The sequence below is a fragment of the Lactuca virosa genome, chromosome 8 (genome assembly GCF_052849685.1).
Source record: "Lactuca virosa cultivar CGN04683 chromosome 8, Lactuca_virosa_CGN04683_v6, whole genome shotgun sequence".
Lineage (NCBI taxonomy): Eukaryota > Viridiplantae > Streptophyta > Magnoliopsida > Asterales > Asteraceae > Lactuca > Lactuca virosa.
Window position 1 is genome coordinate 70,253,465 of NC_136433.1, and position 72,089 is coordinate 70,325,553.

Below are 72,089 nucleotides of genomic sequence, written 5' to 3' on the forward strand. Positions count from 1 at the left end.
GAAATTATGTTCAATTGGTTTATTTCACAAAGTAAGGATCATAGACAAACATAGAGTGCATACTTGGTGTATGGCAAAGCTATTGTTTAAGAAAAACATAGTGTACATGCTTGGAGCATGGGACAACTAGTGTTTTTAATTCAAGTATAAAGTTGATAAAACCGAAACAATGAATAACGAGTAATCAGTATGGTGATAAATAAAAGTGTTTATTTATATTCATAGGGTTTGATACCATATTTGAGTCATTTATTCTTGTGTTTCACTTTGCATGTTTTGACTTCCAGAATAACTAAGTCGCTCTTCCTGAATGATTAAGTTATTCAAACCATCCACAGTCGGTCATATGTTGGAAGTAGATATGAATCAAGACTGTCATGGGTTGGTTTGTAGAGGTCCAAGTTGGTGGACAAAGTGGTGCTACAACACTCATGAGTGCTCATAAGTTCTGAGTATTGGATTCAACCCACTCTCATTTGAATCACTTCATGGATTTTATCACGAGTGATCATGAGACGATAATATCTTATATTCATAAAACCTAGAGATATGAGTTGTTACTATGAGTTGGTTATACATTGATTGCATGAAAACGCATTGGTAACTCGATGTTATAAAACGTGCCTTTGTGTATGATTCAACAACTAGTAGAACAAGCCATATGAGTCGAAGTTTATCCATTCCTTTTACCTTCAGGATAAAAGCGATATCTGTTGGCCCCTCGATGACTTAGTGATGACACATGTGAGTGCTTGGCCAAGCCAGGACTGATTTGATTTGTTCAATCAGTCAGTCATCATAAATCGAAAGTCGGGAAACAACAAATGGACAGAGAGAATGATTATTTCCATGTCTCAGTCCATATGATATCTAGAATGGAGGAATATATGATCCCTTATCTAATGGACAAGTCATTGACAAGGTCAGAGTTCGACAGCGGCTTTAAGAGCTACGATTGCCAGTTAGGTTTTGAAGTCATACTCAATAATAGGTTTAGACTTATCCAAGTGGGAGACTGTTGGATTAATGTCTAAGTCCATAACTATATTTGGTATGTACTTGACCCGACCCGTCATGGTCCATTTGGGTTGCACTTCACCGGCACAATTTATATGGATAGTCTTTTGAGAATAGTATATTTATGATTTATATTAATATATTATAAGTTCTAATATATTAATATGAAATCATATTATTTAATTAGTATTGATCAAGAATTAATTTAGAATTAATTAAGTGATCAAAAAGAACTAATTAAATATGGACTCTTATATATATGGAATGGGCCAAGTTTATTTAGGTTGGGCTAAGCTTTCATGGATGGTCCATGGAGCTTTTAACCCATGGATCCTATGTAAATGAAAGGTCATGGGTGTTAGGGTTTACATGGATGTAACCCTAATCCTCCATAATATATAAAGGGGTCCTTGGCTCACAAAATGGCACAAGTGTGTGAAAAAAAGTGTGGGCCGATTTTAGTGAGCATACATATTCTCTCAAGTTCTTCCAAGGTGTTTTGGTGATTTGTGATTCCACTTGAGGCTTCCACACTATTGGGGCTAAGCTCTTAAAGTTCAAGACTTCAAGCTTCATTAAAAGGTATGTATTCTAACTTGTTATATTACCCAAGTATCAAGGATTGTATGCTAGATAGGGTAATACCTTGGAATATTCATATTTGCATGTATAATAGAGAAAACATAGATCCAAGGTATTTAGGGTTGCATGTACACTTAGGAGTGTTAGAATGCTCAAAACCCAACAGTAGGTGTCCCATGCAAGAGAAATAAGGTATTAATGGATTAAGACCAAGCATTTGGGACTTTATGGACGTCCAAAGTGATAAAGTTCGTGACTTTATGGACCCTGGACATGTTAGGCCTCTGGATTTGAGATTAGGACTTAAGTGCTTAAGCCATTAAGCACTTAATAAAGTTTTGTCAAGATATGGATTACGCCCAACGTAAATCCAGTACACCCAGCGTACTGGGTCAACCACCCCGATGGTGGTCAACATGGGTCGCGTACGCCCAACGTACCAGAGGAGTACGCCCTGCGTACGTCCTCTGTTGGGCCTTTGATATTTGGGCTTTGGGTATTGGGCTGTTTATGGGCTAAAGGGACGTGGGCCTTTGCTGGACTTAGTGAATAAGATGTTTTGGGATAGTTAGTGGTAGTGGATCATGGGTTTAGGCCCAATAAGGAGTTTGGGCCCAATTTAGTAAATTGGGCCAATAGTGGACTTGGGTATACGAACTTCCAAATTGAGGGCTTGGTGTGGGACTTTGACCAACAAAAGGAAATGGACTTAATGAGTTATGAGGACACTTAGTCAAGGGAGTAATGTTGGGTATTAATTTAGTATTTATTATTATGTGACAGTTTGGGATTCCCGGTGAGACAACAGTCAGAGAATTACAGTATTTCAGCACTACTTGCGAGGTGAGTTATCCTCACTATATCAACAGGGTCTACGGCACAACGGATACTCTAGCTCGTCCACTGGCACTCAAACTCCCTACTAAATGTCTGAGATACAAACGACCGACTCGCCCCCAAGTCAAATAACACCAATACGGGTAAGGAGTTTACTAAAAACGTACCTAAACGTACCTAATCACAGGTATAACAGATAAGCATACAACAGATATAAAAAATGGGAGTAAGGATAGAAACATACGAGCAACCACATCCGGTGCTGCCCTGGCCTCCTCGGCTGTAAGCTGGAAGGCACGACCCTGAGCCTTCGGATGCTATGCCCTGACTGGTCTCCCATCCGTGATCCTCAAAGTAGTCGGCCCGGGAACCTGCGCCGGCTTCGCGGCTAGTAGAGGAAACTGGGCCTTCATATGGCCCACCTGCTCACAATGAGAGCAAAGCCTGACTCCGGAAGTCGGAGTCAGCTGCCTGCAATCCCTGGCTAGATGGCCCTATTTTCCATATCGGTGGCACCTACTCCCTGCTCGGTACGTCCCTGAATGAGCCTTCCCGCACTTCCCACAAGTGCGGCCTGGATGTCCCCCAGTCCTAGTATCAGCGGTCTTGGACCGCTTCGGCGGTGGCTGTGACTGTGTCGAGGCCTGCCGCTGCTCCCTCAACTGCAGCTCAAGCTCTAACTCACGCCGCCTGGCGGCCTCCTGTAACTTCAGTAGAGTATCGCATCTCTGGGTGGCAACAAACTGACGGATGTCAGTCTTGAGCATGCTCAGATAACGTGTCATCTGAGCCTGCTCCGAGGCAAACTCCGGGGAAAACATCGCCCTCTCAGTAAACATGCGGGTGATTTCCGTCACCATCTCAGTACCCTGTCTCAGCTCCAAAAACTCCTGAGATAACCGCTCACGCTCGACCCTCAGAATGTAGCGAGCACAGAACATGTCCCTGAACTGCTCCCAAGTAACAGCAGCTCTCTGGTCATTCGTATAAGACTCCGTCATCAATCTCCACCAGTCCTTTGCCCCGGACCTCAGCAGGTTCAGGGCACATCTGACCTTTTGGTCAGTAGGACATGAACATGTAAAGAAACACCCCTCCACATCGGACAGCCACCTCATGGCTACAATGGGATCCTGAGTACCATCAAAAGTCGAGGGCTTCATGTTATCGAAGTCCCGGTACTAGAAAACTCGCCCCGCTCCCCCTCCTGCCGCTGTTACAGCCGCGGTGGCTGCAGCGGCAGCTGTCTCAGCGAGGGCTACATATCTGTCATCAAATTACTCCATCATATCAGACTTGATAGTCCCGAACAACTCCGGAATCTAACCCCGGACAATCTCGACCACCTCATCGCGGATGATCTCCCTGACCCGATCCTCTATCAACACTGGCCCCTCCTGGCCGATAATCTCAGGTGCCACTGGGGCCTCCTGATCCCGATCCGGATCCCGTCGTGAAACGCCTCGTAACCGCCATACTGAAACATAACAGGAAGATGTCCGACAATCCGCATAAATAACCGGGAACCAACTCCCGACTGATCCCTAGGGGTTGTGACTTCCTTGCTACGCGTATGGATCCTGTGGTTTCAGTAGTATGGGCCCCTACTACCTTCCACACCTACCCATATTTGTCTCAAGTATCACCACAACACCCTAACACTATACATAGACATGGTGGTCGCTCAACCTCACTCCTAGAGGAAGGCTAACTGTCTCACAACTGACCTACCGGTATCACACAACCCACCCATCCATGAAACTTCCACCAACCCCTGCAACACTAGTGTATGCTATCCATACATAACGCTGGACCCTATAGACTTTTGAATATCCAATCCTAACCTAAGCTCCCAATCAAATAAGAACAGAACATAAGGCCAAATCAAACATTCTCAAGCTATAAGATCTTAATTATGTATCACCGTGATGCATACACTAAGCAACTACAGTAATGATGTCAATCTCATATGAAAGAAACCCTAGGCTAGCAGGCATCATGTAATCATGAAATTCTATCATGCAATTCCTGAAGATCCCTAGCCTAGCACTAGCATGCTGTTCTAACATATCACATAATAAAATAACTGTATGGTATTTTAGGGTCTACTTACTGGCTCCGGCTGATCGTACACTCTGCATCCTATTTTACTTATTTTGAAAACCATTTAAAAATCATTTTTAAATCCTTTCTTTGATTTGAGACTGGATTCACACGGTTGTTCCTCCAATTCACTCAAACCAAGGCTCTAATACCAACTTGTAACACCCTTAGAATCATGCCAAATTTAATTTTTTAAAAACATTTCTAACCATTAAAATCATTACAACTTTGTTTTTAAAATGTATAATATCAAAGTTTCCCAGAAACATAAACAAATCATGAGGAGCTGTACGATCATGCCTTCGCCTTGCCGCGATCCCCGGATGTACCTGCAACAATAAACTGAAACCATAAGCCCGAAAGCTTAGTGAGTTCCCCCAAAATACCCATACCCACAACAATACACATATAATCATAGAAAGCATACTATGGGTCCAATCAACCATCGGGTTGGAATACCCCAGGCCCTCAACCAACATGTTGGAATGCCAACACACTATGGGTCCAATCAACCATTAGGTTGGAATACCCCAGGCCCACAACCAATAGGTTGGAATGCCCATATACTATGAGTCCAATCATCATCGGGAAGGAATACTCACAGCCCACAACCAACATGTTGGAATGCCCAGGTCTATTGGCTTTCATACAAAGCAGATAAGCCTCAACCGCCAAACAAACATGTGCACATATAACAGATAATCACATAACAGTCTACAGACAATACTTGATCTAACGGATCATACTATATAGCACATAACACCATCCTATCTACCAGGATGCCGATCTAACAGATCATACTAGCATAACATAATCTAACAATCCAAAGGGCCGGCCTTGGTGCCTTAGACCTTTGAGTATAGTGAGGAAAACTCACCTCACAATGTCGCACTGAAAATGATAGGCTCAAACTCTCGAATCACCAACACGAACTCCGCCACCTATAGTTAACATAAAACCTTTTTTCCATAAATCTCCAAATTACCCAAATTCCTCCAGAGGTCAACTGGTCAATCCTTGGTCAAAGTCAAAGTCCACAGTCAAAGTCAATAGTCCATGTTGACCCGACTCGTCGAGTGTAGATCACCAACTCATCGAGTCCTTCTTGAACTCGGTAAGTTGTGAAATCCTTGGTTGACTCGTCGAGTTCCCCTAGAACTCGCCGAGTTCATGCGTGTCCAAAGTTTGGGAGAAACCCTAGCCGACTCGCCGAGTCATTCGACTGACTCGCCGAGCCCAAGGCAATCTTCATCGGACTCACCGAGACGTCGAGTACAGGACCATCTTCATGTGGCTCGCCGAGTTGACTATGCAACTCGCCGAGTCCCTTCAGACCTTCATCCATACAGGTACTTTTTAAGCTATGCAATGGCTCCATATTGCATATCCAAGCTTCTAAGGCATGTTTATCACGTAAAGTTGCAAACTTTACGTGCATGCAAGGCCCTAGATAACATACTAGGGTCCTATAGAGATAACATAATAGGGTCCTATCATCCTCGGGATGGAATACCCTCAACTACCAATCAATCATGTGCACACATAACATGTAATCTCCTACCAGCGTACAGACAGTCAGACCAACTACAGGCCGCTAAGCATAACCACATCCTCTCTACCAGGATACCGATCTATGATACCATACCAACATATAACCATCCTGTCTACCAGAATACCGACCTAACAGATCATACCAACATACAACCATCCTATCTACCAGGATACCGATCTAACAGATCATACCAACATACAACCATCCTATCTACCAGGATACCGATCTAACATATCATAACAATATTAATTCCAAATACAAATCAAAGGGTCGGCCTTGGTGCCTTAGACCCTTTAGTACGGTGAGGATAACTCACTTCGTAAGTAGCTCGGAAGGTAGTGTCAAACTCCTCCAAATGTAGCTCCAACTCCAACACCTATATTCACCAATGTCCTTTGATATAAATACCCAATTTACCAAAATATCCTCAGAAGCTAACTGGTCAACTCTTGGTCAAAGTCAAAGTCAACTGTCAAGGTCAACAGTCCATGTTGACCTTAACTCGTCGAGTACCCTAATCTACTCGCCGAGTTCCTTGCATAACTTGCCAACCCGCCGAGTCACTCGTCTGACTCGGCGAGCCCAAGGCATTCTTCATCGGACTCGCCGAGTCGCTCATACAACTCGCCGAGTCTATAACAATCTTCATCGGACTCGCCGAGCCGTTCATGACACTCGCCGAGTCCCTTCAGTCCTTCACTCATACAGACGATTTTAAGCTGTTTCAAAGCTCCAAACAGTAGATCTAGGCTCCCAAGGCATGTTTATCACGTAAAGTTGCAACCTTTACGTGCATGCAAGGCTCTAAAGGCTTAGAATGTCAATCTCAAGCTTATAATGGGGTTTATCTCAACATGGAGGGTTCATGCTTGCTAAAGCTGGAGACTTTATGGCTTTAGAGTCCAAGATGAGCTCAGATCTGAAGTTGCAACTTTAGATCCTAGCCCATACCCAAAAATGAATATCACCCATGCTATAAAAGCCCTAATCTTTAACATGAAGAGATCTAGAAACAACAAGGTCAAGGTAACAACTTGTTACCTTCAGACTGATGCCACTGAGCAAAGAGATCGAATCCACCAGCTCCTCTATGATCAAATCTTCTTAAACTCCAAGCCTTCTTCTTGCAAATGCTTCAAAACACACTTTCCCTCCTTCACACGCTCAAAATGGGGGTTTGGATCGGTTAGGGCTGCTTCTGGACGTCAAGGGGTGATAAGGGGGCTGAGGTAAGGACTTAAGGTCCTTTAAATAGGGTGCAAACCTTAAGATTAGGGTTTTCTCTTCCCAGCACCAACTCGTCGAGTCCAGCCACCGACTCGGCGAGTTGGTCACTTAACACGTGGCCAAAACCCGCTCTGACTCAACGAGTAGGCATACCTACTCGCCGAGTAGGCTCCTAAAATTACACATAAGCCCCTAAATCATACTTCTGAAGTTTGGGATGTTACAACTCTCCCCCACTTAAATTAGGCTTCGTCCTCGAAGCCTACTGCAGTACACGATTTTTGGTATAACATTCCTGCATTGCAGCCTCCGACCACCCAGCCAACTCAGGTCTCTTCAGACTTTACCACCGCATCTTTTCTACGGCAACTCCTTCCTGTGCAGGATCCCTGTCTAACGCTCCAAGCCGGCCACCGGCCTCTTCTCCTTAATATTATCACACATCAATCTAAGTATCACCCGATGATACTGCCACCTTCTTGTCATGAACACACTTTCGTGACTTGCGAAAGTTAGATACTACTATAATTCACTGGGCTCTCTCACAGAACTAATCTATCTTCCCCTTTCCAAAACTGGCGAGAACCCAAGTAACTTGCAATATTGGAAACTCATCCTGTCCCCTTCCTGAATCTAGTTCCTTTCCGCGCTGACAGGATGATGCATCCTTCAGCTTCCAGGCAACTCCCATGAACAACCAGCTATATCACATAAACACTCATACCTGGCCCAATCAGCCTTGGGCTGGAATACCAGGTACGCCTACGACGGGTCCAGTCATCCCTAGGATGGTATACCCTCGTATCCTCACGCCTGTTTGGCCCAATCAACCCTCGGGTTGGAATACCAAACACATCAGGTCCAATCAATCATAGGGTCCGGTCATCCTCATGATGGAATACCCTAGATTGGAATACCACTACATACATAACCCATGTCTACAACCATACTTGGAATCCAAGGATCTATCCTTGCATCTCCTTCAAACGCCTCTGATTTGACACAACCTAGTACAGCTCACCCAAATCTCAACAATACGCTTACTCCAAACACGCTACAGCAGGGAGCATAAATATCACGATCTCTACGCCCATGACCTATGACTAGAATACCCTCACATGGTCCTCAACATAGGTCTAGATTGCTTCCGAGTCTGTCAACCCCACTACCTCCACTTCTGCTTGTTCAAACCTCCATCCTGGAGGTACTCACCTCCTCCACTTCCAAGGAGGCCTAAACCATGACCTCGCAACATCAGTCAGTGTCGCAGTGTTGAAATCCCAACTTACACTATCCACTGATGGAACATGTTGCCATTCTATCACACATATACTCAGAACCTGATCACATAGCTAATAAACCCATGCAGAGTCTTCATCACACTTTCTCAACATATTCATCACTTGAAGACAGTCCCACTGATTTCTATTAGCATAGCAGTATACTCAAAGCCCACACATAGATCTACAATACATTCGGAGTCTTCGGCATAACTGGACCTCCTCATTGCACCCCTCTAGTAACCGTCATCCAAACTGCATCAGGCAGCATCTTCCAAGGAAAATGCTGCATCCGAGAATTTCCAATTCTCCCCCACTTAGAGCACTAACTACTGTCTACCGGCGGCGAAGCTGGTACGTGACTCAATTGTCCCTATCCGAGGCAACGAACTTCAAAGAATCTGAGTTCCTGCTGAGGATTTTTGAATCCCTGAATCACGGCTGCTCGTTCTAGTCTGGCGATTTCTCTATCCTATCTCTTTCTCTTGAATGCACCACCGAATCTTACCCATCTATAATCCCTTAACAATAAATTCTCACTAGCATTTCCTATGCCCTAATAACTCACGCATGAAGTAAATGGAAATCATAATACCATCATGAACAAAAGATAGGAGAAAAGACATATCGGCCGTCACCTCTGGCGTTGTCCCGGTCTCCTCGGCCATAAGCTGATAGACATGCCCTTGAGCCTTTGGAGGCTCTACTCTACCCTGACCCCCGTCAGTAAGCCTCAAAGTGGCTAGTGCTGGGGTCTGCACTGGCCTGGCAGCCAATAGAGGAAACTGGGCCTTCATATGGCCCACCTGCTCGTAATGATAACAAAGCCGGACTCCGGCAGCTGGAGTCTGCTGTCTGCAGTCCCTGGCTATGTGACCCTCCTTGTCACACTTGTGGCACCCAGAACAAGACCGACAACCTCCATCATGCACCTTGCCGCACTTCCCACAAGTGCGACTCCTCTGACTTCCCAGTCGATAATCAGTGGCCCTCAACCGTTTCGGCGCAGGCTGTGACTGCACCGGGTCCTGCCTCTGCTCCCTCAGCTGGAGCTCAATCTCTAACTCGCGCCGCCTGGCGGCCTCCTGCAGCTCCAACAAGGTATCACATCTCTGCGTGGACACGAACTGTCTGATGTCTGTCTTGAGCATGCTCAGATACCGGGTCATCTGATCCTGCTCCGAAGCAAACTCAGGGCAAAACATCACCCTCTCCGTAAACATCCTGGTGATCTCCGTCACCGACTCTGAATCCTGTCTCAGCTCCAAAAATTCATGAGCCAGCCTTTCCCGCTCAACCCGCGGAACATAACGGGTACTGAACATGTCCCGGAACTGATCCCAAGTAACCGCAGCCCGCTGCGCGTCAGAATATGATCCCGTAGTCAACCTCCATCAATCCTTTGCCCCGAGCCTCAACAGGTTCAGAGCACACCTCACCCTCTGATCAGCAGGACATGAACATGTGAAGAAACATCCTTCCACGTCGGATAGCCACCTCATGGCTATGATCGGATCCTGAGTACCATCAAATGTCGGGGGCTTCGTGTTATCGAAGTCCCGGTACTGAAAAGCTCACCCGACTCCCAACCCTGCCGCTGATACAGCTGCTGTAGCTGCCGCGACAGCCGTCTCAGTGAGGGCTGTGTATCTGTCATCAAAGTACTCCATCATAGAGGACTTAATAGTCCCAAACAACTTCAGAATCTGACCTCGGACAATCTCGACCACCTCCTCACGGATGATCTCCCTGACCCGATCGTCTGTCAACACCGGCTCCCCCTCGCCGATAATCTCAGGCACCGCTGGGGCCTCCTGATCACCCTGTTCGGAACCCGATCCGGATCCAGTCACGAAACGCCTCGTAACCACCATTCTGAAACATAACCAAAAGATATCAGACGATCCGCATAAATATCCGGGTACCAACTCCCGACTAATCCCTAGGGGTTGTGATTTCCTTGCTACGTGTATGGGTCCTGTGCTTTCAGTAGTACGGGCCCATACTACCTTCCACACCTACCCATATTTGTCTCAAGTATCACCACAACACCCTAACAATATATATATCATGGCGAGCGCTCAATCCTCACTCGTAGAGGGATGCTAAATATCTCATACTGGCCTACCGGCCTCACACAACCCACCCATCCATGAAACTTCCACCAACCCTGCAGCACTAGTGTATGCTAGCCATACATAACGCTGGACCCCATAGACTTTCGAATATCCAATCCTACCCTAAGCTCCCAATCAAACAAGAACAGAACATAAGGCCAAATCAAACATTCTCAGGCTATAAGATCTTAATTATGTACAACAGTGATGCATACACTAAGCAACTACAGTAATGATGTCAATCTCATATAAAGGAAACCCTAGGCTAGCAGGCATCATGTAATCAGGCAATTCTATCATGCAATTCCTGAAGATCCCTAGCCTACCACTAGCATGTTGTTCTAACTTATCACAAAATCAAATAACTAAATGGTATTTTGGGGTCTACTTACTGGCTTCGGCTGATCGTACACTTCGCATCCTCTTTTAATTATTTTGAAAACCATTTACAATCATTTTGAAATTCTTTCCTTGATTTGAGACTGGATTCACACGAGTGTTCCTCCAATTCACTCAAACCAAGGCTCTGATACCAACTTATAACACCCATAAAATTCATGCAAAATTTACACTTTTAAAACATTCAAAGTACCAATAGTTATTACAAAAAGGTTTCCAAAATATTTTAATATCAGAGTTCCCAGAAATCATAATCATAATCGAGGAAGTGTACGGTCACGCCTTCGCCTTCCTGCGATCAGCCGTTGTACCTGAAACAATAATCGATAAATGTAAGCTTAAAGGCTTAGCGAGTAGGCATACCTACTCGCTGAGTAGGCTCCTAAAATTACACATAAGCCCCTAAATCATACTTCTGAAGTTTGGAATGTTACACTTAGAGACTCAAGAGAGTTCAGATCTGAGGTTGCAACCTCAGATCTGAGCTCAAACACAAGAAAGGCTTCCTAATAAGCTTGAAAAGCTCTAAAATCCACCCGAAATTGATCTAGAATGGAAAGGGGGTTAGGATAACGGCTTAATACCTTCCAAAAAGGATGCCAACTGAGGTAGATTTCTTGTTCCACACGTTCCTTGCTCATAGTCACTTGATCTCCAAGCTTCTTCCCACCAAAAATCTTCTTCCCAAGCTTAAGAACACAAAAGGAGTACACTCACACGAATTAGGGTTTAAGCGTGTCAAGTAACTGTAAAGGGGAGGCTGGGGAAGTCCAATGATCCTTTAAATAGGGTGCATTACCCCGTGATTTAGGGTTTCATCTGCCAGATCCTACTCGTCGAGTCCCTTCTTGGACTCGGCGAGTAGGTCACTAAAACACATGGACCAACCCGCAAATACTCGACGAGTAGGGCACCCAACTCGTCGAGTAGACCTTGAAATCAAAGAATTTCTTATATAAATCAATACCTGAGAATCGGGGTATTACACCATGTTTGGCCGTGAACCCCTCACTACACATATAGATTTCCTTCATTTTTCTAAGTTTCTCACATCTTCCAACCAAGAACTCTCAAACTCTCTCAAGTATTATCAAGGGAAACCCTCCCTTCTCTTCATAAACGTAAGTGATACACCCCTTTTTACTAGTTATTCTTCTTATTCACATGAAACCCTTTGATAACGTCCTTGAATTCATCACTTTTTCCTTCAAGATCTTCAAATCACCATCTTCTTCACCAAGAACACCAAGAACACACACTTGTTCTTGGGTCGTGAACACCTTAAAGGCTTCCAATAAGTAAGTATTTTATTCATCTACTTTTTGTCCAATATAACCACTTGAATCCCCAATGAAACACACACCTAAATGCATGAATCTTCAAGAGTTCACGGCCGTGAACCCTTCATTTTGCCGTGAACCCTTCATAAATGCAAGTATGGCCGTGAACCCTCCTTCCATGGCCGTAAACCCTTCTTAAGACCATGTTTGGGCCGTGAACACTTCAAGTGTTCTTGGCCGTGAACACTCCTAAGGCCGTGAACACTTCCTTGTGTGGCCGTGAACTTCCTTCATTCAATCACATGTGATTCTAACACTCCATTAAGAGTGTTTCCTAGTCCCGAAGGTTGCTTCCCTGGCAAGTTAGTTGTTATATATACTAATTATATACATATATGTGTCATTATATGCTTAATAGGATCCGTTTGTGCTCGAGACTTCACTTGACATACTTAGCATCCTTTATCGATCGTTCATTCGAATAACTCACTACAGGTGAGTTCATACCCCTAAATTTACCTTTTAATGCTTTTAAATGCTTTTATGGGGGGGGGGGGGGGGATACAAGTAGAAAACAATATAGTTGTATAATCAATCGCATGTGATTTATAACTATCAAACCAAGAGATTCCTTATACTTCAAAACTGTGTTACCAAACAAACTGTTTCAAATCCTTTTATAAACTGACATCAAGTCATCAATAATCATTCAAATGGTTAAAACTCTTTTTATATGATAAACTCTTTCAAATGTTTTACAAAACTCTTTTAAACTTATATATTGTCAAAATCATGTCTATATAGATATAGTTATATAAATAAGGTTTAAAGGGCTTAGGACTGATAATTCGCTTTATTTCTTTTTCCTTTTTTGGATGTGGACTTAGGGTATCGGTTGTTTGTCCGAATGTCGTTTAAATCTTAGTTATATATTATGTATATTTATGTAGATATAAAAGTACTTCCAATCAGTTCAATACCTTTGCGTAACAAAGGTGTACAAACATGATCAGTCATTCAATTATAGAGCTTACTAGTAAACTATAATAGGTATAGTTTAGAAGGTTACTACTTACTATTTCCAGAACAATGAAACTTACATAAACCAGTACTTACATGAGTTAGTGCTTACATGAGTCAGTTCATACATGAGTCAGTTCAAACATACTATAAATAGAACAGGAAGGAACATACAATAACAAGAATAGAAAGGAACATACAATAACAAGAACAGAAAGGAACATACATCCTTTTACAAGAACAAGATAACATTAATGTGAAACCACTAATTCACGGCATAGCAATATACTTGTTATGTCGCGTTTTGTAACCAGAGTCTCCTGGAGGGAGAGCGGGCATTGTGTGTATAGATCTATACGGGACTGACAATCCCACATCCCAACTGCTAGCTATAGTCTGGCAGTCAAGCCAATGGGTGACAAATGTCACATCAGTTTCGACGCCAGCAGGTCGTCGTGTTAAACACTCGTCAATCAGTATGGTTATAACCACATCACATTTTAACCTTAATTAACAAATTGGTTTTAAGGTAGTTAGTGCTTCAGTAGTTACTTTTTACAACATTACTGTACACTTTCATTTTCCCATTACATTCATATAGTGATATTCTCACATAAAAGGTAATGTAAGCTATTTTCTAGTAATGATAGTCATAAACTTAGTAAAACACTCAGTTTTACAAAAGAACAAACATACAAAGCAGTTGAGTCTTGGTAGAAGACTACTTTCCATTTTAGTAGAAAATATAGGATTTTCTAGGAAGTATACAAACATTTACATCAAACACATACAAACATTTACATCAAACACTTACAAACATTTTCATCAAACTTATGCAAACATTTGACACTAAAATACTTATGAACTCACCAGCTTTAATGCTGATCTACTCTTTCAAAATAACTTGTATTCTCAGGTCACCAGTAGACAGGTACACTAGACCAGGTTTTGAGAAGACGGAGCATGTTCAAGACTCGTCTTTTATTTTGATATATATACTTTGGTGTCTTACAAATACATTCCGAACACACTTTTATTAACTATATTTTCAATGCAATGGATGATGTTGTTGCTTGTTTTACTATTGTGCATTGTTATGATACTGAACATGACGTCCTCTGCCCCCAAACGTTTCCGTTGTTCTGGTTTGGGGGTGTGACAGATTGGTATCAGAGCTTTGTTTATAGTGAATTGAGTATATCAACCCATAAAAGATATATAACTATAAACACATCGGGATTAAAACACTCTGACCAAGAGTTAGTACTTTTAAAATGATAAAATATTTTAGTAAAGTATTCATACATGCATTCATACTAGAACTGAATAAAAGTAATTGGATGTTGGACACTACAGTTAAACCTGGACAGTTATGTAATCATATCTTGGATCTATATAGCCTGATCAACTATATTTATTTGAGATATGACCAACATGTGTTTGGGAGTGATTGTAGTGTTGCAACAAGTTTAAAACTTACCTAAGTACCAGAAGAATTCTAGAATCAAACATAAAGTTTAAAATACTATAGGAGTATTTTAGGATACTATAACAACAAAACTGAAAACTTATCGACTTCATATATTTAGAAGTTCAAGAATCAAACATATAATTAAAATATTGTAGAAGTGTTTTAGGTACCATAAATAACTTAAGGGGAATTGTTAAAAAGACCTTTTGTGGTAGGTCTATAATTACTAAGTGTATACTTTAAGGTTATATATAGTTGAGGTTTTATAGACTCAGAATAGGTGATTTTCACTCTACTTCTTGTTCCTTGTTTGGTTGTGGTTTTAGAGTAGAATCACTAGTTCGAAGGTCTATTTGATCTGGATTATATATAATCCGTACACACTTTGTGATTATAGAAAGACCAGAAAGGATCATCTTCATAAAAATCTAATTTTTATTAATCTCATAGATTCTTTAGATATTCCCATTCTCGTATAAACCACTTAGATAGATGTAGCCACTCCAGCAACCAACAGAGGAATCAACGAGGATCCAGCAGAGTTTCATTGGGAGGATTTTGAGAAAGAAACAAATAAGAAGTAAAGAAACTAGAGAAGTCATTTTGTGCCCTTACCTTAATAAGGACACCTATGAGAGGTTCGCATGAATTTTCGGGATTCGAACTCTTCATTATGAAGTAATGGGGATCAGGGTTAGAATCGGAAGTAAGACAACAGAGGGATTCAATATACCTACAGAGGAGAAGGACACCATGTAGATACCAAGAGAGAACAAACCATTACCACCCAGATTTGTACAGAGAACAGAGGAAAACCACGCGTGTTACATACGAAGTGTTTGCGTGCCTTTTCGTCATAGTAATAACTAATAAATTATTGCAACCTAGTGAGTTAATGATCAAATTACTCGCATTAGGTTTTAAGCTTATCGTATTTTCCTGTCATGGCAAATAACAATAAAACGGATCACAAAATCTCAATTGAGAGTGATTATTTCTCAAATTCATAAATCTATTTTATGTAGACTCTAATATGAATTACTTTCAAATCTTTTCGAGAGTTGGAACATGATATACACCAATCGAAGATAACTTAGTTCGGATGACACCCGTCTTGTAACCATTCTAGAAACTTACTTCTACTCCTTACCAAGACTGCATCATAGGGATGTAGGTCGAATCATCGAGAACAGTATAACGAAACGAAAAATTTACATTCATATAAATGATTAGAATACATCTAGAGCTAACCAAAATCGCTCACGAGCTCATTTTCTTATCGTGTAACAGAATCATGCCTCCGAAGAAACGTAACCAACCCACTGACAAAACACCAATCCTTTATATAGATTCGCTACTTTTCAAGTTGTGGTCACAGCTGCCACAGCTGTTATGACTCACCTTAACGCTAACAACGCAAATAGTAGTGGAATTGTTATCGGCAATCCTAATCACTATGATAAATCAATACAACAACGAGTGACTGCTTGTAAAGACACTCTGAACATCAATTGTAAGAACAAGAAACGAGTATTCTAGGATAAAAAGAAGGGCAAATCATCTCAAAAGTTAGCCAAGAGACAACAACCTGTGGCAGCCTCTGCGGCCACAACATCTGTTGCTCCTACTACCGTTCCTACTAGTATCCCTATTACCCCTATCCCAACAAGGAAGTATGTTGGGAATCTACCCAAGTGCAAAGAGTGCAGCTTCCATCACCTGGGAGTCCGCCGAGTGATGCATTGCATGAACTGAAACAGGAACGGGCACACTACCCGTTTCTGTAGAATTCCGATCCGGCACATTACTTCAACCACCAATGTTGGAACCATTCCAATATGCCACCTTTGTGGTGAAATAGGAAATTTCAAGAGGGACTGTCCAACAGAGATGAATAGCGGGGGAGCAGGAGGAGTTTGACCCCAGAATATGGGGAAAGCATCAAAAAACCCTGCTATAATTTTGGTACGCTTCCAAACCCCAATAATTAATTATAATTATATTTACTCTCTCGTTCGAACCAAATCACAGCACTCGTATAAAACTCTAAACCCTAACAGGTAAAACTATGATCGCTTAGTGTATGCATTAGTGCCATTTATAATTAAGATTTGTAGACTTTGAGTGAGTGATTTCGCCTCATTTCCTGTTCCTTGTTTGGATGTGGATTTAAGGCAGGGTCACTCAGTCAACTATCTTTCCAATCTTAAATATACATGACTGGTGTACACCAAACGGTTATAGAGAGACCTAGTAGGGGTCATTTCATGAAAGTTCATTATTTCAAAATTATCAAAACCCTCATTTAGATGTACTTGTTAATTTCGGTAAAATAGGGTTCGTAGTGATCATACCAAGGTTAGTTCATCGTCCTAGTAATCAATTCTTCTTACAGATCAACATAATATCTAATTCATCAAGAAGTTCCGACATCATCATCCAACATGGTTTGGCTTGGTCCTTACCATGCAAAATTTATATGTTGTGTAAAAGAACTCTTCCCTTAATCAACCGTCAGATGAAATTCTTCCGATCCATAACGCAAACCCTTATATCATCTCTCACTTCAGAACTTCAGAAGTACCCATGAGAGGGGTACCACGCCCTTCTAACCTACCCAATAGTTAATAGCCTTAAAGCGAAAAACACCAAAGAAGTCTCAGAAGTCAGTAACCACCCGAAGTATACCCAATAGATCTCCGAGAAAGACCACTCGCACCACATGCCAAGTTCAAGAATAGAGACTAAGAACTCATTAGGTTAATCAATCGCTGCTAAGTGTATACGCAAGAGTGGTATATAATTTAGACTCAACAAGATTTAGGATGTGTGATTCCACCCTATCTCCTGTTCCTTGTCTGGTTGTGGACTTGGGGCAGAACCACCCATCCGAATATTTTGTCAATCTAAATTATATACGACTTATATACACGAGGTGATGGTGGATGACCTAAGTATGAGTCTTATCATGAACTTCACAGCAAAAGCCGGCAGGATTACTACAAACAACCGGAGATGCCTGAGTGGAAGTGGTAGCAGATTACAAAGAGCTTCATAATCAAGTTAACCAAGGCAACAGGTGGACTTGATTGCCATTTTGGGTGATCGTCATCATATTAGCCAAATCCGCACCCTTCCTACAATTTTAAGGAATCAAGCAAAATAGAAAAGTTAACTAGGATGTGTATCCGAGAAATTAGTTAGACTGCACAGTGCTCCAATATCTGTTATCTCCACTTGAGATAGTAGAATCATCTCCCAGTTCAGGCAGTCACTTCAGAAATTTTTGGAAACTAGGCCAGTCATGATGCATAGCCTACCATCCTTAAACCAACAGACAGAATGAGAGAACGATTCAATCATTATAAGTTGTGCGGAGAGCATATGTGATAAACTTTAGTAGAACAAGAATACCCACTTACCAACTAGTCGAGTCCTTGACCATGCTAGTATTTAAAGTTGCTCCATTCGAAACCCTCTATGGTCGCAAGTACAGATCCTCTCTGCCCCAGATTAAAGTAGGCGACACGCAACTAGCTATAGGTCCAATTTCCAGACGACACCTTCGTTGGTCCGAAATTCATCCGAGAAACTACCAAGAAGAGAGTACAAATCCAGGAGCGACGTGAAGCTCCCATGGTCAGGCAGAAAAGCTAACACCTTCGATAAGAGGAAACCCTTGAAATTCCAGATTTGGTGACCTCGGCAGGTGAAGGTCTCACCGGGAAGGGCAGAATACGCTTAGAAAAGTGTGGAATATTAAATCCAAGGTGCGTAAGATCATTTGAGATTCTTACTAGAGTTGATCCAGTAGCTTATAGACCCCGACTACCTCGAGAATACAATGACATACACCCTACTTTCCACGTATTTAACTTGAAAACTGGTCGTCCGACGAGACTTTTGTTATCCCACTCGCTTTGATCGAGGTAAGCGAGAACCTCAACTTTGTGGAAGAATCCGTAGAAATCCTAGACAACGAAGTCGTTAGGACTAATCAGATCCATATCCCGATAGTGAAAGTCCGCTTAAAATGCACAGCGAGGACCTGAATTCACTTGGGAGCGCGAGGATCAAATGAAACCGCAATATCCTCATCTTTTCCCTTAGTTTATCTATATTTGCTTAAACTCTAATTTCGGGACGAAATTCCCTTTAACGGGGGGATGATGTGACAACCCGAAATTTCTATCTTGTAAAGTCAACCAATTCAATCAAAAGTCAGAATTGTATCTGTTACCTTTTATCCTTGCTAAGGGTTATTCTATGAGTTTTTAAGCCTTGTACACTTAGGATTAGATACTAAGAAGTGTGATTAATGGATCTATGGAATGCATTCGAGCCAAGAACATCAACAAGGGATGTTCACAGCCACAAACTAGGTTCACGGTCGTGAACCCATGTTTGGCCGTGAACCCCTCACTACACATATAGATTTCCTTCATTTTTCTTAGTTTCTCACATCTTCCAACCAAGAACTCTCAAACTCTCTCAAGTATCATCAAGGGAAACCCTCCATTCTCTTCAAAAAAGTAAGTGATACACCCCTTTTTACTAGTTATTCTTCTTATTCACAAGAAACCCTTTGATAACATCCTTGAATTCATCACTTTTTCCTTCAAGATCTTCAAATCACCATCTTCTTCACCAAGAACACCAAGAACACACACTTGTTCTTGGGCCGTGAACACCTTAAAGGCTTCCAATAAGTAAGTATCTTATTCATCTACTTGTTGTCCAATAGAAGCACTTGAATCCCCAATGAAACAAACACCTAAATGCATGAATCTTCAAGAGTTCACGGCCGTGAACCCTTCATTTTGCCGTGAACCCTTCATAAATGCAAGTATGGCCGTGAACCCTCCTTCCATGGCCGTAAACCCTTCTTAAGACCAAGTTTGGACCGTGAACACTTCAAGTGTTCTTGGCCGTGAACACTTCCTTGTGTGGCAGTGAACTTCCTTCATTCAATCACATGTGATTCTAACACTCCATTAAGAGTGTTTCCTAGTCCCTATGGTTGTTTCCCTTGCAAGTTAGTTTTTATATATACTAATTATATACATATATGTGTCATTATATGCTTAATAGGATCCGTTTGTGCTCGAGACTTCACTTGGCATACTTAGCATCCTTTATCGATCTTTCATTCGAATCACTCACTACAGGTGAGTTCATACCCCTAAATTTACCTTTTAATGCTTTTAAATGCTTTTGTGGGGGGGGGGGGGGATACAAGTAGAAAACAATATAGTTGTATAATCAATCACATGTGATTTATAACTATCAAACCAAGAGATTCCTTATACTTCAAAAGTGTGTTACCAAACAAACTATTTCAAATCCTTTTATAAACTGACATCAAGTCATCAATAATCATTCAAATGGTTAAAACTCTTTTTATATGATAAACTCTTTAAAATGTTTTACAAAACTCTTTTAAACTTATATATTGTCAAAATCATGTCTATATAGATATAGTTATATAAATAAGGTTTAAAGGGCTTAGGACAAATAATTCACTTTATTTCCTTTTCCTTGTTTGGATGTGGACTTAGGGTATCGGTTGTTTGTCCGAATGTCGTTTAAATCTTAGTTATATATTATGTATATTTATGTAGATATAAAAGTACTTCCAATCAGTTCAATACCTTTGGGTTGCAAAGGTGTACAAACATGATCAGTCATTCAATTACAGAGCTTACTAGTAAACTATAATAGGTATAGTTTAGAAGGTTACTACTTACTATTTCCAGAACAATGAAACTTACATAAACCAGTACTTACATGAGTTAGTTCTTACATGAATCAGTTCATACATGATTCAGTTCAAACATACTATAAATAGAACAGAAAGGAACATACAATAACAAGAATAGAAAGGAACATACAATAACAAGAACAGAAAGGAACATACTGATGGGTTTTGAGCATTCTAACAATTCCTAAGTGTACATGCAACCCTAATAACCTTGGATCTATGTTTGTCTAATTATCATGTAAAGTTGAATTCCAAGGTTATATTCCTATCTAGCATACATGGGGAACAAATTTTAACTTGCATGAAAGATAGAATAACTTACCTTGTTGTTGCTTATGATCCTTGAAACCTTGTGAGCCTAGCACCCCAAGTGTGATGCCTCAAATGCTTCACACAACACCAAATGCTTTTGGAATGACTTTAGAGAGAATACACACTTCTAAAATCGGCCTAGCCCTCTTGTTTCTTATGTGTCGCCGATTTTGGTGGAGAACATGTTGCTTATATAGTGTGTCACATCTAGGGTTACACCACGTAAACCCTAATGTGGCATGACTCTTCATTTCCATGACCCATGGGTTTGTAACTCCCATGGAGCCTCCATGGAGCATCCTATGGGTGGAACCCAACTTGATAATCCATGGAGCCTCTTAGCCCACTATATAAGATATGAAAGATTTACATAATCTACCCATATATTTAATTAGTTATCTTTTGATCACTTAATTAATTCTAAATTAATTCTTGATCAAACTAATTAAATAATATTATTAATATATTAGAACTTATAATATATTAATAAACCATAAGTGTTATTTCTCTCATTTTAGTTTATCCAATTGCATGGTGCCATGCAACCCAAATGGACCATGCCGGGTCGGGTCAAGTACATACCAGAAATAGTTATGGACTTATACACCTTATCCAACACATACATCCTTTTACAAGAACAAGATAACATTAACGTGAAACCACTAATTCACGGCATAGCAATATACTTGTTATGTCGCGTTTTGTAACCAGAATCTCCTGGAGGGAGAGCGGGCATTATGTGTATAGATCTATACGGGACTGACAATCCCACATCCCAATTGCTAGCTATAGTCCGACAGTCAAGCCAATGGGTGACAAATGTCACATCAGTTTCGACGCCAGCAGTTCGTCGTGTTAAACACTCGTCAATCAGTATGGTTATAACCACATCACATTTTAACCTTAATTAACAAATTGGTTTTAAGGTAGTTAGTGCTTCAGTAGTTACTTTTTACAACATTACTGTACACTTTCATTTTCCCATTACATTCATATAGTGATATTCTCACATAAAAGGTAATGTAAGCTATTTTCTAGTAATGATAGTCATAAACTTAGGAAAACACTCACTTTTACAAAAGAACAAACATACAAAGCAGTTGAGTCTTGGTAGAAGACTACTTTCCATTTTAGTAGAAAATATAGGATTTTCTAGGAAGTATACAAACATTTACATCAAACACTTACAAACATTTATATTAAACACTTACAAACATTTTCATCAAACTTATGCAAACATTTGACACTAAAATACTTATGAACTCACCAGCTTTAATGCTGATCTACTCTTTCAAAATAACTTGTATTCTCAGGTCACCAGTAAACAGGTACACTGGACCAGGTTTTGAGAAGACGGAGCATGTTCAAGACTCGTCTTTTATTTTGATATATATACTTTGGTGTCTTACAAATACATTCAGAACACACTTGTATTAACTATATTATTAATGCAATGGATGATGTTGTTGCTTGTTTTACTATTGTGCATTGTTATGATACTGAACATGACGTCCTCCGCCCCCTAACGTTTCATCCGTTATAGTTTGGGGGTGTGACAATATGTATGTCAGGCGGGGCCCGATGCCGGATGCAGTCTGATGCCGGGCGGGGCCCGATACCGGACAAGGCCGATGGCGGGCAGTGCCAGAGGCAGTAGGGCGGGGCCCAATGTTATGTTATGTATATGATTATGTGTATGATATGTGGTAGTTTGGGGAGTCTCAGTAAGCTTCGTGCTTACAGTTTTTAGTTTTGGTTTCAGGTACTTCCGGTAGCAAGGGGAAGAGCTCGGGATGATTGCATTGCACACACCATTTGTTTAGCCTGTGATGTTTATACTCTGATATATTTTGACAGATGTTATGATATTTTGAGATACACAACTTATGATTTTTATATGATGTTTGATGACTATGGTTTTCTTAATGATTTAAAATGAAATTTTTGGACGACATTTTTGGGATGTTTCAGTTTTCTAATCACCAACAAAAAGTTTTATTTATGGATGTGTACTAAAAACTTGTAAGTTCATCACCTAAATAAGTTAGCAAATATTTATTTCTTTAATTAGGGTGAATAAGTTATGGTATCGAATTTTTTCACTAAATCAAATTACATAATAATAATAATAATAATAATAATAATAACTTATTTCGTTACCAACAAGTTTAGTAGTTATAAATTGATAATTATATATACTAATTGTTTTCTAAATTTTTATTGTAATAATTAAAATCGATCAAGACAATTAGGTAATTTAGTTCATTAGTAAAGATATTTGTTAAATATATATGTTTTATTTACTCAAAATACTTATATTGACGTAACTATTTAAAATTTTAATTTACCGTGGTAATAATATAAACTAATGCAACTAAATGACTTATACCTACGTTTTTTAAATTGACAGTTGAAATATATAATTTGGTTGGTATGATACTTTCAAAATATTTGAAATTTTATAAATTATCATATCATAAATACTCAATTAGTATAGTACTATCTTACTATCAGCCAAAATTTTGGATATTAAACATATTTTAAATGCCAAGATTTTTTGTTTGGTTGACAATATGTTTGTTGGTTTTCAGTAGTATTTAAAACATATCCTTATTCTAATAAAAGAATAGGTTGATTCTCATTTTGTCATGTGTCACACTATTAAGCTTCCTAAGGCTGGAGGGAGTGGTGCCACCGAAACCGCACTCCCTCCCCCGCCACATAAGCGTACGTCATTTTTTACCACAGAAGTGTGGTTTCTTGCCACACCAAGGGAGTGGTGCCACACTTTTATTTTTATTTTTATTTTTTTTTGTTTTTTTAGCTATTTTAATTAAAAATTCTTTTTTAATAAAAAACATAAATTTCATTACTTGAAAATTAAAAAAAACATTACATTAAAAATTCAAAAAACATTAGATCGCATTACACACAAAAACACACACACACACATGACATTAAAATAATTCATCGTATATGTTGTTAAATATAAGTGAACGATTAAGAACGTTGATATCGTTAATCGAACCAGGAGAACCAAAAAAAGCATGTCAAATCCACAGATCTTGTGATGCATCTGCTTCAAGTATGACCGTTGGGTGACCATGATCACCTCGAGTAAATTGCCCATGATATGACGTACGACAATTTTTCCATGCCCAATGGAGACAATCTAAGCTTCCTATCATTCCAGGAAACCCATGCACACTAGCATGATGAGCTTGCAATTGCAAGATGTCATTACGTGTAGGCTTACGTAAATATTTTCGACCATAAAGCTGAATCACAGTTTGGCAGAAAAAGTGGAGACTGTCTCGTGCGATCCTAGCAGACATCCTAAAACTTTCATCTAACGCATCAGGCGGAATGCCATATGCTAACTGACGAAGTGCGGCCGTGCATTTTTGTAAATGAGTGAAACCGGGTGTACCTCTAGCATCGTAGCGTTGTTGAAAAAAATTGCACTCCCTCGTTACATCTTCAACTATACGTTCGTATAAACCTTTGAACATTCTGAAGCGCCTACGAAAATAATACCCTTGATAAGTGGCATTCTCTTGAAAATAGTCTTGCACCAAACGTTGGTTGGCTTCTTCATGATTTCTATAAATATATCTTCGTGTTCTCCGTTGAGAACTTGCAGCTGCGTTATTGCATAAAGCATCGTATGTTTGTTCCGCCATTTGAGCACACGCAACAGCGGCATCAAAAATAGTCTGAAATTCTTCAGAAGATGAAGAAGATGACATTTTTTAGAGAGATTGGTGATTTTTTTTAAAAAGATTGAGAGAGAAGAGGTCGTATTGTGGTTAAAAACAAATGAAGTGTGTGCGTATATATATATATATATATATATATATATATATATATATATATATATATATATATATATATATAGAGAGAGAGAGAGAGAAAGAGAGAGAGAGATAGGTTTAAGTGTTTAAAGTAAGTATTGTGTTATTGTATGCATAATTGTGGGCCAATCAAAATTAAATAAAAAATTAAATAATTAAATAAATAAATAAGGTTAATTTAGTCATTTGGTTAATAACTTCCAAAAATAAACCTGTCACCATCTTTCCCTCACCCCTTGTTGCATACATTAACCCGAACCCTAGATTGGATGCTCCAGCCGCAACCTCTTCAACTGCCGCCGCCCAGCCGAGATTGACCGCCTCAGCTGCTGCCGATGACGCCCTGAATAGCTGAGCATTCTTTTGCGACGCTACTGCCGACGAAGCTTGAAGCCTGGAGTTGAATCTTGCACGATGTCGTCGCCTGTGACTGCAAGGATTGATGAGTTCGCGGTCACCGCCGCTTCTTCCTTCCACGATGATGCTGGGAGCAATCGGGACGACCGTTGGGGCTAACGAATGGACCTGGTTCGCAGCTGCGTGGTCATGAGCGATCAGAAATCCTCGAGTAAGAGCATCTGATATCTCTCTATCTCATCTCCTTCGCTCTTCTAGTGGATTGATGTCACGAACGACGCTGTCCCATAGATATTGACAATGCCTCTTTTTTGACTGATGAAGAACCCACCAGAAGTCTTCACAAAGGTATCGTTCTTAGTTGCTTTAAATTTTATCACATTCTGATTAATTAGGGCTATACTTCAACCCAAACTGATTGTTAGTATAGTTAAATTAGGTGTTTTTATCGTTCTCTCTATTGTAAGAACTATATTTTTTCCAAGACTACTTTGTGATTCATGTTCAATATTGTATCAGAATACCTAATGTGAATTGGTTATCTAATGTGATTGATTTATTGTAAATCAATGAAGTTTAATTGATAGGTTTAGATGAGTTTTTTGGGTTTGATTGGTTGAACACAAATCATGGTTGTTTTGGTTGCTTATTTGACAGATGAATGCTTCAACTGGATTGAAAGTTGTTTTCATGCACACCAAGTGCTCGCTAAAATGCTTCAACTGAATGGTATTTCTTCGTTTATAGCATTCTATCAGAAAAGAATGTTTTTTATGGTAATCATGAACATATTCTTTTAGAATCCCCCGAATTAATATAATTATTGGTAAATGAATTCCAATTCTATCAGAATGGAATCACGAATTCCAATTATGTTGGAATGGAGTATGGATATTTTCTCAGTAATTTATTCATTGTATTTTCTACAAAAGCTGATGCTTGAAGAACGGACCACGAAATTTGAACGACGCCTCTTAGTAACATTATTCATTTAGAATGTATTAGTGTTTTTGTTAGATTTTGATGTTTTTTTTTTCAGATTTGAAATTTTATTAGTTTTATTCTTTAAAAATAAATGTAATTCTTAGCAATTGTTATATGTATTCTATAAGAATTAATGTAATTTTTGTTTTAATTCTTCAATTGATGGTTCGAGAATTTTGTTATTCTACAAGAAATTTAGTTATTTTTGAACATACTCAAACATATTCTGTCAGAATGTCCGAACTAAAAACCTTATAATTTGTAAGATCGGATTTTTAAAATTAATAGAATCTTTGATCCCTTAAAATATGCAAATTTCCTTTATTAAATCTATGTTAACTGACTAAAATACCCTTCTAGTTAAATTAGATGATATTTTTCAATTATATTTAATTAAATAATATGTATTAATCACTTTCTTAAAATAAGTAAAATGATTGGCTCACATTTATGCATATAATAACACAATAATTACTTTGAATAGAATAACCTAAGCTTATATATATATATATATATATATATATATATATATATATATAGAGAGAGAGAGAGAGAGAGAGAGAGATAGGTTCAGGTGTTTAAAGTAAGTATTGTATTATTGTATGCATAAATGTGGGCCAATCAAAATTAAATAAAAAATTAAATAATTAAATAAATAAATAAGGGTAATTTAGTAATATGAATAATAACTTCAAAAAATAATCCCTATAATCATGGTATTGACTTTTAACCTAATTGACTTTTTCTAACCCTAATTTTATCCCCTTCATAAATCAGCTCCTTACCATCAAATCGAACGATCGTGGGAGAAACGGGTGCAATCTCAGATTTTCATTCCCGATTCTAACCCTTTCGCTTGGTGTGTTCTGTGATGAGGCGATTGGCGATTGAGGAAGGAGGCTCCTTCGGTGCTTGGCTGGACCGAAGAGGAAAAAGGAATGGAAGCATCGGGGGTGGGTCTGTTGCTGAGATAGCAAATGAGTTCATAAATTTTGTCAGCCGATTCTTACTGAGATAGCAAATGAGTGCTATAAAGTAGCAACAGATAGAAGTGGATGTTATGTGCTTCAAGCATGTGTAGAACACTCTCGTGGAGAACTTAGAACACGATTAGTCGCTGAGATTATGGCCAATTCAGTTCATCTGGCTGAAGATCCTTTCGGGTTTGTGTCTCTAAATTAATCCTTTAAACCAACATTGTCTTTTATCTTTATCATTTAATGGATTAAGATGATTGGTGTAATTTAATTTAGGAATTACGTTATGCAACACATGGTGGGACTGAACATACCGGTGTTCACTTCTATGCCTTCTGTTAACTTTTCCATATGTCTCTTGTTAAATTCTAAGGTACTGATACAATTGGAGGAGTAAGAATCCCAGCTTCATTTTGTGGCATCCTTGGATTCCGGCCTTCACATGGAGTTGTATCCACAATTGGGGTTCTCCCTAATTCACAGAGTTTAGACACTGTTGGTATGTTGTAGTCTTGGTATGTCCTATGTTTTTTCATGTAGTCTTTTGGTTTTTGTCAAACTATATGTCAGTAGAAGTCTTCAGTTTTATTGCTGTTTCTTTATATTTCATGTGTTTGATGATGAAAATCTTTCAGGAATTTTTGCTCGTGATCCTTCTGTTTTGCATCGTGTTGGGCATGTTCTTCTTAGATTGAACCCAGTGGAGCCTAGAAGAACAAGGCGCATAATTGTGGCTGATGATTTATTCCAGTTATCTAAAGCTCCTCAACAGAAAACTGTATATATTGTTAGCAAAGTAAGTGAAAAGTTATCTGGTTGTAAGTTCCTTCCCAAATTTTTATGGGAATATGGATGCTTCTGAATTGTTGAAGGAGAAGGTTTTTACCATTTTACCATTTTACCCTTTTACTCCATTAAAGAACTAATTTTGTTTGTGGTTTTAGGGAAATGTTGCATATAAAGGAAGACAATGGAATAAAGCTGTGAGCTATTACACTGAAGCTATTAAGTTGGATGAATCCAATGCTACTTTTTACTGTAACAGAGCAGCTGCGTATTTAGAATTAGGATGATATTTTTTTTTTTACTTTGAATTTAATTTATTTTTATATATAAAATTGTTATTAATTTTGTTAATGAATTGATGATGGTTAGGTTTATATCATAGCTTTCAACAAGCTGAGGAGGATTGTAGCAAAACAATATCAGAAGTTGGAATGTAATGACGAATTCCAATTCTGTTGGAATCACAGAAGTTGATGCTTGAAGAACGGACCACAAAATTGAAACGGAATCAAGAATTCCAATTCTGTTGGAATGGAATGACGAATTCCAATTCTATTGGAATCACAGAAGTTGATGCTTGAAGAACGGACCACAAAATTGAAACGGACCACATTATTCTTTTAGAATGTATTAGTCGTTGTTAGATTTTGATGTAATTATTGACAATTGTTACCCGTATTCTATAAGAAATAATGTATTTGTTGTTTTTATTCTTCAATTGATTGTTCAACAATTTGTTATTCTACTAGAAGTTTTTAAATTCATGATAAAGAAATAGGTTCAAGAATATTTTTATTATTTATGATTCAAGAATATTTTTATTTTTGAATATACTCATAAACATATTCTGTCAGAATGTCCGAATTAAAAGAATTATAATTCGTAAAATCGGATTTTTAAAAATAATAGAATTTATGATCCCTTAAAAAATGCAATTTTCCTTTCTTAAATCTATATTAATTGACTAAATTACCCTTGTAATTAATTAAGATGATTTTTTCAATTATATTTAATTCAATAATATATATTAATCACTTTCTTAAAATAAGTAAATTTGATTGGCCCATATTTATGAATACAATAACACAATAATTACTTTAAACAAAATAACCTAAGCCTATATATATATATATATATATATATATATATATATATATATATATATATATATATATATATATATATATATATATATATATAGGAAAAAAAACGTAAAAGCATTCAACGGTCAAATATACCACCAACCAATCACAGACCACGGTACTCTACAGCCGCAGTGCGGCCAAAACCGCACAAGACCGCAGTCTGGGGGGGTGTGCGCGGTCCAGGTGGCACAAACCGCGGTCCCAGGCCGCAGCCACACCCTCTAGCCTAATTAATGTCATGTCACATGGCAACCTATTAATTCTCCATTTAAAATTTTAAAATTTTAACTTTAATTACATTAAATTAAATAACATTAGAATAAAAATAAAATAAAATTAATACAAATTATAAAGTCTCGTACTTATTTAAATTAACGCTTTTAATTTTATATAACTAAAAAATATCTCTTAATTAATAATTTATTTAAAATAATTGATTAATGATTTTAAGTTTTTATTATGAAAGTTTAATTAATTTTATAACCGTGGTTCTCACGGGTTATAAACTAGTAAATAATAAGAGACTAGATTTCATATATTACTATTCACAACATTAAAAAAATAAATAAGTTAGTATAACATTAAAAATGGTTTCTACTTTCTCACGGTAGACGGAGTCGAGTGGCTTCAGACAAAGTTTGGAGGTGTTCTTAGTTGTACCGGCGGCATGACGAATCCAAGCATGTGAGGTACTTCTACATAGTGGTGTTCGTTTGGATGGATCAGTTTTGATCCAATCCAATAACGTGAAACTAAATTGATTTCGGTTTTCAAAACATGGATCCGAATAATCCAAACTAAATTCAAATCCGATCCGATCCAATTACAATTCGGTTGGATCGGTTTTTATAATTCGATTTTTAAAAACAAAAAAATTTTAAAACGACATATAATTCTAATATTACCGAATTTTACACAAGAAGAAAAAAACAAATTATTTAGTTACGATTTAAAATTTATAAACAACTATTAAGAAGGTATATTATATTTTAATATTTTATAGATAAAAACCTTTTGAGATAAAATGCATATTAATATTTTTTATTAGGTGAAACTTTTTGAACCTATTTCTAAAAATAAATTGCAAATTTAATAAATAATTATAGATATATATTAAAAATAAATAAATAATAAACTATTATTCGGTTTTTTTGGACTATTCGGTTTTATTTTATAAACCATAACCAATCCGAAATTCAAAATAATAATTCGATTTTGTCGAAAACCAATCCGAATATCCGAACCAAATAGTCCAATCCATATTGTCCAATTGGACAATTCGATTTTATCCAAATACTGAACAGCCCTACTTCTACAAGGGAGAATTCATAGGTTGTGTAAACCAGTGATCTCTCTCTCTCTCTCTCTCATAACACAGACAATATATATATATATATATATATATATATATATATATATATATATATATATATATATATATATATATATATATGTTTTTTCTTTTGATATTATTGTTTGAATTTATTAAAATTAATTATTTAAATATATTTTGGAAGGCCTTCAATTAAGGTTGTCAAGATCCTGATCTTGATCGTATGATCGTAAGATCCTGCGATCATACTTATAAAAACCTTGTCGGATCGCTTTAGGATAGTTTTATATATAAAATCGTAGACAAGATCGTAGGATTGGGATCGGGATCGTAAGATTGATATCCGATCTGATTCTACCACTCAATGAAAATTGCCATATTTTAATCCAATTTTTATTATATTTACCCATTTACTGGTTGACTTGGCCTCTTTACCCAACAATCAATTGAGAATAATCCCATTCTTGTACTATTTTGTGAACCGTAAATGACCAACAACCTTAGAATTTATTTTCTCCTTTTACGTTTTACCCTTATTGATGGTAGAATTATAGATTTAACTTTGAATTAATATATATATATATATATATATATATATATATATATATATATATTAAAAATGTCCTAAGTTTTAAATAACATGATTTCTAACTAATATATTATTTTCATAATACATTAATAAATCAATTTATTATTCCAAATAATAAATTCAACCTCTCTCTCCAAAAGTCATCCTGTCAAGTTGCTAGAGTGAAGGCAACCCAAAAGGAAATTGTGTGTATGTCGGTTGTCTTCCATGATAGTCTCTGGTCTCTTCCCAAGTCAATGCGTGTTCCATTTACTTTCCACGTTTTCTTTTCCTATGCTATGGATTTTCCCATTTTGGACACGCTGTGCTCCTCCCATCGACTCACCGCCTCATCTTCCAATCAAACGCTGCCTATTCATCTTCCAATATTCCACCTCCTTCCTTCTTACTCCGATTTCCATCTGATCCTTTTTCTATCTACTCCATTTTCCCAATGCGTTCCCTTCGGATTGCTCCAATGCCGGCTTCCAATAAAAAAAAACAGACGAAACTGGTGTAGAGCACCGATTCAGTCAACTGAAGCCACACGTATATCCCTTCAGTATCTCAATCCCCCACCGCCATTATTCCGTTTCCACTTGCTGTTCCCACCGCTTTTTTTCTCTTTCTATTTGTTCCGATCCCGGTTCAAACCCGTGACGTTGACACAGGTGGAGAAGAACCAGGTACCTGCTCCACTTCCTTCCTGATTGTCGGTGCGACAACTCTACTCGATTAACTTCTTTCCCTTCCGATTATTGCTCTGTTTCATCGATCGATTGAATCGTTAAATAAAAGTTCTTCTTCATCTGTTTGTGTCTTTAACTATATGTGTGTAATCTCCACCGGAAGTAAAAGCATTACCCACCCATGTGTTCAATTCCAATTACCTTCAGCTGTAACGATTAAGGTATCGTCCCCGTTTTTTTCATCTTTCTCTGCCTTTCCATGAGGATATGTTTGTAAACTTTGGTAGTTCCCATTTGAAGCTCACAAAGTTTAGGATTGGAGTTTGTTCATGGAGCGATACCAGGTATTGGAACAATTTGGAATGGTATGATAACTTTGATTACATGTTCAAACATTTGCCCACCAGGTGTTTGATAAAAGTTTTGTATTCAGGGGGTTAAGGCATGTAACATATGGCGATTAGGAAAAGTCTAAAAAACCTTTTAGCGGAAATCTTGTGAACCAAAATCATGATCTTCTACATTTGTGGTGATGATAATGTGAAATTTGATCAACTTTATGTCAAGAGTCAAAAAGAATTTCGTTATATGAACGTACGTGTGATAAGTTTCACAATTAGTTGATAATCTTGAATTTTTTTTCAGGAGATAAATAGACTAATGTTTGACTTTTTTGTTGTGAAAGTTTTAGGAAAGAAAGTATTTCTGCAATTTGAAACGATTAGTAAGGTTGCAGATGCTTATGGAAGGCGATTTTGGCAAAAAGCAAACGTCCAATACTTTAACAAATTTTCAAACATGGAGCAGGATGCAACCCCAGATAAGAGCTCACAGACTGGCCGTGGTGGAAGACAGCGGGATCAAGCAGAAAAAGATTGACAATCAACTGACGATTGATGCTAAGGTATGTATTCTTGAGATGATGCAAATTTTAACTCGGAAAAAATAAGTTTATTTGATTAAAGAAGCAAAATCTTGCCATTTATTCAATAATTTGACTGAGTAAGCAGAAAAAAGATAATTGAGTTTATTTTGTAAACGAAGAAAGTATTCATTTATATATTTATTTATTTATGTTTTCTACTTACCATACAAAGATATGAAATAAAAATGGAGAATACTTCATATCAGTTAAAAGAAGTGAATTATGTATGTGTGACCTGCTCTTTATGCCTCTATGTATATCTGATATGGTATGTATGTGTGTGTCATCTGATATGATTGTATATGTTGCCATTTTATCATGGGTTTTTGTTTTCTAATGTTGTCATTTGATTTCCATGCAGGGTCACCATTAGAGTATGAACCCACAACACCTTTTGATCGCTGATTTCACGGTTACTAAGCCTATTTGATTCGTCTTTTATCCACAAATACAATTTTTTTCCCCAAATCTCTTCTGAAGTTACCGATTACCGCTTTCATTGGGGAATCAATGGTGTGCAAGGTTGAATATGTCGTTGGTTCAGGAAGAAAGAGTTTGATCAAAGCAAGGTCTCTCACCATTTTCAGAATCCAGGTTTCTTTCTTCTTCTTCTTCTTCTTCTTCTTCTTCATCTTATTCTCTGCAAGAATTATTCAATATTAGTATTAAAAAGGTAACAGCTATAGGAATTGGTATAATTACGCAGTTGTAAGTCCAGATGACTTAATGTTTTTGATTTATAACCAATTTCTAGATGCAATGTGGACTGAGGGTTCAAGTAATCGTCTGTTTAATGTTTTATGCTAAGTTCCTAACAATTGGTATGAACAAACATACCTAAAAATTTGAATGGCTATATAGTATTTTCACACACTGATTGAAAGAACAGAGAAGAACTACTTCTCTAATTTGGATTTTCTTCTTTAAGTACTTTTAATTTTTTACTAACATGGACAAGGAATTACAGATGTTGATTGAGGGTTTTCGCCTCAATACTATAATTAAGCCATATATTAAATCTCAATCTGATATTTTCCTTTTTTGCTTTCTACTTTTTATTGATAATCTTTGCTGCAATTTATGTCATCATATTTCCTACGTGTCCATATATTATCAATGTTCTTAATGGTATTTTTACTTATTAATGATGGCTTTTCTTTTTTCATTCAGTTCTCACTGGTTAGAAATTCACATTGGTGCATCAATGAACACAAAGTCATGTCATTTACTCAACGATGGACCTGCTTACTGCGAACTTAAATGGATCTGATTCTTCACTGGCCTCATAAGGAAGCTCCTCAGTTACAAGTCCATTGGAATCCGGACAAAATTCGTTGCTAATAAGTACAAAGAGGTAAACCTTCTTCATTCTTCTATAAAAATAAAATCTTTAACCAGTGGAGTTGGTGGAATTTGTATTTACACACGATGTCAATTTTGTATATCCTCTAAGCACTGTGGTATCATCACAGTTCACCAAAAACATCAAGAGGTATTGCATAATACTTACATTCATAAACTTTGTTGATCGTTACATTTTGTTTAATAGTAAACAAAATTAACGCATGATCTTTGTCAGATGAGTACATATGGTGAATGAGCTTCACATAGATGAAACCAAAGTTCCAGACATATGTGCAACACTCTACAGAGATTATTGAATAACAATGACTTGATTCTTTCAGAGATTCAACTTATTAGATATCAAGGTAATATTGTAAATTGAATTGTTAGTTATCAGATTTTTAATTATTTTTTAGTTATATTTTTATGAATTTTGTTGTTGATTTAATCTATATAATCTCTATAAAAGTCATAAAGTGATTTTGTTACTATTACACACATCTTTTTTTACACACACTAATATTTTTTTTGTATTCGATTTGTTTATGTTGAAGTTGGCCTTTTTTTTGCATGTTTCAATGTTGTGCAATTGGTATGCTATCTTATTGATCGCCAGGTGAGCAAGAACCACTCTGTTCTGTTTTTTATCGCTATATGATGTCGGGTTTTAGGGATAATCAAGGTTTCCATGTTTTTTACTATATGTACCAGATGTAATTGTTTGCAATAAAGTAAAATTCGGGTTTTTATACGGTTGTACCAATTCAACGTTTTATTTATTCTAAAAAAATAAAAATGATCCAGAATTAATCAATACCAATATTGGTATTTCTTTTTGTCTTAATAAGGAAGTTCGAGGAACTAATACTTCCCCTATTAAGTCAAAACTTTTCACAACTTTCCTCTTATTTACTGTTTACTTTCAATTGCCCAATTGTGGTTTAACTTGCAAATTCGTATAAATGGTCATGACGGCTACCCCTGACCCATGCGGAGCATGGGAAACCTTTCTAGTTGTTATTAATTTCATCCTTCAATAGTTCAAACTCAACAATATATGTGACCATTTTTATAGTTTCTCTTCTTTTACTGGTCAAACTCTTTTACCAGAGAGTTTTGTTTTTTTTTTTTTAAGTTTCAAAAGTTGAAATTGTTAGTAATTTCTTCTTTATAGTTAAAGAAAATAACATGCTAAATATTTAAAGCAAATAATATGAAGGTTGGAAGTTACTAGTGTTGTATAATAAATAATTAGTCTTAATACTCTTTTAAGCTATTTAACCATAGAATTAACTACTGCATTATCAATTACCTTTTGAGCTATTTAACCATGATATATGGAAAAAGTTTTATAAATGATCAATTACCTTTTTTGTGGGATCTTAGGATCCCGATCTTACGATCTTCATCTTGCAAACTTGAAAACGATCTTACGTAGAATCCCGATCTTGACAACTTTGTCTTCAATTTATCTGATATTTTTTATTTTCAGCCTAAAAAATGTTTTCTTCCGGTTAAATACATGTGTTGTCCTCACTCATTAAGGTTAAGAGTTCAAGTCTTATCGTGGACGTATGTAGAATAAATTTTAGTGTTGATATTTATATACTATGCTATAAGAAATAACTATTTTAAGCATGATAAACGATTGTTGTTATAAATTTATGAAATTTTACTGAGAAGTTACATCAGCATCAAGTTTTATTCATCTAACTTATGTTTTTGGTATATAAAAATTCGATTTATTATTGATAATTATTTTTCGAGTTTGAAGATTATATGTTAAAAGGCTATGATATAAATTCATCTTTTTTTTCAATACCTATTTTATTACAAACATGTGTTATTTTTATAAATATTTTGTACTTTAACGAATGTATTTTGAGTGTTAGTTAGGTAATTGTTGTTAATCAGTTTTTTTATTATAAAAATAGCAAAATAAGATTAAAAAATAAATAAAAGAATTAAGGGGCATATGGCAAACTCCACACCACTTGTTAACACCATCAAGTTGCATAAATTGTTGTGGAGAAAACAAGAAAGAGTGTGACAACTTGCTTTGTATCCATTACAACCAACTCAACCACTTGCAAACATTACCCTTTATTACTTGTAGTTGCTTTTTAATTCGCTTTTGCTTTATCGAAGTTGTGGTATCAAATATGTTATATAGCTTAAGGCCATTCATCACGTATCAGCTTAGATTGAATCGAACTGTAATTGAACAAAAACTGATCGAACTGATTTTCTTTTCACACCATCCTTCAAGAAAACCCTGAAACTAACAATCAAAGAGGTTCGACTTTGGTTTGGCTTGGTTATTCATGTTTTCGTATTTTAGTTATTTGTACATATAATTAACAAATTAAAGAATTCTTATGATAATAAATTTCGAGAATGCACTTTGTATACCCATTGGATTAAATATGTTCATGCCCACGATTTTTTATGCATTTTTAAGTAAGAACAATGTTAAATATCGTCTTTATTATATTTATAGATGCCCACAGTTACTTATGTAATTTTAATGTGTATAAAATCATTCTAATTGTACGTAAGAATCTTATTAGAATGTTAGAAATTAAACTACATACAAATAATTCACGTCAAATGTATGGTGTTTTTATTTGCAATCTTTGGCAATTGCAACATGCTAAATGCTCCATGCACCGGGGACTACGACATCGTTTTTATATGCTTTTTTTATATTGGGAATGTAATTGGGAAACGTTTTTCCGTATAAGGTCGATAGGTATCATACCATACTTTTGCACTGTCACGTCATTTTTGTCTCACCCCACAAAACTGGTGAGTGTCATACCATACTTTTATTATTATTTTTTTAATTGAATAATGTAATTAATTAAAAATAATAAAAAGAAAATACTTTATTACTTAAACAAAATACATGCTAAAAAAACATAATCGAAACATAGTTGAATAATATGTGACTTCTAATCATCGTCGCTCGACACATCATCAAAATCCATCGACATTTGGTAAATTCTCATTCTCATAGTAGCAACAAATCACCCTCTCATCATCTTCTAAAATCATATTATGCAATATGATACATGCGTACATCAGGCTACTTGTTTGTCTATGATCCATAGATCGTACCAGTACTGTGAGTATCTGCCAACATCTTGTGCTGACTTAAACTTTAATCGCTTGTCACCGTTCGAACATGTAAATGCTTTCACAAATACTGCTAACCCGGGATATATTCCATCAGTAACGAAATATCCACGCTTGTATGACGTCCCATTTGCTACAAACGGCACATCATATGATTTCCTAAAGTAGATGTCGTTGAATATCGGCGATTGGTCTAGAACATTGATGTCGTTGTTGGCACCCGATGGACCAAAAAATGCATGTCAAATCCAAAGGTCATACGATGCCGCTGCTTCTAAAATTATTGTCGGCTGCTTTTGATCACCTCGCATAAATTGACCACACCACGCATTATGGCACATTACCCAACCCCAATGGATACAACCAATAGTACCAAGCATTTCATGGAACCCATGCTGTTTCATGTGTTGTATATAGTTGATGGATGTCGCTAATAATAGGCTTGCGTAAACAGCGACTGCGATAGAGGATAATCATAAATTTAGCAAAATTGTATAGATAATCCCGCTTCGTGCGCTCTGATATCCTTAAATACTCATCCCATAAGTCCGATCCCATGTTAAATGTTAATAGACGAATTGTAGTTTTACATTTTTGGATTGTGGAGAAACCTTTTTTACCTCTTCCATTAACCTGCTGCCGAAAATATGGAAAACGATTTTGTATATCATCAACAATGCATAAACATAATACCTTACGCTTCCGGGACCGATGCTTGAATTTTTCCACGTACACTGCATCATCAGAAATGTATTCGTTCACCTGTTGGTTGTGCCTGACTTCACGATTTCTCCGTACAGGAGGATTTCTTGTTTTTGGACGCGAACTTTCACCTTCATTTTCTTGCAAATAAGCAAGGCATGACGTCCCCGATAAATCCTGCTTCTCGCAACGTCAACGTAGCGGACGAAGTCAACGAAGAAGAAGCCATTTTGAAATAAGATTTTTGAAAAATCTAGAGTTTGTGTTTCTTGGTGATTTTAAAATGAGAAGTAAAGTTTAATGTATAGGAATTTTTTTAAAAAAATAGCCAACAACTAGTGTTCAAACGGGCAAAAGGAAAACTATGCGGAAAAATCATGACTCGCATATCGTATACCGCACTTTTCTTGATGGGCTCGGTGCGGTGTTTACGCATACCACATCTTACCGCAATATGCAGGAAGAGGTGTACCGACTGGTCTAAATATGAACGAAGTATTGAGTATTTTTGTGTTTGGGTTGGATGTATTGGTGTACCTCTAAGATCAATGTCCCTCCAATAGAGGTACCTCAATTTGCTCTCTTCAACGGCCTGAGTAACCCTTTTGATCATCTCTCTCTCTCTCTCTCTCTCTCTCTCTCTCTCTCTCTCGCGTACCATGAGCTTAAAAGCTTGCATCCTATGTTGTTTTGTATGTTTTTAATTTAGTAGGTTGGGAAAGATGTTATTTCCATGTGTTGTGGATTGAGAAAGATGGAAAAAATAAGAGAGGAAAAAACTAATGTGGCAATGAGTTGAGTGCATTTGGATGTTTCTACTCTTACCACCCTAAGTAACATGTTCACTTGTGTACTTTAACTGATAGATTTTTTATATAATTTGGTCAAATTAATATAAAATGGAGTAAATTATAGTTTTGGTTGACATGGTTTACATCGATTTATATTTTTAGTCCAAAGTTTCAATTTTTGAAATAGTTTATCTTTGTGATTTTAAAAAATTGCATTCATGGTTAGACCTGGAAATAGAGTGGTTTTTGGACCTTGATCCGATCAAAAACTCATAAGAATTATAAGAATTTGGATCAAAATATTTGATTCATTTACCCGTTGACAATCCGTACCCATTAACCCTTTAATTAAAAGGTTGGCTATAGATTTTTACTGATATGTTCTGTTTATAACCCAACACATATAAATATTAGAATTATAGTATTTAGTTTCCCCAATCATTTCTTTTGGATAGGTTTGATTGAGTTAACATTCCTGAATTTTTAAAGATTCATCTTAATGTCTACATTGTCTTATGCATGTTTGTCATAGTAGACATTTATTTTATTTATGATATGTTATTTTAAGTATCAAGTAAATTTTGATCCGTGTTATATTTTATGGATAACACTTTGTGGAATGTATAATAATTGTGTAATCTTAATATTGTAAATGAGTCAGGTTCATATAGGATTTCCGTTGGTTCGATGGAGAAGGGTATGGGTCGTGTTAAAAGGTTTGTATCAAAGTCGATTCACTCCAAACCCGCTTCATTCCTTTTGCATCGATTACATGCTTCTAAATGACCATATTATCCGTATTTTTTTCTTTATTTTATAATGTTTGAACATTAATGTTGACTCACCTAACCAAGATTGAACTTCTTCTACAAACAACATATCTAAATCAAGATTCACTCCACTACCACCCGCACCACCCTCAATCACAAACAACATATCTAAATCAAGATTGAACTTCTTCTACAAATATATTAATTTCTTCCCCTTTTCGACAATTTATTAACAAAGTCGAAGGAGATATGGGTTCAATCAAGAGATAATCTCCATCGTGATCATCACCATTTCGACATCATCACCACCTTTTATATTAGAGGCAACCATCTCTCATCATCATTGAGAGATAATCCCCACAATCCGCCACTACACCTGCAACATAATCGAAGAAGAGTTGGGCATACGTTTTTTTTTCTTTTTGATTTCAGGCTTGCAACTAGAGATTTTAAGGGGAAAGATGGTTTTTAATTTCAGACATGATACTTAGAAATAACATAATAAACTAGAACAATAAATTAAAACTAAAATTCTAAATCAGAATTTTTTTTTCCAGTTTTGTCATTCATGAAAAGTTTAAAAATGGATCAAATTGGGGATGGCAGAGGAGAAATATAGAATGAATATAAAGATGATGATGATGATGATGGTAGTGGTGTTGTGTTACCAAAGATAGATGAGGTGTCACCGATGATGAGGTAAAAGGGAATAAGATAAAGAAAGAGGAGGTTGATGGGAGTGAGCCAAAGCTTAGTGAGTTCCCCCAAATTACCACCACACAACATAACAATCAATAACAAGTAAATATGATCCTTCAGCCTCACTGGACCGCCTCATAGGGTCTACAACCTATCCGGACTACCTCGGGTGTCTTAGCCTTTAGTACAAAGCAGGACCACCTCAACCCAACCACAATATGTCGACATATACAACAGATAAAAATAAACACACATTAAGCAAATACAGGTAGTCATACAGAGTTACCAATCTATCATATAACAAGCATACCATCATCCTATATACCCGCATACATAATCTAGTGGGTCGACATTGGTGCCTTCGACCCACAAGTATAATGAGGAAAACTCACCTCTCAGGCTGAAAAGATCGTTGAATAGGACAATGCTCCGAATATCAGCTCTACCAGTCACCTATTTATCAAATAGTGACCAATCTCAAATACAACTCAAAATACCCTTAGGTCAAACTTGGTCAAACCCTAGTCAAAGTCAAAATCAGTCCACACTTGAAAGTCCCACAATCCACTAGTCATGCCGTGACCCCTAATGGTCACGTCATGACATAATAAGTTAAAATAGTCAAGGAATACCATCCTCACGTCGTGACATCCATGTGCTCACTTCGTGAGAATGCTCTAATCAGAAGTTCTTAATGAAACTCTTAATCCGTTTTTGGCCAAGCAACCAAATCCTCCATATTGTCTTATTTACTTCAGAACATCATAAAAATCGTGGATTTTTGGACATGCATGTCCAATGCATGTCCCAAACACTAACTAGGGCACAAAAGAGGAAATGACACCAAATCTTATGCAAGAGTCTTAAAACTTAATCATATTCCAGATCTAGCATCTATACCACTCAAGGGATACTAGAGATCCATAAAGTTGGCACCTTTATGGATTTCAACCACTACATCATCAAGAATATGAAGGATTAAGCATAAAAACCTAGATCTAAGCTTATGGACTCATAAAGCAATGAAATTGAAACTCACAAAAGGTCCAGAAGGTGTGAGAATGCTTGATGGAGAGACTTGAATGCAGAAATGATGGACTAGATGCTCTTCATTTTCTTCTCCTTAGCGAGAATCACCACAAACAAGCTCTAGAACAGATATGGGTGCTAGGGTTTTAAAGGGGAGTGCAAGGAGGTGATGGAGGCTGAGGGTGGGATAACCTTATCCCTCACTTCCTTTAAATACAAAGTAAAACACCCAAAATTAGGGTTTCCTCTCAGGTTGGTCTCACGTCGTGAGCCATATGTGCTCAGTCGTGAGCCCAAAGATGGTGCGCGATTGCACTAACCTCCTCATGACGTGACATACATACCTCACGTCGTGAGTAGGATTAAAATATTTGAATTTTTAAACTTGACAATTGCTCACCTGAACTGAATGTTACACTATATCCAAACATCCCCAACAAAAGAACACTAAAAAAATAGATAGTCAGCACTTTCAACAATGCCATTACAGAAGGGGCAAAGATTCGGGGACACATGCACACCCCAATCAACAAGATTTAAAGAAACAGGAACCTTATCCAAGAATAATCTCCAAAGCAATTGACTTTGATTGGAACCCAACTTAGCCATTTGAACCTTCAAGTAACACCATCTACCTCGACATCTGCAGTGAACAACCTTAAGGATTGAACAAAGAAATTCCCAAAGGAATTTCCTTTCCAAGTCCAAGTGTCTTTAGATTCCGATAGAGTAATAGTGGTATTTCTATTGCCTAATTCCAACAGCAAAAAGGCCTCCCTGCATCTTCTCGGTTGTCTCAACCAATCCCAATTCAATCATTCCATACCCTTTTCCTGAATTCTCTCTTTGACCTTGCAATCTTTCTTAGCTTCTATGCGATATAACTCTGGAAATGCATCTTTCAACACTAAACCATCACACCATTTATCTTTTCAAAAGAATGTACTATATCTAATCCCTACGGGTATCCAATGGCGGATGGCTTAAGGGGCTAGGAGGGGCCATGTCCCCCCTGGTTTTTAGCCTTTTAATATCAAAAAACTTATAAATTAGCCTATTATTTAAGGATAATTGCTGAATTTTTGGAACAGATAACAGTCTATGATTATATAGTGCAATCAGTGATTAGGAGAAAATAAAAGGAAATAAATCAAATAGAAAAGAAAAGATAATGCATTTATAACAGCTCCTGAGAACTCGCTTCTCCCTCATAGCCGTCGCTTCAAATGGAATCTCGCTCATGCATGTCCTCCGGTCTTCGCTCTCATTCCATTGTTCGGCTTTGTGGATCTTGCTCACCGCTTGCCCAATTTCCACCTCCCCAGTAGCCATCTCTGCATGGTTTATTTTTTTTTTTCTGTAGTTGTGTTTCTGAGTTACGAAGATGACTGTAATCAATGTACTGCTTTTTGAGTTTTAGTTTTGTTAACGTTTTTGATTTTGTCCTCTCATTTGTTTTCAGTTGTTAACTTTTGGTTTTAATTTTCTATCTAGTTGTATCAGAAGATTGTTTCTACAAATCCTTTGGGAGACTGCCACGTAAATGCCTAAACTGTTTTTTAATTGACCTCTAGTTACTTTGCCCTTTTCTCTTTCAAAATGTTGTCAAATGTATATCGACTATTGTCTTCTATGTTTATTTTAAATAGTTTTTCAATCAAAACTTCGATAAAGTATGTAATGTTTATTTAATTGTAACCTAATGTTTGTTTTTATTTTTGTAGCAGAATACTTGTTTTTATTGCTTTTGATAAGGACATGAAGTTATGAAGTTATATACATAAGACATGTGTATGTTTGCTATTCCAATACAATTTTGAAACAAACAAATAAGCACAAGAGGACTATTTTATGATATATTTCTTTTATAGTGAACTATTTATTATATAGGATATATACATTGTTTATACTTTGCCCTCATGAAAAAAGAAAATTATGGATATATCATTGTTTTGGCCCCCTGTTTATATGTGTTGTGTTCCGCCCCCGTGAGTATCTACAAATATGGTCTTAATAGCTCGATAAAAAAACAAAATTAAATGATATAAATACTTACTTGAAATGTAAATAAAAGGGTTAATGTTATATAGGATGAAAATCAATTATACACAATTTGCTATTTATACAATTTATCTTTTAATTTTATTCGGTAGTGTCAGTAATTTTTTTATAGGTTTTCATTACCCATTAGAATGCAATTTAGTAATTTTTTTATAGGTTTTCATTACCCATTAGAATGCACTTTAGTGGATTAATTATTAGAGATGGAAATGGGACCGGGGAATTGCAGGGACCCAAATCCCTATCCTCATCCCATGAGTTCTCATTCTCATTCCAATCCTCATCCCTACCCCATCCTAAAATGGAATATAAACGAATCCCCATCCCTACCCCATCCTAAAATGGAATATAAACGAATCCCCATCCCTACCATCAACAAGGACCGGGGATCCCCAACGGGGAATCGGTGATTTTTTTTCTATAATATGAAAAGTTTTACGTAAAGAAAAAAACTAAATTCTAGTTTTACCAATATAAGATTAAAGATTTTACAAACCCTAAAATATTCATAAATTGCATAAAAAGTATAAACAAATTTTCTACAAGTTTATTTACATACATGAAAAATCAAGTAGAAAAAAGTTATGAGAGTGATATTTGAAGTAATAATAGATAAACCAAGTAGAAAAAAATTATACATGAGGTAAAATTAGATAATCGAATAAGGAAAAATATCATTTCAACCAATTAATTACTAATGAGTTGGGTTACTTTGATCAAATTTTAAGTATTGTAAATTTTACTATAATTAAATATTTTGTTTGATTTTTATATATTAATATCTACTGGATCGGGTCCAGGGCCAGGGATTAGGGGTATCCCAATCCTCATCCTCATCCCCACTTTTTTATTTGGGAATACCCTATCCCTGTCTTCATCCCCGGTTAACTTGGAGATTTTCCGGTCAAATTAGGTGCGATTTTTTGGTCCCCCATCGGGTATGGGGATTTTTTTTTCCATCCTATTAATTATGTCATATTAGATGGCCTAATGGAGACAAAATTAGCTCTATATAAACCTAAATATTAGGGGTGTGTATTGATCGGTTTGGAGGTGAAACTGAATCCGAAGAGAAAATTTTGGTTTCGGGTTTTGAAACCTATTGGGTTATGTTTTTGAATGGGTTCGGTTTTTGGGTTTATGGGTCGATTTTTTCAGTTTTTGGGCCCAACCCATGGGTCAATGGATTTTGGGATTCAACTAATTTTCCATCAATTCTATAATCAAAATAAAACAAATTCAATGTATAATCGTCTTCCTTACATCGGGACTCGAGAGCCTATAAATAAGAGAATAGAGCTTTTATCTTGCTTGTGTCTTATTCACGAACCAATTAGGCGATTTACTGATTAAGGGATATGGCTCGTGTCTTTGTGATGCAGTCGTGCTCGTGAGAGAGAGAGAGAGAGAGAGAGAGAGAGAGAGAGAGAGCATAATGGGGTTATGGTTTTCAAATTTGTTCTATCTGTCTCATATTTATTGTCTATTTTAATTTTTGAAGTATTTATTATTTAACTTTGACTTTAAATATTTTTATTTGTGTTATAACTTATTTGATGAAACTTATAACAATGAAAAAACATAATCATGCATATATTTTGTATCAAGTATTATTTATCAAAAACAAAAATATTTAAGGTCATAGTAGAAGAATAAAAACTTCTAAAATAAAAAATGAACAATAAGCCTAACATAGCTAGGTTAAGAGATAATTGATTCATTTGTTAAGATCTCACATAGGCCTTTATGGCCTGGCCCTAAATGGACCTTTATGAGTTTCTAAAATATCTTTTAGACCATGACCAATGCCCCAGTTGGTCCTATACATGTGACCCGCTATTAGAAAAAAAATTACAATAGCTAAATGATGGTGTTTGGGTTTGGCTCAGTTCCAAACCCATTTTGTCAGTTTGGTTTTAGTCGGTCGGTTCTAAACTCAAACCGAATTTTTCGGTTTTGAAAAATCTAAACCCAAAACCGACAGTTTGGATTCGGTTATGGTTTTATCAGTGTCTCGGTTTTGCTCAACCTTTTTGTATAATAGAAAAAAAAAATTAATGACAAAAATACAGTGAAAGATAAAGGGATAACCCAAAAATCACTATTATCATATTATAATATTAACCCTAAACAAAATGATGTACAATAAAATTGATCAAGATACATGATATTTGAAGTTAAACACCCAAAGTTCGAGTCTAAAAAAATTACTTTTATTTATCAGTTTTAGCTTAAATTCTGAGGAAAAATAGTATTCCGAGAGTTATATTAGACCTCACGACTCACGAGTGTCAAAATAATAATCAATATGTCGACTTCTTTTCATGAAAATACTTATTTTGCGAAATATTATGATGGAGGCCACTAAAAACAATTTTACTAGAAAACTTGTCGCTTATTATGAATATTAAAAATGTAATGTTTTCTATAAGTTTAAAAAGTTAAGATTTCCAATTTATGGCATTTTTTGTGATTAATCACTACCTTTTTTTTATAATAAGCATCTTTAATGGAACTTTTTTGTTAATTTTCTCTCACTTACTATTTATTAAATAATTTTAAAATTTTATTATTTCAATTTTAACATTACAAACACTGAACACTCAAATTGCAGTAAACGATTTGAAGATGAAAAAGAGAAACTCTTTTTATAACATTACATTCGAGAAGATCAGAAGAAAGAAACATTTGGAACAGTGAAACAAGAAACCACAGCCCAAATCCCTTTTCGAAACATAGAAATAAAGAAAGAAAAAACCCTAAAAGGATGTCAAATGTCAAAAATTGTCATCAACCCTTTCCAAAGAAAAAACCCTGCATCAAGGCGTTAAAAAAGACCTCTGGAACAGGTAAAAACATGGCGGAGACCTTTTTTCTAGAGCAGTAATTACCAAATCCAGACTAACGGACAACTATTCATGCGTCAAGTACCTGTCACTACAGCATTACCTCTGAAAATTTGACTATTTCTGCTCACGAGTACCTTATCAATTATCAATATCATCACAGATTCATCATTCAAGTATGTATATGTAGCTTCAATTAATCATCTAAAGGAGAACCAATCAACGACATCATCCGTCACACGGCGGCGTGTAATGGCCACGCGCTCATCAGAAACCAACGGCGACCTACAAAGTGGACAATTGAAGTTGAGATGATCAAGCCATCCGTCAAAACACTCCTTATGGAAGACGTGATGACAGTCTAGCTTCCGGACTTGTTCACCGTCGGTGAGGCGGTTCAAACACACGACACATTCTGAAGAGGCCGGATCCGGTCGAGGGTCTGAACACAAGCTGTATTTGTAAGAGAAAACATGGTTTAGGTTGAGCTGATCGGCGAGGAGGATAAGTCCGGCTAAACCAGACCCAACGGCGTCGAACAGCATAGCGTCGTCGACCTCATCGGATCGGTAGCGAGAGATTCCTAATGAGTGGAGGAAGGTGAAAACGAGTGAGCGGATGTAACAAACGCCGTTGGCGATGACGGCGAGTAGGAAAATTGGTAGGGAATCGGAGGAAACATCGGTAAGTTGGTTCTGTAAACCCATTGATAAAAAGTGAGAATTCACAGAGAGATTTGAATTTGATTTGAGAGAAGGGGGAGAGAAAAGAGAGAGAGAATGAGAATGAGATTGAAGGCTAACGTGGTGGGATGAAAGCATAGACAGGCGGCGTGTGGTGGTTAAATACGCCTCGTTGTTGAAATGAAACAGAAGAAATGTGAAATATAAATATAAATATAAAATAAATAAAAACAAAACCTAAAGAATGGGAGCTGGAGACTCTTCGCAGTCGGTCATGGGGCCTAGGCATGTGACGCGTGGGTCCGCTTCTTTGACGTCTCTTTTCAATTCTTGATTTCTTTCCCAAGCTTCGAATTCATTATAAATATTTCTTTATAAACAAATTTACATAAATGGTCCCTATAATTTTTTAATTTGTATGATTGTTCAAACTTTTTAAGGTCTATGATTTCAAATTTTTACCGGGTTAGTCATTGACCCGTGTAAAATGATTATTATCAATTTTTTTTAGGGTAAATTATATAAATGTCCTATAAAGTTTTTATGGTTGGTCCATTTAGTATCCAAAATATTTTTGTTTCTTTATGGGGTTAATGACTTAAAATGGTAATATATTTTTTGATTTTTACACATTTGATCACTGAGTTTTTTTTTTCGTCCACATTTACCCCTTCAACTTGTTAAACTGTATACATCCAGTCCTTATGACCGGCTACTCCAGGTTACCCGGTAAAAATAACTTAATAGGGTAATATATTTCTCACTTTGTACACATTTAGTCCTTAATATTTTTGTACACATTTAGTATTATTATTATTATTATTATTATTATTATTATTATTATTGCAAAATAAGTCATTTTTTTGTATTCATTCAGTACTTATGAATGATTTTTTAGTTTTTTTCTCACGAAATCTTATGTTGGACATTCATTAATGAGGTGTATGAGACTTTTGATACTTATATCCTTTTCGATCTCGACTACTTGGTTGCTTAGGTCATGTGTTCTGAACGTCATAACTTCTTCATATGATCTTGGATTTTAACGATCTTTATATCCATACGTTCGTATTTTAGTCTACTACAACTTTCATTTAGATATTCCCATTAAAAAATAATATATTTTTACTTACGATTTTTATATCCATACGCGGTGGCGGATTTAGTATGGTCCCAGTGTTGCACCGACAACACCTGTTTTTTCTGTTCGCAGTGGAAAATTTTTCGCTTTTTTTTTGTTTATACCTATTTTCCATGTATCGGCAACACCTATTTCATCTCGGCAACACCTACTATGTATTAATGCGTCTTCCCCTGTCCATACGTTTTTTATGAATGCATGTATGGATGTTTTTTTTATAAAATCGTTAGTAAAAATATATTACATTTTAACGGGAGTAATCTTAATGAAAGTTATAGTAGACTCAAAAAATGAACATGTGGATAAAGATTGTTAAAATCTGATATCGTATGAAGAAGTTACGATGTTCAAAATACAAGACCTACGCCAAACCACAAGACTTACGCAACCAAGCAGTCGAGATCGCATTGGACATAAGCATCAACAACCCCAAGCACTTCATCAATGATTGTTCCACGTAAGATGTCATGAAAAAAACCTAAAGAAATCATTCATAAGTACTAAATGAGTACAAAAAAATGACTTATTTTGAAACAAAAAAAATGTTAAGGACTAAATATGTACAAAAATATTAAGGACTAAATGTGTACAAAATGAAAAATATATTACCCTAGCAAGTCATTTTTCCCGGTTAACCTGGAGTAACAGGTTATAAGGACTGAATGTGTACAGTTTAACAAGTTGAAGGGGTAAATGTGGAAGAAAAAAAAAACTCAGTGACCCAATGTGTACAAATCGAATAATATGTTACCCTTTTAAGTCATTATCCCTTCTTTATGAGGGCATAAAATGGACTACCACGTGCTTTTTTAATCTCTCTAACCTATAATAACAAGAACAAGAGGTGGAAACCAAAAGTGTACCTTAAACTCACGAGATTTCTACACGAAATCAAAAAGGGAAGTGAACCCAGATGAGATCAAAGAATGCCAGCTAGGAATTAGAGTGAGACCTTAGCGATTAGAACAAGGGTTCAAGCGAAGGAGGAAATAAACCCCTTTTTTGTGTTCGTCTGAAATCAAATCAATTAAGAACACGCTTTAGACAGTATCTTACGGAGCAACCCTTTTCTCTACTACAACCACCCCATCAAGTATATCGACTTTCCTCACCTTCTTTCCCCCAGAAAGGTACGAATATCTAAAGTGGTGTTGTTGTTAGTGATGCTAGAGTTGATCAGGAAATGAGCATAAACAAAACGCATCTTGTACCGGAACCCATCATCAACCTTCAGCTTCTGTTTTCCGGTTTCTTCATCAGTGATAAGTTGGAAATCAAGGTTAAGATGCTTGAAATTGTGAGTGAGGGTTCCTATTAGCCCTTTTTAACCTCAATAACCTTGTCATTGATCTTGACCTCCAGACCCTCCAACCCTAGGAAAGCTTCTATCTTTTCCAGATTACGACTCTTCTTCTATAATTATCGATATGGTACACATGACAGCGGTATAGTAAATGTTTGAAGATTTTTCTTCTTTGTTTTTTCTAGTATGGAAATCGAAAATCAAAACAAAGATGGAACACGGAAATGGAGACCTACAGGTATCTATTGAAAACTCAGTACTCAAAACCCCAATAAGAGAAGGGGGAGAGAGTAAGAGAGAGAGAGAGAAAGAGAGAGAAAGAGAGAGAGAGAGAGAGAGAGAGAGAGAGAGAGAGAGAGAGAAAGAAGGAAGCCATGTCAACTCAAAATGCTTATGTGGCTTAGGGAACCTGCGATATTAGGTAGCAGTGACAAAAAAAGCAGGCGATCGTCCACTTTATGCCCTCATAAAGAAACAAAAATACTTTAAGGACTAAATAGACCAATCCTAGAAACTTTGTAGGGCATTTGTGTCATTCCCCCAATTTTTAAGTATAATCTATATTTTTCTTTTCGCTTACTTACATGTTATATTAAAATAAATCTAAATGTCCCACCATACCCACCCCACTATTTCTCTCCACCACCACCATTTTGACAGTTCACATTCCGCGACCACCATTTTCATAGTCCACCTTCCACCTATGATTATCATCATATATCTTATAGACTTTCTAAGTTTTAGACCGAGATAGAAAATATGTTAAAGAAACCAAACACATCAGATATCACAGACACCAAACACACTGGTATTTTTTTGCTTTAGCTACGATACGATCAAATCATAAACATATGCTAATTTCATATATCTTGAATATAATTGAATCATAGATTTAGATTGTATCTCGAATCTAAGACTCATCAACAACTTTAATAGCTACAAATAAACATCTACAAAAAAATACCATATACAACTTCAGGAACATGCTCAAGAGTAGGGACTAAACCTAAAGGACATTCATGTTCTTAATTAGTCATCCACCCAAAGAAAACCCTTACCTTGTATCATCTACACAAGAATCAATTGTTTCAAAATAGAATTTAAAAACCAAAAAAATCAATCTCCATTAGGTTGTATGTGGTGGTGGGCGATGGACAATTGAGGGAGTAGATGGAATGTGGTTGTTGTTGATTAAAGGAAGAATGTAAGAAGGTAAAGGGGAGATAGGGTTGTATGTTGTTGTAGGCAGTGAGTAGTTGAGGGGAGATGTAACGCCCACACTTTTCATTAGACATATCACAGACATACTGATTGATCTACTAATGGGAGTGATGTCTAAGCTAGATTTAATGAGGTGTTTAAAGTGGATTTTCCAAACAGTATACTCTGTATACCAAACATATCCTACCTCCAATATGATCTTACTTGGTTATTCCTTATCAGCTATAGATTAGTATTCATTTGGGATTGTTAGTAAATTTGGAATACTGTGATTATAGTCTGAAAATATAAACATATGCTAAAACCTAGTAATATTTATATTTAGCTTATCTAAAAGGAAAAATAAAAGTATTAGGCGAACCGCAGACTCAACCGGGAGTCTTTCACCTTTAACCAGGTGAGTGAGTAGTTCCTTTCAAGGTCATAAACTTAATAAAAGTATTTATTGCTTAAAAGATTAAATATGTATTAACCGTTTACCATTTGTATTTTGTGTTGGATTACATATCCTATATTATAATATTGCTTAGTTATAAACTAATGCTTATAAATGATGTTTAGTTCAAACTAAGTTGAATCATTGAATGAACTCATAGTGGGGTAATATGTGAGATTAGAGCGTCGCGTAGTAGTTCTCCCTTTTTTGGATGACCAGAAACGGTGGGTCTAGATCAGACAACCGGCAGGTATGTCTGCGTCATCTCCTGGAGTAGGATGACAACACATGATTATTCTAGATGAACTCGTGAATTACGTTGCTAGTGTGGACTTATAACCCACATACATAGAAAAATCTGGATACCATATTTATCGAATACTCTAAACATTGGTTGCCTTTAAAAGACTTACACTAGTCAATGACTCCCCTAGCTATGTAGTCAAAGAGTTACTCAAACGGTTCATCAAGTAAGGGGATTCTTCCAGATAATCGTTAAACTGGGATTTGTGAGAATTGGTTTGACTGGGTATGTATGGGTAGAGTGTCTCATAGATATTTACGCTGGTTTTATATATCTATATTGTTTGGAAATGTTTGTTTTGCAGGATTATTAATAGAATTTAATATCATTAAATTATTATGGGCTTGAAAAACCTATGTATTTCACCAGGTTTTCCCAAACCTAACCCACTCAATTTATGTGCATCACAGGTAGCGAAACTAATGTTGTTGGAAACTAATTAGGACGTCGAGTGAAATAATAGATACGCATGTAATAGTTTTCAAGACCTTTAAGTATTTACGCTATAATCTATGTTGGATATTAATTATGACATCCTTGGTATTTTAATATTATGAAACAATATCTGTTATCTAAAAATGTTTTATTAAATTGGGATTTTTGACAACAAAGACAACTCAATATTATAAAGTGTAAAGAAAAAGTTTTAATTGGTTCTGAAAAATGAGGGATGTCACGGTTGGTATCAAAGCATAGTTTAAGCGAACTAGGATTTTTTGATAAATTCGAAACTTATACTTAGAAGCTAACTGTAAATGGCAAGGTGTGTGATAACATATCTTAGGATAGATACCTAAGTTGATATAATATATACACAAACACTAGCATATTATAGGAATATATATATATATATATATATATATATATATATATATATATATATATATATTTGTGCGTAGTAAGTAAATTACTACTATTCTAAACTACTCATATCTACGAGTATAGAATGAAATGATGATTACAATGAGCCGTAGAGTCGTCAATAGCAATGGTGGTCCAACACCTCAAAACACCGGATTTGGAGCCGCTCCTTTCACTATAGAAGAAGTTTGGTTGATGATGCAAACAATGTTATATCAACAACGATGTGAGTTTAGGGAGATTCTAAATTAAGAGCTAGAAAATTCTAGAGGCATAATTCTAGTGATCAATAAACCAATGATCAACGAGCCAGTAATTAATGAGTCAATGAACGGCGAACCAATTCCTACTCATGAAACAACGGTTCAGGAATGAAATACCGACTTGAAAGTTATTAAGGACCACTTCCTCCTCCAGAAGGACCAGAAGTCAGAAAGAATGATGATGTCAAAAGCATATGCAAGTATAAGGATTTTATGACTTGCAAACTGACATCGTTAACGAGAAGGAGAATCCAATTGCAGGTATGGGTTGGATTTATGAAATAGAGCTAGATTTCATTAAGTGTGGTTGCATGGGAAAGTTTCATACCACTTACGATATGCACCAATTCAAAGGTGCAATGGTTCATTGGTGGAAGATATTGGGAAAGACAATCATCTTTAACAAGCCACTGCAACTAACATAGGAAGAATTCTTGATGCAGTTCAAGTGCAAGTTCTGCTCAGCTCAAACATGTTGGAGCTAGAAAAAAATTGACACTAAATAAGGAAAACATGTCCATTGATGAGTATACCAATGCTTTCAGAGACAAAATGGAGTTCGCCTTGCGCGTTGTCCTTGATGAACAGGCAAAAATCGATAAGTATGTGAAGGGATTACCGTGGGAGTACTATGTGCCAGTACTTCATGAACCTACTCTTGAGGCAGCCATCTAGGTTGCCAAGTTTGTTGAAAATATGATCAAAGGAAGGGCCGCCAATAGATCTCAAGTTGACGAGAAGAGGAAACCTGAAGGACCCCCAGGAAACAAAAACAACAACAACAACAACAACAACAATAACAACAACAACAACAAGAAGTTAGCAACCAAGAAAGAAAATGGTGCAACGAGTGTAATAAGAAGCACTTTTGGTGATTGTGTCTGTGACATCCCCAATTTTCAAAACCGAAAAAAAATTATTTACGCTTTCAAAAATTATAATGTATTTATTTACGGAAAATTCCAATATATCACAACATTTTGAGTACATATGAATGTCTCAAAATAATAAAACTTCAAGGATGTTATCATCGATACACAACATATGTTACAACGTAAATACCTAATGGTCCTGAGCACTATCACATGTCTTCTCTACAATCACTCGACATCATATTCAAGCCTTCAACAATCTAAAAACTGCTACATGTGATGCATATAAAATGAGTGGGTCATGTTAGGAAACCTGGTGAGATACATATGGTTTTCAATCCCACAATGTATTATGATAATAATGCATAATCAATAAACATGCAAAACCATCTATCATCCAATCATCACATCATAAACTTTTATAAGAAATTTTCTTGAATTACCATCCCGTCGATCCTCACACGTTGATCCTAATATAGTGATCTTATAAGATCTATCCTGGTGGATCCTTCTAAGCAACGAGTTGACTATGCTGCTTTGGGGTATCCTTGGAAACATGTGTTAGTCAATATAGGCAATTATGAGGGGGATGGATTGCATCAAATTAACACATAATCCATTAACACCTACAAACTATAAGTATGCTAGCTTATTCCACAAGACCAGGTTAAGTTAGTGATCATCATCTCACTCCGGCAGATGGTTGGTCAACCTTTGGTCTGATACAGACCGTTCATCCAGGCGCATATCAGTTTCCTGACCTAGACATACCTAGTAGTGTTCTGATACAAACACACACTATATGGATGTCTAAGTAGAAGGGATACTTAATGTAAAACGTACCTCACTAAATCATCAATGTCATCGAACAGAGTTCTAATCTTCATTCCATCTCACACACACCCTTGATGCTACCTAATATCCAAACTTAAATAATCATTGCTTTTGGGTCTTAGGGTATAACTAATCAAATTCCAATACACGTAATAATCACAAAGTTCCTACCTATGTAATATCTTTACAAGACAAGGTAACACTCTTTCATCTTAACTCGAAGCTAAATGCCTTTGGCAAACCGTAGTTTGTACTAGACCAATTTACTTTTAATCATCAATACAATCTTCATGATGTCATCTCGATATAGTGTATGACTATACTATTATTCAACTTATTTGGATCTAATCATCCTTTATATGTCTTAGTTTATAAAGTAGACTACTCTACCATCCTTGTCATCATCTTCCAATACCAACTCTGTTTGTGAAACACTATCATAATTTAATGAATTATTTTAATGCAAAGTTTAGGTATTTATATCCATATATCTTCCTCAATAATAATAGTTCTATTATTATTATTATTATTATCATGTACTAATATTATATGTACACTTATAGAACCATATTGTTTCACACATCGTATATCATCAAATATACATCTAACACATTCCAATCAATAAGCATATAATCCACATATAAAATTTCAACATACATTTAATACTTTTACTAAATACTTGTATTAAAATCATGTTCATGAAAGTAACTATGCCCTCACCTAACTTACGTGGAAGATCCTCAGGAAAGCTTATCCCTTTTCAACATCTTAAATAAAAATATTACTATGCTTCAGTAATTGTTCGTATTTATCTGAGTTTTCTAACTATTTATGGATTCCTCAATAATCCTAATGAATACATCAAGATCTATCAAATAAGGAAAAACCAGGTAAGATCATAATGGATGTAGGGTCCGTGTGGTATATAGAGTATAATGTTTGGAAATCTCACTTTAAACACCTCACTAAATCTAACCTAGACATCATTCTCGCAAGTAGTTGAATCAGTATTATGACTAGAATCACTGATAAATCTTATTTATAGATTCATAATAATGACTATGAATCTAAATATAAGTTACACTTGAAGCATAGTTAGTGCAGCTTAACTTACATAAATTTCTGGTGGAAACCCGAAAAGTCAGGGCAGAATATTGACCGAAAGCTCCTTTCCGTCGAGCTCCCATATGTCTCAAAGCCTATCTAAAAGTAGCCAATAACTTTGGAATCTCAGAGCTACAGATCAGAAAATGTTTCAGAGGATTTGTGGATGAAAGGTGTGAGAAATAGGCAGATTTTGGCAGCTATTTATAAGGGTAATGGGAAGGCGCGTTGCGCCCTATACACAGGCGCACCGTGTCTATGCTCTACGCAGTTTCTGCCGAATGATGCCACATGTCACTATCTCATTAGTCCGCGTCCCACCTTCTAGAACATCAGGTGCGTCGTGCCACCTACCCAGGCGCACCGCGTAGGGCCGCAAGTGGTAGGTATAATTTTCAAACTTTTAAATATCATATTTCTCTCATACAAGCTCCATTTTTTACGCTCATTATATCCACACATCGCTATAGATGTGTATTTCAACTTTCATTTAGACTATGTCGCCAAATGTCATCCTAATTTAAATTAAATAGTTTATGAAGATTACACTGCAAAAGACCGTGTAAAATTCATAACTTCTTCATACGAACTCCATTCTTGACTGTCTTTATATCGAAGGGTTCCTAGTCACGTGATCTTTAACTCTTGTTTACATTGTTTTGGCTAACAATCAACCGCATTTTAATTTCGATTTCTATGTCCACATTGTTGTGCCGAAAACTTAGAAAAATTATAACCTCCTCATACGGATTCAGAGGCGTTCTCTATATGCACGTTTTAGCTTTTACGATTACTATGAATTTCGTTTAGATTACTTAGGCTAATAAGCAAACTATCTTCGATTCGCTTTTTACGACATACTCTATCGTATGGGGCTAAACGCAAAACTTCGAAAAATTAAAACTTCTCCATACAAAGTCAGATTTGAGTGTTCTTTATACCCACATAATCATCATTGCATTTTCTACAACTTTCATCAAGATTATTTATCCTAAATAATCTTTTATTTTTAGACGTTTATTTGACGTAATTCGTTAATATTATAATAATAATGTTTTATTCAAATATTATAAGCCCATAATATTTGTCCATAAAACATGTACGCAATATAAATATATTTTATATAATTTATAAATTCTTAAAATGTCTTGCCCGAATTTAGAGGGGATACAATTCTCCCTCACTTATAATGATAACATTGAGGAATCATACAACAACACAATAACTCTGGATAATGATTCCTAAGTCTCCTTTCAATCCCTAGGTAAGGATTTTTTTCTATACTGTGCAATCACAAGACTAAATCATCTCATCTTACTATTTAATACTCATCATAATATTATAGGTTCCTTTATGGCAACTTATCAGTATGTCGACTTAGTTTCTGATGGGTTTCAAGCCTCATTAGATCAATCAAAAGACAACAGAAATGATCAATAAACTGATCTAAACTCGAAATCTGTAGGATCTAAACTCTCTAGTCTATGCAACTTAGTAGAACTCTAAACAAAACATACATTTGAATTCTTAGTTGGTTTCTTCTTCTGACGAGCTAGTGGATTGAACTACATAACCCAAAAGAGAGTTCCTCTTTTGTGATCGCACCCAAGATGCAAAGATGAAACATATCCAAGCAACCCTCGAACTAGAAGCTTTAAAAAAAACCAAAACTCGATTCAGTTCTTTGGCCACGATGTGGGAAACTCCTAGTCCTTGACACATCGTGGCAATGATTATTAGGTTTTTCTTCAGATTTGGAGGGTTCCGAAACTTTGAGGCTGAAAGGTATTTTTAACACACACGAAAATCGGATTTGGAGCCCTCTATATATATGGAGGTGATTTGAAACCCTAGAGATAAATATTAGATATAATAGTAATTATCTATGGCATTCGAATCATTATGGAATATTCCATATTCCATATATTTACTATTAATTAATTAACAAAACAAGTCCCTCAAATAAATATATGTACATATTTGCTTCTTTTTGTTCTTGCGCGTAACCCAAAAGGACACTTTATTTATAGTAATATTATCAGGCTTTGTTATAGATATGATCACTATCTCCCTCAGCTCCCACTTGCACTTAGACATCAACAATCGATCTAATACTTACTAGGAACAATAGTGAGTGGCAGTTCAATGCAACTACTATTCTTATAGCAACTTTGCTATAAACAACCCTAAGACTAACAACTTAAAATTCCTTTGATCTTCATGATATTTAATTATGAACTAAAGGATCAACAGTCAATCTCGAAGTTCAAGATTATGTTTCGCGATACTGACTTGTGATGACCTTTCAGACTAACTATTGAATCTATTCAACTTAGTCTCAGCTTGGCCAAGCATTTGCTATCAACACCAAATCAATGAGGGTCCTACAAATATCCAGTTATGCACTTCTGGCAGAAGGATCAAATAAACTTTGACTACATAGGTTTATACTATTCCTTATGCAATACCTAGTCAAAACCTGTATAGAAGGAAGTTACAGACAACGTTGGGGAGAGACCAAAATACTACAGATTGTAGAACAAAACCTCATGCATCTCCATTTGAAAAATGTGAAAAATAGGCGTCTTAATTTTCTCATGACATGATCCATGAAGTAATCTTTAAGCGTGGTTACTCCAATACTTAAAATCTCCATTTTTAAGAACTTATTAGTATTGGTCGCAAGACTTAGCCATGTTCATCCTTATGAACAATCTACCAATACTATGACAATTTTAATTCACTATTATCTTCCAAAGATAGGATTGATTGTGGAACGTTTGAATAAAAAATTATTTTGGAAGGAGTTCTAAACATTCAAAAAGAATGAGAACAAGGATAATATGAAAAGTTAAAGTAACTTGTTATTAATAATTACCCAATCAAAAACATCCAATACGTTCGAAAAGAAGATCAAACTACAGATTGGTGGTGATTTTAGTGTTATCAACATATTTTGGTGTAATTATTATTAATAATGAGATTGGTTGAGCTCCATTTACTCACCGAGATTGGAGGTGTAGGGTGCACACTCAGCGTGACATATGTGAACTAGGGAATACGGGGTCTAGGAGCAGCGCCCCTAGGTACAGGGTTCCAAGGGGTTGCAGCCCCTTGGCGGGGTCTACGGGTAGCGCCCCGAAACCTACATAAAATTTTACATTGGGTATGACTCCATCCAAGCATTTTCCCGCCAAAATCACTTCATGACATCATGATGATGCAGGCACATATACATAACATATTTAATCGACCAATAGACAAACAGGCAGATCTACTGATCGCTAAGCTTAGCAAGATCCTATGTACCAGGATACCGATCTAACAGATCACTACAGCTCGATAACATACTATCGCATCACATGATATCAAATCCAAAGGGCCGGCCATGGTGCCTTCGACCCGCAAGTACAGTGAGGAAAACTCACCTCGCAAACTTGACAAAGCTGATGAGGTCTCGACTCCGAATCCCAGCTCTCTAACCAACACCTATTCTAACTAAATGACCAATCTCCATCAAAATCCCAAAATTTCCCAATATTCCCTTAAGTTCAAACTTGGTCAAAGTCAAAGTCAACTGATCAAACTCACTTAGTCAACCCAGCCGAGTCAACTCGACCGAATCCACTCAGGGTGCGTATACGGGGCATACTCTGTAGGTATGCTGAGGGTACATGAAGCCTCGTAGGTTGACCACCATCGGGGTGGTTGACCTCGTACGCAGGGCGTACCCTCGGAAGTCCAAAAAAACCATTAAGAGCTTAATGGCTTAAGCTCTTACGTCCATAATTCAGATCCGTGGCTAAAATTCTCTTAGGTGTCATAAAGTCTCCAACTTTATGAGTTAGCATGTCCAATAAGTGCTTAACTCAAGGTCTTATTCCATTAAGACTTTCTAAATGATGCATGAAGCAAAACTAACCATTTGGAACCCATTTTTATGACTTAAGACCTCTACTAGGGTCTGAAAGGACAACTTAATGGTCAAGAACATGACATGCTCAAGATCTAACATTTTTGGGACCAAAAACTCCATAAAGACATCCAAAACTAGATCTATATGCTAGAAGGATAAAGTTGCAAGCTTTATACCTTAGGAAGGTTGCTAATGATGTAGAAATCCCAGATCCAAGTGTTTATATCCTTCAAGATGAGCTTGGCTTCCTTCCTTGTTCTTCTAAGGCACCAAAATACACACTCTAATATTGAAAAGGCTCCTCCAGGTGAAACTAGGGTTGCAAGGACGTATGAGAGGGATGGAGTTAGATAAGGTGGATGAAATGAGGCCATAAGAGTGCTTAGATACGAGTCGCACCCTAAAAATTAGGGTTTCCATATCTGTCAAGTACGCCCAACCTACATTGATGTAGACCCTGCGTACACCACGTACGCATGGCGTACTCCCAAGGCCAAAATTACAAAAAATGCCAGTAGGGCTCCTTTTGCACACTTTCTTGAACTAAGGGACCAAAATGCAACATAATTAAATGTTGGGTAAAAAATATGGTTTATACTTTGCTTTTCTAGGCAATTGTATTTTTCTGTAATATTTTATGAGTTTACGGTCAGGTTTACGGTCAGGTGGGTGTTTACGGCCGTAAACAGGTTTACGGCCGTAAACCCTGTTTATGGACCAATGGGTGTTTACGACTGTAAACCCATTTACGGCCGTAAACCCATTTTACGGCCCATGTTTCTCATGTGTATATATATAGGGGTGAGGGGTGTGAGGAATAGATTGATGAACAGAGAAGAGAGTGTACGGCCAAGAGAGAGAGAAAGGAGTTTTAGTGTGTGTTAGTGTGTGAATCTTGTGTAAGGAACTTAATTCATATCATCAATACATATTCATATTATTCTTCTTCTCCTTCTTCTTCTATTTGATCTGACATCATCTGTTTGATTGGGATTCCGCACCATCAAACGGATCTGATTGATACACAAGCAGATTAGGGACTTACAATTGGTATCAGAGCTTGGATTGTATCACTCATCTTTGTCAGATCTGGAGCCGATTTGATCTTATTTTGGAAAGATTCTTGAGTTTTTGGATAGATCTCTGAAAATTAGGGGGGGTTTGTTCTTTGCGTTTTTCATAAAAACGAGTTTTTGATCGAGTTTTGGAGCAAAAATGGTGAAAACGTCGTTTTTTTTCGCGATCTGAAGCTGTGTTTACGGTCCTTGAAGAGTTTACGGTCCGAGGTTTACGGTCCGGAGTTTACGGTCCGAGTTTACGGCCGTAAACGGTTTACGGTCCGAGGCCTCAGAGTTTACGGCTCGCACGTGTACGACTCGGGTTTACGGTCAGCACCAGGTCCTCGCATCACTTCGCACCTCGCCTCGGTCTCGCGCCTCGCACCTCGTCCTCGCAAGCACCAGCCTCGCCTTCGCACTTCAAAAATTGAAACGGAGTTTTGGGGGTGCCGGGATTCGAACCCGGGTGCTTCAGTTCAACACCCCAGCGTCTTACCATTTGCTCTAGGCTGCATCTTGTTCCATTACTCCCGTATTTTATTCATAAAGACTCTCTTTCGCACCTACTTTCGCATTTTTGTCAATTTCAGCCCAAAATTGATTTTCTTTTAATTTTAAATTCCTTTTTCAACCAAAAATTTTAGTTTTTAAATTTTGAATTTTATTTTTGATTTTTTACTTAAAATTTTGACTTTGACTTTTAATGGTTTTTGAGGTCTACAAGGGAATTGAAGACATGAAAGAGAGTCGTCAGGATATGTTAAGACAAAATTTCAACATGTTCGATTATATCCCTGGAGAAACCCTGGAAGCTCAGTTGCAGCGATTTACTACACTTACTACTGAGTTGAATATAGATGGGATCTTCTTGACTAAATCTGAGACAAACAAAAAGCTGCTGAATGCACTTCCGAAATCGTGGGATATGAACGTGGCTGACATCAAGAAGACAAAAGATCTCAATCGTCTTAGTCTTGCAGATATAATTGAAGAACTTGCCGCTTTGAAGTGTGGAAAAACAATGAGTTCCACAAACCTTCCGGTCAATGAAGTTTCATGTTCTCAATCATGTGAAGTTTCATGTTCTCAATCATGTGAAGTTTCATGTTTTCAATCATGTGAAGCTATGATTAAACTTCTTCGTGAACATAATGATTTATTAAAAAGAGAAGTTGAGGACCTGAGATATGAAGGATATCAACTCAGGAAAGGACATAAACCCCTTAAGGCCCAGTTAGAGACAAAAATAAAGGACTTTAAGAGAATTCAGACAGAATACAGTGAAAAATGTGAACTTTATGATTATGTTAAGAGACAAAATGATGAGTTAATTACTGAGCTTGATACATTAAAGAGACAATTTGAAACTGCAAATTTTGATTTTAGAAAATTTGATGGATCAAGCGAGGTAGTTGCCAACATGATTGATCACTGCATGCAGTTCAAACGAAACCAACAAAAGGGTTTAGGATACGATAGTGTACCTCCTCCTTATAATCATACATATCAGTATCAATCCTTATCCAAAGATGAGATTGCCAACGAACCATTCATGGTTTACGGCAAGCCATCTGGTTTCGTTTCAGGAGGATTTATTAATGTTGAAAGTACTAACGTTTCTACTTCCCCTGCAGATCAATCCTTAGATCAGTCAAAGCACAAAGTTGAAGGATATGTTTCTGATAACAAAACTGAGCCTAAACCTGATGTTTCTGTTTCCAATGAAAAACCTTCTGTTTCTGATATTAAAGTTGATGATACATCTTGTGATGCTTTTGCATCGGGTCATGTTGAGTTAAATTTTTTTGACATATTTGATTATTTGTTTGAAAATACTGATGTTCCTGTTTCTAGCACATCTACTTCATTTGCAGGTAAAGTAGCAGAGGATGAGAACAAGGAGAACACCACTGCACAAACCAACATCTCCTTGAGCTCTGAATCTGTTGCTTCGAACTCAGCTGCTTCTGATCAACCTGCTGTTGAGAAATACAGGCCACCAATTCCAGTGAAACAGAGTGCCTGTTGTAATTATGCTTGTGGGAACAATAAGAGACAAGGCAAGGATACGCCACCAGGGGCAGGAAGAAACAACTTCACAGTGAAGAAAAAGGCATGTTTTCACTGTGGAACACCTGGCCACATTGCCCGAAACTGTCCAAATCATGCATACGTTCCTTACTATGCACAAGGCTGGCAGAACGCGCCAAGAGGGAGATACTTCAAAATAAAACCCTCAAGGTCACGCTCAGACCATGGTGACTGGAACGCGCAGAAGGCCAAGAATCAAACCTACAAGGCCAGGAATCCGAATCCCGAGGGAAATAAGGGAATGCCGGCCAAGAAGCCAAATCCAAGAGATGTTCCCGTGAAGCCAAAATCAAAGTTATCTCAACGGCCGACATCAAGATCAAAAGCAAGTACTGGGCCACCCATCAAATCGAAAAAGAAATGGGTTAAACCCAACTACAAATGGGTTCCAAAGGCTCACTCTCCCAAATCAAATAATGACTCTAATATTTCTTCATCTTCTGTTTGTGATAAACTGGATATGTCATGGGAGAGAGTACCGTGCAAGGATGACAAAGGTCGACCCAGTTTCAAAATGGACTGGGTTCCAAAGACCAACTAATCCCGCTCTGTGTCGGAGCAGCTATGGAGGCATATCATCAGACTTCGGTTTGTTGGTAGTGGCTGTTCCAGGCACATGATAGGGGACATCTCTCAACTGTACAACATTCAGATCTTTGTTTGAGAGTATGTATCCTTTGCGGGAAGGGAAGAAAGGAAGGGATCACTCATGGGGTTAGTGCTTAATGACATGAAGAATTTTCGGATCTGTTCTGAGATTATGCGTGCTGTTCTCAGACCTTCTGGATGCAAATTCAATCGGTGAATTACGGTTTGAGTTTTCTTCTCTATACTCCTGAGTTTTTCTTAAGCTGATTCGCTTTAAAGACTAATTTTTGTTTTAGGATAGTTTAAATTTGCGCATTTACTTTCGTTTCTCTCCTATGCACAAATTTAGGGGGAGAAATAAAAACAAAACAAAAATTAGAAAAGTTAAAAAAAAATATACATGGTGTTAATGAAATGTGCTTGAGGGAGATGTTTTAGGAAGTGATATTATCAAGTGATAACAGGCAATCTGAGTCTACGTAACGTACCCAAAATTAAATTGTCTATGCTCTGTGTTTGATGCACTGGTAGGCACGAGAGATTAAAATGGACTTGACTAGGCATTAATGAACTTAAGGAATCTAAAGACTTGAAAAATCTTGACCTAGATAGATCCATTTAGCCTGACAATACGACGCTCAGATAGGTTGAGCAGGGAGATATACATGATAATCCACCGGTCACATTAAATTAATCCGTATCTATAACTATGGTTTAACTCTTCCTCGATGTATGGACTTTGTCCTTAATTCCGGTATTGATGGGGCGACTGGGGAATTTCGATAAAGTAGGTCTGTAGGAAATTACTTTCTTGCTTTCTTTCTGTTAGTCATATGTTGCCTCCTCTGCGTGATTGAAATACATTCGACCTGGACTGTAACATATGCAATTCTATTTCTCTGCATCTTCTATGCAATTTTTCCTGTTTGTTAGTCATATGTTGTCTCCTTTGCGTGATTGAAATACATCCGACCTGGTACATAGCATATGCACCATTCTACTTCTCAATCCCTCTAAATCTGGTTAGTCATATGTTTCACCCTCTGCGAGATTGGAAGAGATCCGACCTGGGTGTATAGCATATGCATTCTAAATCTGACTTCTTTCATAATAATTGTCTGCTCACCTAAAGTAAGGAGTACTTTGGAAGTTCCTGATTATTGGGGTATGTCACGAAGCGGGAAACATGTTCCAGTACATTTAAAATTGAACAATCACTAGGTTGTCTGTAGATATCGCTGCTCAATTTAGGTGGACAACAATATCTTTGGTCGTCGTCAGCTGAATGGTCCTTAAGGAATATTATCTAGGATCTTAGGATCACATTGTCTTGTCACTTATAGTATGTCCTAATTTTGTCACAATCTCTCATGTTTAAGTGGACCACAATACCGGCGATTGACCAGATCTATTCATGAAGGGAGATGTACTGATAAACGGATAAAGGCTGTCTAAAAACTTTGATCCCAAATCACTCTTAAAGTTAGATATCATTTTTATTTTTGTTAAATTTGTTCATAGTTTTCTTCTAATTTAAATATTAGGGGAGAATTAAAAATTTTAAAAACCAAACAAAAATCAGAAAATTAAATTAAAAAAAATCCAAAAATAGTGTTATTTCTGTTTTATTTCTTTTTTCAGAAAATATAAAAAAAAATCCAAAAATATTGTGTGCTAAATTTTTCTTTTAGTTTTGTTTTGTCTTGAATAGTGAATTCAGGTGAAGATGAAACTCATGAAAGTTTGTGTCGAAGATTTCTGAGCCAAGGCTTCATCCGTGATCATCGAAGAATTCTCATTCGAAGGAGCAAGAAATGAAGATTATTCTTTCAACATTCAATCTTTCAACCCCAGAAGCAAGGTGAAGCTGAAATTGAAGATTATATGACGGATTGCATTGAAGCCTCCTCAATCAGTCTGCTGCTATCTTGTACCTGCTGAAGTGATCCAGAAGATTAGTTCTCTCTGATGTTCTCTCTGAAGATTCTCAAACTGAAAGCATTATCTTTCAAGAATCAGTACGTCAAGCCTCCTCACCCAATGTGCGTTCAATGCCAAATTCTGAAGAAATGCCCAACTGCTCAAGATGAAGTCAATTATTGAAGATTCATCATGTTCATCTTGAAGCTGTGAAGAATTCGAAGATTAAAGTTGAAGCCAAAGCTCCCAATGAAGATTATCAAGAAAGCCAGCTACTTTTTAGGGGGAGCTTGTTGGGTCATTTAAGAAAAGAAAAGAAAGCTATAAACCAAGGGGGAGATTGTTGGGTCAAAAATATGGTTTATACTTTGCTTTTCTAGGCAATTGTATTTTTCTGTAATATTTTATGAGTTTACGGTCAGGTTTACGGCCAGGTGGGTGTTTACGGTCGTAAACAGGTTTACGGCCGTAAACCCTGTTTACGGCCCAATGGGTGTTTACGACCGTAAACCCATTTTACGGCCCATGTTTCTCATGTGTATATATATAGGGGTGAAGGGTGTGAGGAATTGATTGATGAACAGAGAAGAGAGTGTACGGCCAAGAGAGAGAGAGAAATGAGTTTTAGTGTGTGTTAGTGTGTGAATCTTGTGTAAGGAAGTTAATTCATATCATCAATACATTCAAGATTCATATTATTCTTCTTCTCCTTCTTCTTCTATTTGATCTGACATCATCTGTTTGATTGGGATTCAACACTATCAAACGGATCTGATTGATAAACAAGCAGATTAGGGACTTACATTAAATTATAGGGTTGAAATTAGAAGTACCTTATCATTGGGATGTTACAATTCTCCCCCACTTGGTCTAGACTTCGTCCTTAAAGTCTGCTCCGAAGAATAACTCAGGATAATGTTCCCGCATCTCAGCCTCCTACTCCTAGGTCTACTCGGAGCCTCTCCGATGCTGCCACTGTACCTTTACCAAAGGTATCTCCTTGTTGCGCATGACCTTCATCTTTATCTCGAAGATAGCTACCAGCCTCTCAACATAGTTCATGTGCTCATCGTCCAAGGAAACCACTGCCTCATCATCCAATACGCACTTTCGCAACTGTGAAACATGGAAAGTGTTGTGAATATGACTGAGCTCCTCATGTAGATCCAACCTGTAAGCTACCTTTCCAGCCGTGTCAATCACTCGAAAAGGCCCAATATATCGGGGACCCAATTTCCCCCTCTTCCCGAAGCATATCACACCCTTCCAGGGTGAGATCTTCAGAAGCACCATATCGCCAACCTGAAACTCAACTCTAATCGGCGTCGGTCGGCATTGCTCTTCTAGCGACTATGAGCTATCCGTAGTCTCTACCTGACTGTTGAATAAGTTGTGTGGTCTGAAGGACTAATTCGGTCGTTCCAATAACCCTGTGACCAACTTCTCTCCAACAAACCGGGGTTCGACACCTCCGACCATACAAAAGCTCAAATGACAGAGCCTCAATGCTGAAGGGATAACTATTGTTGTAGGAAAACTCCACAAGAGGTAGGTAAGAATGCCAACTCCCACCAAAATCAATGACACATGCTCGCAACATATCCTCAAGGGTCTATATCGTCCGCTCACTCTGGCCGTCGGTCTGTGGATGTTATGCAGTGCTGAAATGCAACCTCGTGCCCAGTTCCTCGTGGAACTTCTTCCATAATCGGGAGGTGAACCGAACATCATGGTCTGAAACAATGGATACTGGAACCCCATGACAAGCAACGATCTCCCTAACATACACAACAACAAACCTTTCGGCCGAAGAGCTCTCCCGGATAGCCAAAAAGTGGACACTCTTGGTCAATCGATCCACGATGACCCATATAGCATCAAAACCCTTCGCCGTTTTCGGCAACTTGGTGATAAATTCCATAGTGATCTGCTTCCATTTCCACATGGGAACCTCCAGAAGCTGTAGCTGTTGGGTTATGAGTATTCTAACACTCCTAAGTGTACATGCAACCCTAAATACCTTGGATATATGTTTTCTCTATTATACATACAATTATGAACATCCAAGGTATTATCCTAATCTAGCATACAAAATAATAAATATAACAAGATAGAATACATACCTCTTTGATGTAGAATGTCTTCATGAAGCTTGAGTGCCTAGTGCCCCAAGTGTGACACCTCAAATGGTTCACACAACACCAAATACACTTGGAATAACTTGAGAGAAACTTGAACACTCCTTGAAATCATCTAGCCCTCACACTCACACATTAGTGCACGATTTCTTGAGCCATGGGATTCTTTTATATGGTGGCTATTAGGTTTAGACCATGTAACTCATAACTTTACCCATTCCTTATGCTCCATGGATTTTAACCTCCATGGGTCACCCCATGGACTTAGTCCAACATAAGGAATCTTGGATCACAAGCCCACATATATAAGAATGAATGATTTACACAATCAACCCATATATTTAATTAGTCTCCTTTTGATCACTTAATTAATTCCAAATTAATTCTTGATCAATACTAATTAAATAACCTTATTAATATATTAGAACTTATAATATATTAACCAACCTTAAGTGTTATTTCTCTCATTATAGTCTATCCAAATGCATGATGCCATGCAACCCAAATGGACCATGCCGGGTCGGGTCAAGTCTTACCAATTATAGTTATGGACTTAGACATTAATCCAACAGTCTCCCACTTGGATAAGTCTAAAACTATTATTGCGTATGACTTCAGGAACCGATCAGCAATCGTAGCTCTCAAAAGCTTCTGTCGAACTCTGACCTTGTCGATGAACTCTGACCTTTGTCAATGACTTGTCCATTAGATAAGGGATCATATATTCCTCCATTCTAGATATCATATGGACTGAGACATGGATTATCAATCATTCTCTCTGTCCATTTGTTGTTTCCCGATTTCCGATTCATGATGACTGACTGATTGAACAAATCAAATCAGTCCTGGCTTGGCCAAGCACTCACATGTATCATCTTTAAATCATCGAGGGGCCCACAGATATTGCTTTTATCCCGAAGGTAAAAGGAATGGATAAACTTCGACTCATATGGCTTGTTCTACTACTTGTTGAATCATACACAAAGGCACGTTTTATAACATCGAGTTACCAATGCGTTTTCGTGCAATCAATGTATAACCAACTCATAGTAACAACTCATATCTCTAGGTTTGAAGAATATAAGATATTATTGTCTCATGATCACTCGTGATAAAATCCATGAAGTGATTCAAATGAGCGCGGGTTGAATCCAATACTCAGAACTTATGAGCACTCATGAGTGTTGTAGCACCACTTTGTCCACCAACTTGGACCTCTACAAACCAACCCATGACAGTCTTGATTCATATCTACTTCCAACATATGACCGACTGTGGATGGTTTGAATAACTTAATCATTCAGGAAGAGCGACTTAGTTATTCTGGAAGTCAAAACATGCAAAGTGAAACACAAGAATAAATGAATCAAATATGGTATCAAACCCTATGAATATAAATAAACACTATGAATATAACTGACTTTCTTACCAAAGTTCAGATTTCTGATACTAGATTGTTTTGATAAAACTTTATCAAAATCATACACCTCTCTTAGATAGCTCACATGTGTCTAAACAATTTTAGAACTATGAAAATGGATGCCGTAATCATAGTCTCAATTGTTTAGACCTTTGCCACTTCTCACAAGTCCATGTTAGTGTGCCGGTAAACCACACACGCTCCACTAACGACTTTGAGAATGCAAATATCACAATTGCTATCTAGCTAAAATCTACTTAGTGAAAGTGTTTCCTCACCATCATTTTCATGAATCGGAGAGAAACCTTATGACACTTAGATTTAATAGTGTATGTGTTCTTATCCATGTGGATTTGTCAAAACCATAATCACAAGACAAGGTTAGTGACAAATCCAAACTCATATTGATTAAACTTGTGCAATCTTAAATTCTTGCCATTTGGTAGCTCAGGTGCCTGTCATTGCTTCCAAATAGTTGTGCAACCAATTGAGAACTCTCAGAACTCCTATGCAAATCCAACTTGAATAGGCACAAAAATTTCAACACGATAGGTTATAAACCTCAAGTCGTGTGCTAGTGAAGGACTTTAGGTTTTATTCTTGATTAAGTCTTGAAACTTTCAAGAGCTTTAAGACTCCCACTGTCCTCTTGACATATAAGACTCCCTTGGTCAAATATTCAAGAGATAGTGCGGATTCTTTATCAAGACTAACACTTTACACAATTGGCCTAAGTTGGTGTCTGTTTTATCCAAAACATCACAACTTACCAATTTCAAATGTACAAGAGTAGATAACCTTTTACTCTTACATTTGACTAGTGTTAACAAACCCTCTTTAAGATATGTCACTCAAGTTACAATCTTGGAGTATGACTCTAAGAATTGTTTTGGAACGAAGTATGACTCATCTTTTTGATTTAACCATTTCAACAATTCATGACTCCTCTTCTTAGTCATAAGAATGCACTAAGATGACTTTAGAGGACCAATTGTGATATGGTATCTTAATCATTAAGATGATCATAAACATGATACTAAAGTACTCTCCCATCTTTTCAGATTTGAGAAACTTTTATCTTTCTGCCATTCTTTGATTCTTCTTATTCGTTCTGTCTCACATTGAAACTTCTCCAATGCTACAGACTTATACTTAAACTTATAAGTATAACCATATTTACTGAACTTAAGTAAATCATGACGAATAGTCTTCTTGATCTTTTGTGGTGGACTTGACCAGTGCACAAGAATGTGTACTCGATCCCTTAGTCCTTTCCTTATTCACATAAGGAATTAGTCTTAATTTTCCAAGCTGAAAGTTCTCATTCATCATACTATACAACTTGCATGATTCCAAGTTTCGGTCCAATTGAACATTGGGTGATGAGAATCTGTCCTTATTTGGTAATATTAGACACTACCACAACCGAAAGAATCAAATCCATTTTTCCAATATTGCTATCAATGGAATCTTATAAGCAACAACTTTTCACAAATGCCATTGTAAGGATACTTAAAATAAATAAAATCAAAACCTTTTTCTTTTATTTTAAAACTTTGCGGAAAAACTTATCCTTACAATCCATATGAAAACCTTGTTGTTATCTATTCCTAAGCAATATAAATATCATAACTCTTAAGTAATAGCCCAAAATTCTGATCACCGAACCATGCGATTGAAATCCATCTTCGCCATCAGAATCAGCATGTACTTAATAGAGTTAGACAATGGACTTTACCTGAAGTAGATCCAAACTTATTGACTTTAACATCCTTAGGTAAATTTGGCAGCTTCGTAACCAATGCCCCTTCCTTTGGCAATAGTTACCTATGGACCCTTGATAATGGGACTATCTCAGACTTCGCCTCTCTCTTTACCATTGGGTCAACCGAGTTGCTATGGCCGATCCCTTTCCATTGGGAAGAGAGAGCTTTACTGGATATCCAATGTCATCATTGTCAATGTCCATAGCGTTTTAGGAAGTTGATCTTAGCAAATAGATAAGATCATTAAGGGTCTTGTCTTAGTCTGTTTCATAGGATTCCCAAAAGAACTCACTATGTGACTCAGAAAGTAGTTGAGCCACCAACTTTCTCAAGACTTTGACACCCAACTCTCCCGGCTTGTCAATATGTGACTACATCTCCAATATGTGATCACACCTAGACCTTGCCTTGCCAATAGGGCTTGAGTGACCTTAAACTTTTTAGGAACTTGTAGGTTAAGGAGAATAATTGGAGGAGGTGAAAGAAGTATGATATCCATGGGACATCATCTTCATTTAGGAAAGCTTGTTTCAAGAGATTTGGGAAGATCATAAATGTCTAGACCAGACATCTTTTTGGGAGATATTCAAGATAGTTGATTTAAAGTCCTTAATATGACACCCAATATGAAATATTAAGGCTAGGACCCAACAAACTATTTTATAACTTAAAATAGGGATGCCGTAATCCAAGCTATAAAATATTTGAAGGTAGGTGAATGACGATTCACCAATTTCCACCATGAAAAACGAAATAATTTATTAGGTTTTAATTGGATTTGAAAGTCCTAGATCTTTGAGATTCATTGAACTGTTCAAAGGCATGTTTCAATCTCGAGTGTACCCTTCAGGTTTTGTGACTGGGATGCCGAGGATCACAAAACAAGGTGTGAATAACCATGCAAATATACTTGGTACCCTTAATATTTACCCCTTAATCAGTGTGCCGGTTAACCACACACGCTCCACCGATACTATGATAAATATTAAGTTACCCTTTGCCTACCTTGTTAAGTCTAGGTTAGTGTGCCGGTTAACCACACACGCTCCACTAACGACTTAAGCAAAGTGCAAAGTGTAATTTCATGGGTTAGCACCAAATTCACATTTTCCTAAATAACTAAGATTGGGTATTAATAAGAGTTTAGTTACTTAGTATTTATCATTAATACTTTTAATGAAAGGAGAATTATAGTCCTTGTCCTACCCGTTCGGCTAACGACCCTCCACCAGTCAAAGAAGCGGTGGGTGAGAGTGGACACCCATTAAACTGCCATTTTATAGGCAGTAACCTTATACCCCCCTTATAGACCGGCTTCGTGAATGAGGCCTACTAACGGTAAGACTGACTTTACTCTTATACATATATATAAATATCATTAACTTATAATATTATAAAGTATAAGGGTTGAATTTTAACTTTTAAAATTCTAAGGGCTAACTTGGAATTAAAGTATTCATAAGTGAAAACTTTTCAAATTCCAAAACGTGAGGGCAAGTTTTGAAACTATTCAAAACTAATTAATTCCATAACTTATGAGTTTAAAGTAGTTTTAATTAAAAAAAAAACTCTTCAAGTTCCATAACTTGAGGACAAGTTATGGAAGACTTTAAACTAATTAATAAAAAAAATAACCTTTTCTTATTGTAACTTATGGAACTAATTAAGGTTACACTTTTGTTTTTTAATTGAATGAAGAGACTCTTGAACCTCCATAACTTGAGGACAAGTTATGGAGTCATAAAACCATTTAATTAGAACTAGACTCTTCATTTTGTAACCTTTGCCAACTTTTATGAGTTTTATGATTCTTAAATGTGACTTTTCATATAACTTGAGGACAAGTTACAAAAACACACTTTGAAATCAACTCTTAGATTAAAATGGATTGAAAACAACTATTTCACACAACTTTTCTATTAATCTAAGAACCTCATAAGAAAAAGATAATTCAAATCATCAATCTTCAAGAAATTAGCATGAACATACAAATTAATACAAATCTTGGAATTATGACAATTATCTTAGAAATTGGATTAGCATGAACATTACCACATCAAAAACAAGTTTATAAGTCCAAAAACATCTTAGGGTAATGTTCCTACACCATGTAACTCATAACTTTACCCATTCCTTATGCTCCATGGATTTTAACCTCCATGGGTCACCCCATGGACTTAGTCCAACATAAGAAATCTTGGATCACAAGCCCAC

At 36.8% G+C, this 72,089-nt stretch overlaps 2 protein-coding genes and 1 long non-coding RNA gene across 9 annotated transcripts; 1 reads left to right on the plus strand and 2 right to left on the minus strand.

The window, feature by feature from the left end:
• Nucleotides 1-24,008: 24,008 nt before the first annotated feature.
• LOC145130474 (uncharacterized) lies at nt 24,009-24,707 on the minus strand. Its single transcript, XM_079065270.1, has one exon. It carries the CDS (start codon nt 24,705-24,707, stop codon nt 24,009-24,011), a length of 699 nt encoding a protein of 232 aa, XP_078921396.1.
• A 6,537-nt stretch (nt 24,708-31,244) lies between these two features.
• On the plus strand, nt 31,245-34,696 carry LOC145129191 (uncharacterized). Of its 7 annotated transcripts, none has more exons than XR_013717360.1 (6): nt 31,245-31,995; nt 32,085-32,245; nt 32,337-32,555; nt 32,938-33,170; nt 33,747-34,285; nt 34,537-34,696. It is a non-coding gene; the product is annotated as an uncharacterized LOC145129191 (long non-coding RNA). The 7 variants fall into 7 exon arrangements; XR_013717365.1 differs by lacking the exon at nt 34,537-34,696 and having other exon boundaries at nt 31,247-31,872; nt 31,952-32,016; nt 33,747-34,351; XR_013717362.1 differs by lacking the exon at nt 34,537-34,696 and having other exon boundaries at nt 31,248-31,995; nt 33,747-34,068; nt 34,156-34,351.
• An 11,035-nt stretch (nt 34,697-45,731) lies between these two features.
• On the minus strand, nt 45,732-46,822 carry RHA2A (RING-H2 finger A2A). The gene has a single exon (XM_079063087.1). It carries the CDS (start codon nt 46,775-46,777, stop codon nt 46,157-46,159), a length of 621 nt encoding a protein of 206 aa, XP_078919213.1. The 5' UTR covers nt 46,778-46,822; the 3' UTR covers nt 45,732-46,156.
• Nucleotides 46,823-72,089: the final 25,267 nt, after the last annotated feature.

Coding starts and splice junctions, on each gene's coding strand:
- LOC145130474 (XM_079065270.1), bottom strand. CDS start 24,707: ATGTCATCTTCTTCATCTTCTGAAGAATTTCAGACTATTTTTGATGCC.
- RHA2A (XM_079063087.1), bottom strand. CDS start 46,777: ATGCTTTCATCCCACCACGTTAGCCTTCAATCTCATTCTCATTCTCTC.